Source organism: Myxocyprinus asiaticus, chromosome 15, assembly GCF_019703515.2.
Source record: "Myxocyprinus asiaticus isolate MX2 ecotype Aquarium Trade chromosome 15, UBuf_Myxa_2, whole genome shotgun sequence".
In the NCBI taxonomy this organism is placed as follows: Eukaryota; Metazoa; Chordata; class Actinopteri; order Cypriniformes; family Catostomidae; genus Myxocyprinus; species Myxocyprinus asiaticus.
The window spans coordinates 36,560,934-36,633,022 of NC_059358.1; the positions used below are offsets into that span (position 1 = coordinate 36,560,934).

A 72,089-nucleotide genomic window follows, 5' to 3' on the forward strand; every position below is an offset into this window, starting at 1 on the left:
ATTTTTTTAAAATATATTTACATTTGAAAAACTTTTTCAAATAAGTCATGAGACCAAAAAAATTGAATAAAAATAAAAACCCACATATAACAGAGGACCCCTGTAGACCCTCATGACTATGTGTGAAGTTTTTTTTTATTTTATTTTTAAATATCAGGTACAGTAAATCAAATAATCTGTCTTGGAATATTTTATGAACACTGAACACAATTGGCTGCAACAATTCTTATTGTAAAGGCACTCATTTGCATATGAACACCCTATGCATTTAATTTCTCCAACTAAGTTACAATACAGAACTAAAAGGAATTTGTAACACTTTACAAAAAGGTTCTATTCTTTAACACTAGTAAATGCATTAGGTATCATGAAGTAACAACGAACGAACAATAATTTAAGTATTTATTAATTTTGGTCAATGTTTACAACACAATTGTTCATTGTTAGTTCATAATGCATTTGCCCATGTTAACATATATAACTTTTAATTTTAATAATGTGTTAGTAAATGTAGAAATTAACATTAACCAAGATTAACAAATGCTGTAAAGCATTAAATGTTAGTTCATGTTTAACTAATGTAGTAAAGTTTTAATGAGAATTTTATCTGAACATTGTAAAAAAAAAAAAAAATAGTTTTTAAAATAAGGCTTTATAATTGTAATAAACCTAAAAGAATAGCAGTGCAGATTTCTGCTGTATTTGTTTTGCTATTCAGCTCACCAGGTGTCCAGATCAGTCAATTTTAAAGTTTTTTTTCAGAAAAATAAGAACATCCACATCATCAGACAAGAGAGCAGATCTGTTTGCATTTACAACGTCCCCTTCTGCTGAAAACAGCCTCTCGCTGTGGACCGAGGTCGCAGGTACAGCAAGGTAGCGTTTTGCTAAAACGGCTAGATTAGGATATACGGATTTATTACTCTTCCACCACGCAAGAGGGTTGGAATCCAGTGGAATGCAGTCTATTGCCATGTATGAGGTCACCTCCTCCTTCACCTGATGGGGCAAAGCTGGCTTGTTACTTCCTTCAGCCCTGAAGAGGGGCCCGAACAGTTCCTCCATGGCTGACTTCTTGGCAGGAGGGGGGGATACTTCTACCTCTTCCTCTGCCTCCTCTTTCACTGGGGGAAAGCCGGCCTCCATCTCCTCAGTGGATTCACCCTGCAGTACGAGGATGAAAAATAGTGGAATATTTAAAGATAGATAATAGTTAGTTAATAGATAACAGAAGGTCAATGATGTGAAACTCAATATTCAATTTATTCAAAAATAAATTCACACAAAACAATCACTTTAAAGTAAAAAAGTCAAGACAGCCCCCCCCCCCCCCCCAAAAAAGCCAAAGTCTTATTAAAAGATGAAATTAACGAAAAACAACAAATGTTGGCATGCGTAGTGCAGAATAAACTTTTATTAAGATTTCTTTAAAAAATAAAAAATAAGCAGTGAAACAATAGTTTCAATAGGCAATTTGAAAATCAAAGTCATGTGTTGTAACCAACATGTAGATTGACATTTTGTTGTTTATGTTGACAAAAACCATAAAACAGAGAGGACAATTAGACCATGAACACTGATTTATTTTTTCAGATTTTGGGACATTTTTAAGAAAATGCATTTTGTTCAGAATCAAATCATGTGGTGTAACTTAAAAAAAAACAAAAAAACATTTAATATCTTGACTCAAAAAATCAATATATTTGTTAATATATATATATATATATATATATATATAGTATATATATATAAAAACAAATATCATGAATTTTTGAGTCAAGAAATTAAAGTTTATATATACATAATGTATATACACACATATACATATATACTGTATATATACACCTATTTATATATACACACACACACACACACAGTACTGTGCAAAAGTTTTAGGCACATAAGATGTTTCACAAAAATATTTGTCTTAAGATGGTTATTTATATCATCAGCTTTAGTGTGTCAATAGGAAATATAAATGTTAGACTCCCAAACATTACTTTTGTAAATAGAAGAACAGGGCGCTCTGCAAGAGATGGCATGGCCCCCACAGAGCCACCCCCCCACCCCCTTCCCAACTGAACATCGAGTCAGTCTGGGATAACATAGAGAGACAGAAGCAATTGAGACAGCCTAAATAGATAGAAGAACTGTGGCAAATTCTCCAAGCAGCTTGGAACATCCTATCTGCCAACAACCAAGAAAAAATGTGTCCAGGTGTACCTAGAAGAATTGGGGCTGTTTTAAAGGCAAAGGTGGTCACACCGAATATTGATTTAGCTTTTTTATGTTTGCTGGACTTTGTATGATGGTAACTGATAAATGAAAACTATTTATGGCATTATTTTTTTTTATAAATCCTCACTTTGAAAGTTTTTCACAAGTGTCTGAAACTTTTGCACAGTACTGTATATATATATATACACAGCTCTGGAAAAAATGAAGAGATCATTGCAAAATTATCAGTTTCTCTGGATTTACTATATATAGGCATGTGTTTGAGTAAAATGAACATTTTTGTTTTATTCTAGAAAGTACTGACAACATTTCACCCAAATTCAGAGCATTTAATTGCAGAAAATGACAACTTGTCAAAATAACAAAAAAGATTCAGTGTTTTCAGACCTCGAATAATGCAAAGAAAACAAGTTCATATTTATTTTTAAACAACACTATAATAATGTTCAGAAAACAATATTTGGTGGAAAAACCCTGATTTTCAATCGTAGTTTTCATGCATCTTGGCATACTCTCCACTAGTCTTTCACATTGCTGTTGGGTGAATTTATGACACTGCTGGTGCAAACATTCAAGCAGCTTGGCTTTGTTTGATGGCTTGTGGCCATCCATCTTCCTCTTGATCACATTCCAGAGGATTTCAATGGGATTCAGGTCTGGAGATTGGTCTGTCCATGACAGGGTCTTGATCTGGTGGTCCTTCATCCACACCTTGATTGACCTGGCTGTGTGGCATGGAGCATTGTCCTGCTGGAAAAAACAATCCTCAGAGTTGGGGAACATTGTCAGAGCAGAAGGAAGCAAGTTTTCTTCCAGATTAACCTTGTACGCGGTTTGATTCATGCGTCCTTCACAAAGACGAATCTGCCCGATTCCGGCATTGCTGAAGTACCTCCAGATCATCACCGATCCTCCACCTGGTGGTCTAATGGTTAGACGGAGACCTACAGAGGCCTTCAAGCCACAGTGTCTCGCACCCACTGTGAAATTTGGTGGAGGATCGGTGATGATCAGGAGGCGCTTCAGCAAGGCTGGAAGTGGGCAGATTCGTCTTTGTATACACATTCTGCGCACGTGCGCGCGCACGCACACACACACACACACACACACACTCATGTTGGTGCGGCTATCCTTATGAGGATTCTCCATAGATAAATGTTTATACTGTACAACTATAGATTCTATCCCCTTACACTAACCCTCACAAAAAATTTTCTGAATTTTTACATCTTCAAAAAAAAAAAAACATTTAGTATGTTTTTTTAAGCGACCTGAATTATGGGGACACTAGAAATGTCCTCATAAAACACATTTATAGCATAATACCCTGGCAAACCCCATTGTCCTGGCAAACCACCTAAACCCGCCCACACACACACACAGTGTATGTATGTATGCGTATAATATATATATATATATATATATATATTTGTGTGTGTGAAAATGCTATAAACGTTCTTAAAAAATGTATGACACCAAATGACCATATCACCTGAGATGACCATGTTTGTCTAATGACCCATGTATAATAGCAGCAAGGCTGGCTATTTGAGAGAAGAAAAAAAAAGAAAAAAAAATGTCTAAGACCTGCAACACAAATACAATACCTGCTCTATATTTGCCATAATCTCTTTAGTGAGAGTGTCATAGATCCGTTGACGACAGGCACGATCCACATGAGGAAGACTCTTGAACCTTGGATCCAGAGCAGTGCATTTGTGGAGAAATTCTTGGAGATCATCCCCAGAGTATCTGTCCTGCAGGTTCCCTGTGATGACCGCCTTCATTTCCCTCACAGTGGCGCTGTCACCATCATCTCGCTCCATGGATTTCAGAATCCGGGTTTTAAGAGGTAGGATCATGGAAACGGATGGTGTGCTTTCAGTGATTATGGTTGCGATGATTCTCAGGGGTTTGAGAACCTCAATGACACCCTCTGCAACTGCCATTTCCTTGTCGGTCAAACTAACAATGTCTTTGTTCTTGATGGCCTTTTCTGTAAGCGCCGAGTGAACGGCGACCTGCTGCTCGATGTATCGCTCCACCATGTCAAAGCTGGAGATCCAGCGGGAGGGCACGTCATGCACCAGGGGCTGTTTTGAGACTTCAAGCATCTCCTGCTTGGTCAGCAAAATATGTGCAGCAGCTGTGCTACGGTGGAAAAAAGACGCAAGCCGTCTGATTTTTCCAAGAAGTCGAGAAACCTGGGAGACTGCGGTTGCTTTTTGCGCAGCCAAATTGATAGTGTGTGCGAAGCAGTCAATTTGTGGACCCAGTCCGGCTTCGAGGACAGCACTGACAATATTTTTGGCATTGTCGCTTGTGACTGGAATGGTGCATCTTGGCCGCTCCAAACTCCAATCTGCCACGACCTCCTTTAGTTTTTCTGCATAATTAGTGCTTTTGTGTTCATAAACAGGTCGAGTTTGCAGAACAGGACTCTTCATCTCCCAGTCTGGACTGATGTAGTGGGCAGTCACTGTTAAATAGCTTTCTGTGGCACGTAAAGTCCATTCTTCTACGGTGAGAGCAACAGAAGGTGCAGCGGATAACTCGTAGATGACTACAGCTCGTGTTTGTTTATACAGGGCGGGTACTACAGCACTGCTGAAATGCTCTCGCGTGGGAACTTTATAACGTGGGTCGAGCACGTTGAGCAGATGCTTGAATCCTGTGTTCTCCACGACCGAGCACGGTCGCATATCTGCGGCAATAAATACTCCAATGGCGTCCGTTATTGCTGCAGCTCGGTCTGAACCCGCAGCGAGAGGCTGCTTGTACGCACTGAGAGGCTTTCGGTGTTGGCTTGGCGTATTTTCAAAAGACAAAAACGGGTGATGTCGAAGCAAATGACTCATCAAGTTAGATGTGCTTCCCGTGAGACACCCGACTTCGGTGAAACAAAGCCGACATACGGCCTTCCTCCGATTCACTACTCGCTGCCCAGAGTTCGTGTAGTTTACCGCCAAACCAAAATGTTTCCAAACAACCGATTTTAGAGACGACGGAGCGTCTTCAATCTCTGGTATATTTGTGTCCATTTTAGTTATCAGCAGTTAGACAAATTAGCGAACTAGCCAGGTTACCTACACGCTTGATATCTGGCGGTATCCTGGTTCCGCGCGATCTCGCATAGAATCGATATGGCCGTATCCGTTCGGTTCGGCGCGCATACCGTTAAAGCCCTATATCTGAATATCTTCTTCTTCTTGTTTTGTAGCTGCTCGCTCGTTTTGGAGCAGTATTGCCGCCTACTGTCCAAGACCTGAAACACAACATGCTCCACCCCAGTCTCCGGATTGATCAGTAGAGTGAGGACTCACCGATATTCGGTGGTGCTGCCTGTTTAGCTCCCCCAGCTTCCACACACACACACACACACACACACACACACACACACACAGCCTAGACTTGTGCAAAATAAAAAAGTGCCCTATTAACCTTAAATCTGACCCCAAAATATCAACATCATCACACACTTGCCTACCTGTCCAGTCAACCAAACTATGGGTGTGCCTCAGTCAGCTCCCTAGTTCAGTAGTCAGGGCACTGATCAGGGAGTCATCCATTTCTGTCTCAGTCGCAAAGTCGTTGCAGTGGACTGAAACGTTCGCTTCCTAAAAACTCCCACAATGCACCATAAAACCAGGGAGCATCCTTGCTCACTATGTTCCCTTACAACGTTGTCATGTCTTCTGAAGTCTTTCGAGTTGTTAGAAGATGAGCAGAAGTGTAAAACTCTATAATCAATGCCTTATTTTCTCTTAAATGAGGTGTTGTTTGTTATGTCTTTCATCCAGAATGAACATGAGAGGGAAACAATCTTTTAAATAGGCTATTAGAGTTGCTAGAAGGTAAATAATGCACACCTTTATATTTTTATCTCTTTTTTAATTTCATAATGACACTATACGTTTGAATATCTACAACGAAAATGCATGGCAGTGTCATTTACAGTGACATTGCAGAGAAATACCAGCTGCGTTTAATGCACAAGCTCGTAATCCTGTCATGGGTGATTGAGTCATAAGTGTCCCAATTCTTAGTGGATTAACAACCTTGTCAGTGCCCGAATTAGTGTTCACGATATACTGATTCATGACATAGGGAGCTATGGACCTGATTGAGACATGCCATATGAAACAGAATGCTTACAACAATCCACCAACACATGTTGTACAGTTTTTGGAACACCACAAGTATCACATCACCCATTTCCATGTTTGCCCATAAAAGCCCATGTTGAATTCAGTTAACCCCAATCTTAATCTAATTAAAAAAAACCTCCTCCCTTTTATTCCCTCCCATGTATTGTTTCCTCACCACTGGGTGTATAATACTATGAAACCACCTCCCTGTGGTACTTCAGCATCTTTCTTGCCATTTATTTATCAGCCTTTTCTGTAAAGTAGATTTTACCTCATTGTCTAAAACCCCAGTATGTGCTGGTACCCAACAAAAATACACCACTACAACAACTTCCTTTAACCTGTACAACAAAGTATAGATTTCCTTTTTTTTCCCTGTCCGATTTTGCAGATAATATAGCTGATATAGAAGAAGAATCTGAGCATACTACCACCTTATCTGGCATGACCTGCTCAACCCATTGCAAACCTAAGATTAAGGCTGTTCATTTTGTAGTGTATACAGACCAGTGGCGTAACTACAGAAAAGGCTGGGTGGGCAACCACTCTATGGCCTGAGGTGAGAGGGGGTCCACGTCGGCTGACTAAAAGTGAACAGTAAAAACGTCTGCGGATCCGACAGGCGATGAAAAACAGCACGGGGACCCCCCACCCACCTGACAACAACAGAGGGACTATCGTACCCTCCACCTCACCCCACTATGGAGGGCAAAAACAAACGAGGAGGACCACCCCCAAACTACCCCCCAACCCCACCTCCCGGAAGGTGAAAAGGGGGCCCGACAGGTGCTTTGCACTGGGGCCCGTAAGATCCAAGTTACGCCACTGATACAAACAGTTCATTTGTTAATCTTAGGCTCATTTTGATTTTAAATTTAGGGACAAATATTCCTTTGCCAACACTTTGACTACTTGGATTCTTAGAGCCATCTTTAAACACCTGTAGGAATGAATACAATTGCCTTCATGAGTGCTCCTCAGTTTCAGCACTAAATTATTCCATATTTTTCAGAGTTTCTAAAAGCTCGAATCAACTATACGCTCAGTAACTTTCCAGTGTTGATTATACAATAAGGTTATACGATCCTTAATCTTTCTCTTTGTAAAGACCATGTTATTGTCTTTCATACTGAAAATTTAAATACCTGATCCAAAGACCATTCCTATCTAAATATCACACAATTTTATTGTTATTTATGCTCATCACCAATAGAAGAGAGGGCAGTCACCACAGCTTCCTAAATACAGTGGGCTGAGCTTGAAATATAGCTTGAAATATGGTAACTGTTTTGACTCTGCTTTAATTTTTTTTAGGTATTGAACAGTTATTACACATGTACAAAATTGTAAATTAGTACATTTGCAAGCAAAAAAAAAAAAAAAAAAAAAAAAAAACAAACAAACATGTTTTGTTCTTTTTTACATTAAAAAGAAGTTTTAATGCCACACACGTCGTCTTTCAAAAGTGTCATTATTCAGGTGTCCTGACCTCATTGTTTGTTACTTTTTTTCAGTACTGGTCAGTGTGGACCAATCACAAACGTTTTTGATTAATGGATGAAAATATAAAATATTATTAGTAATAATATTAATAATAATAATAACAATAATAACAATGATAGTCGTATAGAGATTTCCATTCGTATGTCAGGTACCAATTAATAGATGTAAAATATTATACATTTTAGTCTACACATATCTCGAATAATTGAAAATACGTCTTTAGAAGAAAGGGGCTCAATGGAGAATTCGGCCTTTCCGAGCCGATACGCGCCCCCTTCAGGTCGACCCTCAACCAAATACTCCTGACGCTGACTAAACATCCGGGAACCTTTAGCGCGGGAGGGGGAAAGGTTACAAACAATATGGCCGAACACATGTAGTGAGAGAATAGTGTTGTCGCCAATCTGCAAAACACTAGAGGATTTTACTGAATTTTTAACATTTCAGAGTCGTTTTGAAAATCAAAACATGACAAAATGGACTACAGTGATGCTTGAGCAAGAAAGGTCTTGTCTTTTCTTACAAAACAAGAACACACAACGGATTTGACCTGAAATGAAGCCGACCTGAAATACCGCCTCTCATCTGTTCGAAGCGTTCGAGTGAATCAACTGAAGATCAGCATGAACCGCAAGAAAGACAAGGGCTTTGAGAGCCCAAGACCATATAAACTATAAGTATCACAATACACTCCTCTCACTGCATGCACGATTATATGGTTACAAAGTAAAGTTTTCATGACAAAGCACGATTATTAATGTTGCAAGTGTGCCACTGCATGCATTTAACACACGGCTGTTTATCTCTTTACAACCCATCAGGTTGTCTGCATAAACAATATCAACTTTCAGAGGAAGTCTGTCATTGTAAGTTGTTACTTTGATTTTTACAATGATTTGTTTCGAAGGAATTGGTAGACTTTGAAATCCCTGACGTGATGTGAGCTGATTTTTATATTGTGGTTTATTGGGTAGAAGGCTTAAGCTGAAAATAATACATGGAAAATTGGTAAAACTTTTAGTAGTAACATTGTTACATTATGTAATGCTTAATAGATCAATATTTGATATACACTAGTGGCCAAAAGTTTGGAATAATGTACAGATTTTGCTGTTTCGGAAGGAAATTGTTACTTTAATTCACCAAAGTGGCATTCAGCTGATCACAAAGTATAGTCAGGACATTACTGATATAAGAAACAGCACCATCACTATTTGAAAAAAGTCATTTTTTATCAAATCTAGACAGGCCTCATTTCCAGCAGCCATCACTCCAACACCTTATCCTTGAGTAAACATGCTAAATTGCTAATTTGGTACTAGAAAATCACTTGCCATTACATCAAACACAGTTGAAAGCTATTTGTTTCCTTAAATGAAGCTTAACGTTGTCTTTGTGTTTGTTTTTGAGTTGCCACAGTATGCAATAGACTGGCATGTCTTAAGGTCAATATTAGGTCAAAAATGGCAAAAAAGAAACAGCTTTCTCTAGAAACTCATCAATCAATCATTGTTTTGAGGAATGAAGGCTATACTTTGCTTGAAATTGCCAAAATACTGAGGATTTCATACAAAGGTGTACACTACAGTCTTCAAAGACAAAGGACAGCTGGCTCTAACAAGGACAGAAAGAGATGTGGAAGGCCAGATGTACAACTAAACAAGAGGATAAGTACATCAGAGTCTCTAGTTTGAGAAATAGACGCCTCACATGTCCTCAGCTGACAGCTTCATTGAATTCTACCCACTCAACACCAGTTTCATGAACAACAGTAAAGAGAAGACTCAGGAGTGCAGGCCTTATCAAAAATCAAATCAAATCAAATCACTTTATTGTCACACTGCCATATACACAAGTGCAGTGGTGTGTGAAATTACGGGAAGAATTGCAAAGAAAAAGCCACTTTTGAAACAGAAAAACAAAAAGAAAAGGTTAGAGTGGGCAAAGAAACACAGACATTGGACAACAGATAACTGGAAAAGAGTGTTATGGATCTTAACCCCATTGAGCTTTTGTGGGATCAGCTAGACTGTAAGGTGCATGAGAAGTGCCCGACAAGACAGTCACATCTATGGCGAGTGCTACAGGAAGTGTGGGGTGAAATGTCACCTGAGTATCTGGACAAACTGACAGCTAGAATGTCAAGGATCTGCAAAGCTGTCATTGCTGCACATGGAGGATTTTTTGATGAGAACTCTTTGAAGTAGTTTAAGAAGTTCTGAATTTATTTTTCAAATTGTAATAGTAATTTTTTCATATTATTAATGTCCTGACTATACATTGTGATCAGCTGAATCCCACTTTGGTGAATAAAAGTACCAATTTCTTTCCATAAGAGCAAAATCTATACATTATTCCAAACTTTTGGCCACCAGTGGACAGTAGTAAAAGTGTCATTAAACTTTGATTCATACATATTCATGTTTGAATGTAAATGAGTAACTGATATGTTAAGCATTATATAATATTTGCCAATGACTTATTAATAAAGGTTGTCGAAGGTACAATAAAGTGTTACCAAAACTAAAATCCTTCCTCATTTGCTGATATCAGCTTTGAGAAAAATAGGTTGAAAATGACTCTTAAATGCTTAATTATATTTGTATGGACTTTTCCCTCCTCTTAATAGGGTTATGTGGAGCTGACTATCTTTCCGACAGTGGTAAACCTGAACCGCATTAAACTAAACAGCAAACAGTGCCGAATCTACAGGGTCAGAGTAAATGACCTTGAGGCTCCGTTCATTTACAACGACCCCACGCTGGAGGTCTGCCATCATGAGTCCAAACAGTAAGCGGAGCTTTATTTAATTTTCTTTTTAACAAAAATATTTACAATTATGAATGATTTAATCCAGTAAGAAGTATGGTCACAGTGAAGGAAAACATTTTATTGAACTGCTTGAAACAGATGCGATGAAAAATAAAATCGACTATCTACAGTACTTACAACAGGTCTCATTTAAATTTTTCTAATTCAGGGGTTTTCAAAGTGGGGTTCGGGGAGCGCAAGGCAGTGCTAAGGGGTCCACAAAAAATTCAGGGAAAAAAGTGTGAAAAGTTTTAATAATATTTGACGTTATTACCGTTTCATTCTAAAATTATGAGATTATTAAGAGTTATTTTATTGTATTGACAGGCAACTGTAAGAAATAAAAACAAACCAGCTCTATATTAGAGTGAGCCTGGCCCAAAAAAGTATAACATGCCTTACTTTTAGGGATTGTAAATGTATTATCCAAGCAAAAAAACTAAAACAGAAAAAACAAACAAACAGCAGGTACATGCCAGGAAGTGTATTCACCACATTTGCAATGGTGCAAAGGGCTGGAGAAAAGAGAATAAAATAACAGGATTGATAACAAAAGAATAAGCACCCTCTATAACAAGGAAACAGCTGGAAAAATGATGTATGTTGGTGTCACAAATGTAATTGTTTTGCCATATCTTTATCACTTGTGTTTTTCCCCAAGCAACTTAAATAACAACAAGGATTTATTTAGCTTCAAGAAATCTTTTTTTGCCATGTGCTGTACAGGAGGAACCTGAACTATTTTTCTAGTGCTTGCACAGCAGCAGTCAGTGCTGTGGACCCAGACGCTGGGAATGGAGAGCTTTCCATTAAAGTCCCATCAGAACTCTGGAAGCAGGGAGATGGTGAGTAGATCGACCAGCACTGAATAGTGTTTGATTCTAATGGCATTAACCGTTTCTATTCATGACAAGCACTTTTTGTACTTTCAAGAAAATGCACACTGTTTTTGCAATAATTACATGCATGTAGAGTATAAAGACAACAGCAAAGTGACAAATTAGTATCAAAATAATTACTAGGTTAAGAACTGTAAATTCTATATCCCTGCTTAAGCTAAAATAATGATAAAAAAACAGACTTTCAGTGTTTTAAAGCTACACTATGTAAGATTTTTTTGTTAGAAATGAACACAATTTCATTAATGAGCAAGTACACCAACAATTTGTCTTCCGAACCATGTATTTGCATTACCCCGATTCACTATGGTAAGCCTATAACAAAGATTTATATTTTAGAACAGTCGGAATGGATTTGGCGGGAAATTGCATAATTCTAACAGTCATCCATGCATGTTTACGTCATGTCCGTAAAATAAAGAAAAGACGGTCCAGCTATACGGTGCATGTATATGTGCGGTGAAAGGTGTGGTAGTAGTTTGAAGCTGAAAGCTTGTAGCCACAACAAATGAGCGACATTGACCATGGATCATTCATAAAGGCAACCAGTCAGAGAAATCACCCGTTTTCAAAATAAAAACAAACCTAGAACCAAGAAGTGTCTGCAAGAAAAAAAGGAAAAGTGACAACCCATAATAAATCACGAACCATTGGATTGGCTTTTCAGATGTGGCGACAACTGCGAGACCTCAACGATTTAAAACCGATGCAGAAATGTAGTTTTTCTTGCTTGACAGGCAAGATATTTTATTGGGCCGATAGTTAGCAAGGTAGCTTTCTTAGCACGGTACTTCGTTAGATAGCGTTAGCCACTCTAATGGGACATTTTATCATGGATTGTGGTACTGTAGTGCTTTCAATTTCATTTTTGAGGAAGGACAATGGAAACAAAATAACTTTATGCAGGTAACAACGGCAGTCTCCAAACCAGTTACTGCCTTAGCTGGGCTCCAGACTAAAAAATCAACTGAAACATTAAGGAGCCAAATGGCTGTTTTTAGTCACCAAATCACAGAATTGCTTGATTTAGATAGAAAGCAGAAGAAAAGTCAGCCAGCTGATAACCCATTCATCGAAGGTTTAATAAACAGTATATATAGTTGAGAAGATAAGTTTGCATTCCCTTTTGTCTCATCAATGCTCACACCCCTTTCATAATTTATACAAATACAAGAGATAAAAGATTATTTTTATTTAGTACTGCTATTTAGAATCTACATTACAGATATTTACATAAAGTATAGTATTGTGTTGTCTTCATGAGTATCAATGAATGTTTGCACCTTGTGTAATAGTTATATGGATAGTTCACCAAAAAATGAAAATTATCGCATTATTTACTCACCCTCATGCCATCCCAGATGTGTATGACTTTTTTTTCATCTGCTGAACACAAAAAAAAAAAGATTTTTAGAGGATTATCTCAGCTCTGTAGGTCCATACAATGCAAGTGAATGGGTGCCAACATTTTGAAGCTCAAAAAAAATAACACAAGTCACCATAAAAGTAATCCATAAGACTCCAGTGGTTTAATCCATATCTTCAGAAGTTATATGATAGGTGTGGGTGAGAAACAGATCAATATTTAACTCCTTTTATGATAGAAATTCTCCCTGCCTGCTCAGTCAATCTCCACTTTAACTTTCACATTCTTGTTTTTGGTGATTCACATTTTTTCATGCATATCGCCCCCTACTGTGCTGGGATGAGAATTTCTAGCATAAAATGACTTAAATATTGATCTGTTTCTCACCCACACCTATCATATCACTTCTGAAGATATGTATTAAAACACTGGAGTCTTATGGAGTACTTTAATGATGCCTTTATGTGCATTTTGGAGTGTCAAAATTTTGGAACCCATTCACTTGGCTTGTCTGGACCTACAGAGCTGAAATATTCTTCAAAAAATTGTAAAATTTGTGTTTGCAGAAGAAAGAAAATCATGCATCTGGAATGGTATGAGGGTGAGTAAATGATGAGAATTTTCATTTTTGGGTGAACTACCCCTTTAAGTCCCTCAATAGTCCTAAGTGTCAAAAGCTGGACCTCATATATAAATAAATAAACAAAAAATAAATAAATTGTTTGAAAATATTACCTTGGTCTTTCTTTACTGCTAACGATGGACCAAACACAGAGACTACAAGAGTGCAAATTGAATGAAATCCCAGATGCAGTTTATTGTGCTACTCCAATCCCAATCAATAATTACCAGAGGATTAAAGAAGTGCAACATAATGTGGGATTTTTAATTATAAAGAAGCCCGAAATATACACAGGACTCTTATTTTGAAATGTCTGCGCTCCCAGTTCTGAACTCACTGACGCTGATTCGCTGAGAAAGTGATTCTGATTCATACTGCTAACCTGAGCTCCTGAGTTCAAATCCTCAGTTCTTTTCAGGTGATTCATGAAAAAAAAAAAAAAAAAAAAGAGTCATTTGGTCACGACTCTCTCACGCTGGGTTTGTTGTTACATACGGTGCAGCGATCTCGTCAGAAACAGAACGAGAGAAAAGTGGCACGAGACACACTGGTGCTCTAAAAATATATTCAATAACTCACAAGATGATATCTGACGAAACCGCAGATGAACGCACACAACCTGACTGTTGCCAATGGCGACTAGATTTTAAATTATTGTCGCAATCAATTATTTTTGGTCGCATTTGCGAACGTTTTAGTGGCAGTCTGGAGCCATGTTTAGTCTATTTGCCTGCTAGCAAATAGACTAAACATTTGCACCGTTTCCACCATTTGACTTTATCTGATTTGACTAGCAATTGTTATTTCTAATGTCAGCGTTGCCTAACTTTGTAACGTTATTTATTTTGAAACAATTGTTTTCAACACGTCAAAACAACAGTGGAAAATATGCTACTTACCTGCTAATAGGACATGTTTTTTAGAAATCCATCTTTTTCTTCCTTTCGTTATTTATTTATTTGATTTTTTGAGGGGAGGAGGCCAGTTTTATTGTCGTTAGTGACATTTGCTCTGAGTTGATCACCTGTAACCATGGTTATACCGGTTCTCCTCAAACCATCAGATTCATCCACGCAGGAGAACAGAGCCAAAGCCCAGCTCACGTAATTACCAAAACAATGTTCCTCCGCAAGTAACTTGCAGTTCTGTTCTTCAGCCGCTAGAGGGCCAGAAGTTACAAAGTGTAGTTTTAATAACTTGCTTTTAATAAACATCTGTCTGTCTGTTGGTGTTCGTGTGCAGAGATGAAAGTTCTGAAGGTGTACATTGAGTTCTCACTGGATCAGCCGAAGGGAGGACTACACTTTGTGGTACCTGATGTGGAAGGAAGTATGGCAGAAAGAGCAGCACACGTCTTCTCCTTTGGCAACCAGAATTCCACACGGTAAGCTGCAGATGTGGTATGGAATTCCAGTGTTATGTTTTTCCCATTATTGATCTTAACTATATTCTAAACAAAACAACACTGCTTTTGATTGATGTTGAATGTGTTAAGTCTGTGTGTGAAGAAAAGGACCTACAAAATCTCCAAACTTCTTGCACTAGGTTCTGGTTTCCGTGTGTTGACTCATACTCAGAGTTGTGTACATGGAAGCTTGAGTTCACAGTGGATGCCTCTATGGTGGCAGTGTCCTGTGGGGATCTCATGGAGACGGTTTATACACATGACATGCGCAAGAAGACCTTCCACTACATGCTACCCATCCCCACTGCGGCCCCTAACATCTCTCTGGCTGTGGGGCCCTTTGAGATTCTGGTGGACCCGTACATGCATGAGGTGTGTAAGAGGACATCTGATTATAGTTTAGGAATTAGGATGAGTTGTGTGTCTGGTGTTTTCAGCAAATGTTACTTTCACAGTTGGCCACTAGATGGTGGTGTGCAGTTTCCATGGGTGTTTTCAGAACAGAATAGTAACTGCCTTCTGCATAGGACTTTAAGAAAATAGGAATAATAATGCCACACTGTTTTCACATGACCTCAGTATGTTACATTTTTACAGCAACAAGAGGTGTCTTTGCATCATCTCAGAAACTGCATTGTTTACAATCTGATTTTTTCCTAACTTTAAGAATTAGATGTTAAGATTGTGTGAATTTTTCCCTGAAATGGAAATTTAAGTCTAGCTGCTTTTAGTGTTGTGAAACAGTATTCCAAATAGTATTATCTGGTTGTATACTAGTTAACATACTACCCTGGTTGAATGCGCCATGTTCAGGCATTGTTTATAGTAAAGATATTAAACCGTACGATTTTGAGTAATGCATTTCTTTTATCTATCTTTCATACATTATTTGTGCTTTAACAGGTGACTCATTTTTGCCTGCCTCAGCTCCTACCTTTGCTGAAACACAGCATGTCATACCTGCATGAGATCTTTGAATTTTATGAGGAGATCCTCACCTGTCGTTACCCGTATTCCTGCTTCAAGACGGTCTTTGTGGACGAGGCTTATGTGCAGGTCTCATCATATGCCTCCATGAGTATATTCAGGTAATTTTGTAATTGGCTGTTTATATTTTCTTCTGAAGATAATTGAAATATGCATGGCTTTGTTAACCGATGCTAGAATATGATTTGATGTTCTGTTAGATTTGCTTATGATTTGGTGTATGTGGTGGTCTCTCTTCTCAGTACCAACCTCCTGCACAGCGGTTTGATCATAGATCAGACCCCTCTCACCAGGCGCTGTCTGGCTCAAGCTCTGGCCCAGCAGTTCTTTGGCTGCTTCATCTCTCGAATGTCCTGGTAAGTGGGTAGAGATGGTGCTGCCTAGTGGCTAAAGTTGTGAGCTGGTAACTGAAAGGTTGTAGGCAGGGTCCAGAATTACTTATTGCCACACCTGACAATTGCAGGTAAATTGAGAAAATGTACTGGTCCTAAATGTTTGTTAATGACCATTAAAATGTCCTTTTTATCCTAATGTCGGTGGGATTATTTAGATGTTTTTTTCTTTGCATAGGCCTAATGTTCTCATATGACACTCGTATATGATACGAGTTTTTACTCGAATGTTTAAAGCTAGGGGAGTACTCAATTAATAGATTACTCGTGCACATCCCTAGTGTAAATGCATGCATTTACTTGTCTCATTCATTCTCACATAAGAATAACAGATTCTACATTTCTCTGTTTCTAACTGCATTAAAACACTCTAAGAATGCAAGCACGGAACTAAAACCTGCATTCAATTAAATAATATAGGACCTTTTTATAATCGTGTACAGATGCCGCTGGCTGTGCACAGTCCTCTGCTGGGGCTTGCATTTATATAAATGATGGTATTTCAACTCGTGGTTGATATTTCACTTGTTACCATAAAATAATGCAAATTACTTAAAGGAATATTTCACCCAAAACTTACAATTCTCTCATCATTTTCTCCCCCTCATACCATCCCAGATGCGTATGACTTTCTTTCTTCTGCAGAACACAAATGAAGATTTTTAGAAGAATATTTCAGCTCTGTAGGTCCATACAATGCAAGTGAATGAGTGCCAAAATTTTGAAGCTACAAAATACACAAAGGCAGCATGAAAGTAATCCATACAACTCCAGTGGTTTAATCCATGTCTTCAGAAGTGTTATGATAGGTGTGGGTGAGAAACAGATTAATATTTAAGTTATTTTTTACTGTCAATCTCCACTTTCACATTCTTTTTGTGTTTTTGGTGATTCAAATTCTTCGTGCATATAGCCACCTACTGGGTGGGGAGAAGAATTTATAGTAAAAATATTGATCTGTTTCTCACCCACGCTTATCCTATCACTTCTGAAGATATGGATTTAACTACTCGAGTCGTACGGTTTACTTTTATGCTGTCTTTCTGTGCTTTTTTGGACCTTCAAAGTTCTGGCCACCATTCACTTGCATTGTATGGACCTGCAGAGCTGAAATATTCTTCTAAAAATCTTCATTTGTGTTCTGCTGAAGAAAGAAAGTCATACACATCTGGGATGGCATGAGGGTGAGTAAATGATGAGAGAATTTTAATTTTTGGGTGAACTATCCCTTTAACTTTGGTTTTAACAACCCACCTGGGTTTGATTGATTAAAAAGTTACTTTTTTCCATTGCTTAGTAATAATCTGTTGCTCTATTTCTATTTTTTGTTTTGAGCTGTGTAGGTGCCTTTTAGATAGTAAGGTAGTGTGATCATACAGTTGTGTTATAAAGTTGTAATTTTTCCTTTTCTCTAAAACACAGAACACATTGTGACATTGCGTGAAAAACATGGGTATGATGGTGGCCTGTGGTCTGGCAATAGTCACTGCATTAGCGTTGTGTTCTTTCATTGTCAGTCATGCTCAATAAATGCTTTTTTTTTTTGTTTTTGTTTTTTTTGTTTCTCTCTCTTTCTGATGTGTGTCATAAGGACAGTTCCTGTCCTCTTGTTGGCTTTTAAACTAAAATGCTCTGCCTGTGTGTGTGTGTGAACGAGAGAGTGTGAGGTCCGAAGTTGCAGTGCTTTACCCAACGCTTTGATTACCTCTTACAATTGTCCCCCTTGTGTGCTAAGTGTCTTAAATCCAAATCAGATGTGGAGGCTTGTATAGCAGACTTTATTCGGGTTTATATGGGCCCCAACTGGATAAGCGAACCAACTTTGAAATGGAGAACAGTCACCTGCCTGCAATTAATGGTGTTGTTTAATGCCGTTCAGTCCTGTTATTGAAGACAGTAGGTTTAGAGAGGGCGGTCTCCAGCACTGCCAGTGAAATCCATTCAAACAGTCTCACTCCTGTCTGTTCTAGCCCAGGCCATGAGCTCAGACCACAACAGCACTTTAAAAACAAAATATATCCATTTTGTATATTGCATTTAGGTGGCAGAATGATGTCATAACAGTTTAGGGGTCATGTCATTGAAGAAAAACTCTTATGCCATAGTTGCTCTTTGAAAGGTACAGCATTGTTAAATCAAGGACTTTCAGAAGAAAGTGAAATGTGACTTCACTTTGAATTTGTAATACAATTAGCAAGAGCTAGATCTGAACACAGACCAGTGGACTTTGGATCTCAACGGTGTAAATCTTGTGTATTTGTATTTGCAGGTCTGATGAGTGGGTTTTGAAGGGAATTTCAGGATACATTTATGGCCTCTACCTGAAGAAAACTTTTGGAGTCAATGAGTATCGTCACTGGATCAAGCAGGTATTGTGTTAAGCTTGTAAAAGCTGAAATATCATGCACTTTTTCAGGATTACTATTAAACATAAATTAGTGAATCTTTTCCAGAAAGAAAGGCTGCAGTTGTATGTGTGCAAACGTCAGTCTCTGTGTTTATCCTGGCCCACAGGAACTGGACAAGATTGTGGACTATGAGCTAAAGATTGGTGGAGTCCTGCTACATCCCACCTTCTCAGGAGGAAAAGAAAAAGACAAGTATAACTTCAGAAGTCACTTAAATAACAGTTCCGTCCTTTTTCTGCGAGAATTTGAAATGAACCATTCTCTGTTCATACGAGAACATGTGTACGCATTTGACAAAAGTATGAGATCAAGTTATGAAGATAAAATTATCAATTTATAAAATCACATAGAATAGTGAAAATAACCCCTCAGTCAACCAAGGAAATTACTCCCAAGATATCTGAATAACAAATAACGAGAGCTGTAGTTAAACATTAACTGTAACAAGCTGTAAACATTAATATACTTTTCAAAGCAAAGATTACTTTTTACTCAATAAAAATTTTCAAATGCATTTCAACAAAATAGCTGAGCTATTACTCAGTTGACTGTGCTGCCTCATTTCTGAAATAGTGGTTGTATCTTCTGTTTCTTCAATCGCTGCACACGGATTACTCAAAAGTGTGTGTCCATGTTGCCGTGTCAGGTGCTTCACTTGTGCTTCGGGGAGAGAGGCCGATAGTATTTTTTCCGAAGGGCATACCTTATTTTACCGTGATGTTCTTGTCTACATGTGTCACAATCTCGAAGTAATTGGAACATTTCCATTTAGCAAAACAGCCACTCGTTTCTGCTGACATCCTTCCACTTGAGCAGCTTCACACATGAAACCTACTGGCGCAAAGTCACACGCTGGTGTATGGCCAACGAATTTAAAGGGGCCAAGTTAAATTAGAAAATGGATTTTATAATTAGATTTTATCATTAGATATTAAATTCAGTATTGTTTTATATAGAACTGTCGAGTCTGTACAGTATGTAACACAAGTACATTATAAGTAACTAATTAAATTTCATAAAAATTACAGAGTAATCTCTCTACTTTTTTAGGGGAAAAGTAATTTAATTCCCGTAACGCGTTACTTAGTAATGCGTTACACCCAACACTGATGTCAAGTCGTATGTTAATGATATATTGGCAGTGAACAACCAGTTAGCCTAATTTGTTATGAGAAAATTGTGTGGGCCAGAATTTTTTGCCAGAAATACAGGTCAAATTTTGGCTGAAGAGAGTGGGGCTTGAATTCAGCTACAGAAACAGATGTTGATATCTTCAGTATTTCTGTATGGTGCAGTATGTCTAAACTGTCAACACCTTTCAGCTACCCATTGGCCATAAATCCTACACTTGCTGTGGTGGCATTACATTTTAGAGCTCTTTCAGATTACTTTACCCCTTTTGTTTTAAACTGTTTCAGGGGGTTTTACACAGAGAGTGAGAGAGTGTTTATAACAATTCCTTTCTCTTCTTTTCAGTCCAACACCCCACCTGCACTTCTCCATCAGACACCCCCACACATTGTCCTGGGAATATTATAAGATGTTCCAGTGCAAAGCCCACCTGGTCATGAGGCTCATTGAGAACAGGATCAGTATGGAGTTCATGCTGCAGGTATTCAAACAACAATATATATAATATATATATATATACAGTGGTGTGAAAAAGTGTTTGCCCCCTTCCTGATTTCTTATTTTTTTGCATGTTTGTCACACTTAAATGTTTCAGATCATCAAACAAGTTTAAATATTAGTCAAAGATAACACAAGTAAACACAAAATGCAGTTTTTAAATGAAGGTTGTTATTATTAAGGGAAAACAAAATCCAAACCTACATGGCCCTGTGTGAAAAAGTGATTGCCCCCTAAACCTAATAACTGGTTGGACCACCCTTAGCAGCAACAACTGTAATCAAGCGTTTGCGATAACTTGCAATGAGTCTTTTACAGCACTGTGGAGGGATTTTGGCCCACTCATCTTTGCAGAATTGTTGTAATTCAGCCACATTGGAGGGTTTTCGAGCATGAACTGCCTTTTCATGCCACAGCATCTCAATAGGATTCAGGTCAGGACTTTGACTAGGCTACTCCAAAGTCTTCATTTTGTTTTTCTTCAGCCATTCAGAGGTGGACTTGCTGGTGTGTTTTGGATCATTGTCCTGCTGCAGAACCCAAGTTCACTTCAGCTTGAGGTCACGAACAGATGGCCGGACATTCTCCTTCAGGATTTTTTGGTAGACAGCAGAATTCATGGTTCCATTTATCACAGCAAGTCTTCCAGGTCCTGAAGCAGCAAAACAGCCCCAGACCATCACACTACCACCACCATATTTTACTGTTGGTATGATGTTCTTTTTCTGAAATGCGATGTTACTTTTACGCCAGATGTAATGGGACACACACCTTCCAAAAAGTTCAACTTTTGTCTCGTCAGTCCACAGAGTATTTTCCCAAAAGTCTTGGGGATTATCAAGATGTTTTCTGGCAAAAATGAGACGAGCCTTAATGTTCTTTTTGCTCAGCAGTTGTTTTTGTCTTGGAACTCTGCCATGCAGGCCATTTTTGCCCAGTCTCTTTCTTATGGTGGAGTCATGAACACTGACCTTAACTGAGGCAAGTGTGGCCTGCAGTTCTTTGGATGTTGTTGTGGGGTCTTTTGTGACCTCTTGGATGAGTCGTCGCTGCGCTCTTGGGGTAATTTTGGTCGGCTGGCCACTCCTGGGAAGGTTCGCCACTGTTCCATGTTTTCGCCATTTGTGGATAATGGCTCTCACTGTGGTTCTCTGGAGTCCCAAAGCTTTAGAAATGGCTTTATAACCTTTTCCAGACTGATAGATCTCAATTACTTTTTTTCTCATTTGTTCCTGAATTTCTTTGGATCTCGGCATGATGTCTAGCTTTTGAAGATCTTTTGGTCTACTTCACTTTGTCAGGCAGGACCTATTTGAGTGATTTCATGATTGAGAACAGGTGTGGCAGTAATCAGGCCTGGGTGTGGCTAGAGAAATTGAACTCAGGTGTGATAAACCACAGTTAAGTTATGTTTTAACAGGTGGGGCAAACACTTTTTCACACAGGGCCATGTAGGTTTGGATTTTGTTTTCCCTTAATAATAACAACCTTCATTTAAAAACTGCATTTTGTGTTTACTTGTGTTATCTTTGACTAATATTTAAACTTGTTTGATGATCTGAAACATTTAAGTGTGACAAACATGCAAAAAAATAAGAAATCAGGAAGGGGCAAACACTTTTTCACACCACTGTATATATATACTGTATATGTAATGTAATAGATGCAATTTGAAGATGATATATTTATTTTTATTTTTTATTTTTTTTTTTTTGGGGGGGGGGATTTTTCCCCTTTTTCTCCCATTGGGAAGGCGCTCTAAGTCCTTGTGGTCGCATAGTGATTCGCCTCAGTCCAGGTGGCGGAGGACGAATCCCAGTTGCCTCCGTGTCTGAGACAGTCAACCCGCGCATCTTATCACGTGGCTTGTTGAGCGCGTTGCCACGGAGACATAGCGCGTGTGGAGGCTTCACGCCATCCACCGCGGCAACCACGCTCAATTCACCATGCGCCCCACCGAGAACAAACCACATTATAGCGACCACGAGGAGGTTACCCCATTTGACTCTACCCTCCCTAGCAACCGGGCCAATTTGGTTGCTTAAGAGACCTGGCTGGAGTCACTCAGCATGCCCTGGGATTCGAACTAGCGAACTCCAGGGGTGGTAGCCAGCGTATTTTACCACTGAGCTACCCAGGCCCCCAGATATCATATTTATTAATGGAAGCTCCAAATTTCAGTCAAGCATAAGTTTTGCCGTAGCTCGTTTCTCTGAATAACTTCAGAATAAGTAACTGAGTAAATAGATTCTTATACAGCCACAAGATAATTTTCAGACCACCCACATGCACTGATCCACAACCAGCTCTTCGTATCACATTTTCATTGTTCTTTTGGTTAATTGTAAACTAGTCAAATAGTGGAAGCTCAGTAAGAAGGATTTGAATCTCTCATCAGGTGTTTAACAAGCTCTTGAGTCTGGCCAGCACTGCATCGTCCCAGAAATATCAGTCTCACATGTGGAGCCAGATGTTGGTATCCACCTCGGGATTCCTCAAATCCATCTCCAACGTGTCAGGAAAGGACATCGGACCCCTCATCAAGCAATGGGTGTATCCTTCAAATATGCAGCCTCTATGTGGAGTTCATGGTGTTCTTAACTCACTGGACCAGTCAAAAGTTTTGACACCTACTCATTTAATTACTGTGTTCAACATTTTTGAATATCTAAACTGTCAGATAACAAATGGAAGTATGGGTATTATGCAGTGACATTAAATCATAATCAAAACTATAAACTCTAACAATTTTTTAGCTTTTTCAGAGTAGCAACCCTTTGCCTAAATGACAGTTCTGCACACTCATCCATAAAAAATGAATAAAATAAAATGTTTTTTTTAAAGAAATTCATACATAGGAACAATTAATATTTGTTTCCAAAACTAATTTCAATTAGCATTTAAGCGTAATCGTACTTTTAGTCAGATGTGTGGAATAGTTTGACTGGTTGTGTACATATTTAAAAACAACTAAATACATTTGCAGTACAGAAGTATTACACTTAATTTAAAGGCAGACACATACTGTTGTTTAAGCAGTATTCTTCTAAACATGAGAAAAGTTAACATTTAAAGTTTGCTTAACTTGCACACTTCAACCATCGTTTTTATTCCCTTTGACTTGTCAACCTTAGAGATCAGAGTGGGGTGGTAAAATTTTTTGGCAGTTTTGCCTTCAACAGGAAAAGAAATGTCCTGGAACTAGAGATCCGTCAGGACTACACATCATCTGGAACTCAGAAATACGTGGTGAGTGATGAGAGAGAATCAGGAAAAAGAGTGAGTGAGTGAGTGAATGGATAGATGGGTAAAGGAAAGACTTTCAGTAAGTGTGGTGAAGATGATAAACTGGCCTACTATTGGGGCTTTTCCACTGCACGGTACAGCTCAACTCGACTCTGCTTGCTTTTAGTGGGTTTTCCACTGTGGATGGTACCTGGTACCTGGTACTTGTTTTAGTACCACCTTGGTCGAGGTACCAGCCGAGCCGATACTAAATGTGATGTCAAAACCCTGCAGATCACTGATTGGTCAGAGAGAATCGTCACTACCAGCGTCACTGGATTTGCGACACGGGACATCAGCCCGCTAGTTTTAAAGTTAGCAACAGCGATAGCAGGATCATTTGTTCACACGACTTTCGAATTGTAAAAAAAAATGGCTTTGTGCAAAATCACGCCGTGGTCAATAACGAGGTGCAGACGTTCCTCTTGTTAGCGACGAACCATCAAGGATCACAACAGCCGGAGTGGTTCAGACAGAAGAAAGCGGAAGTGGTTCAACCAAATGGACGCTATATATGGCAATAGACCGGCGAGCAATGGGAGAGAGAGTGCCCTGGACTCTGCGTTGTTGGAGTCCACTATGGAGGATGGTACGTTTTGTTACGTTAACTCTATATTCTGCTTGAAAGCTTCACTTTATTTAGTTGACCAGCTACTGGAAAGCTTGCTTCTAAAACAACATGGCTAATTTAACTGTTACACTTGTGTAAAATCACCATGCAACAACTGCTTTATGCAGCACAATGAGCTAGTAGCTAACAGCTAGCGGTTGCGTTATTGTTTATGGTTAGTAATGTTTGTGTCGCATTTAAGATGATGTCATGGCAGTAGAGGCGGCACAACTATGACGATCAGCCTATAATCCCACCCATGTTGAGGCGGCACTAAACTGCATTGGAAAAGCAAGCTCAGAAAATTAAAGCGAGCAGAGTCGAGTCGAACCGTAACGTGCAGTGGAAAAGTGCCATGAGTGTCCCAAGCGGTAATGATTGACTGATTGTGACCTTACATGTTTTCAACAGGGCCCCATTAAGGTGACAGTACAGGAGCTTGATGGGTCTTTTAATCACACCCTGCAGATAGAGGAGAACAGTCTTAAACATGACATTCCCTGCCACTCTAAAAGCAGAAGGTATTAGGACTCGCTTTCTTCCAGAACACAGATGATGCATGAGTCTAAACTAGAGTACACTGTTAATAGTGTTGTATTTAAAATTCTTGTCCAGCACTTGGCTTGATTTGTTTCTGTGGGTAATGTGTTTCTGTAGTGAATAATATTTAGGTAATTATCTTTATATAGAGCTTTGAGTTTTGCACCTCTTATATTATTCTCTCTCTCTCTCTCTCTCTGTCAGAAACAAGAAGAAAAAAATCCCTCTGATGAATGGAGAGGAAGTTGATATGGACTTATCAGCCATGGAGTAAGCTCTACTCATCCATAACTATCTGTCTGTCTGTCCACTTCTTTCTATCTGTCTGTCTGTCCATCCACTTCTTTCTATCTATCTGTCTGTGTACCTCTTTCTGTCTACCTCTATCTTTCTTTGTCTGTTTACATCTGTCTGTCTGTATCTTACTGTGTCTGTCTGCCTATCTACATCTGTCTGTTTGTCTACCCCTGTCTGTCTGTCTGTCTACATTTATCTGTCTGTCCACATGTCTATCCTGTCTGTCCATCTCTCTGTCTATATCTGTTTGTCTATCTTTCTGCCTGTCTGTCTGTCCTATTCTACACATCAAGCCTTGTTTATTGATTCCAGATTAGTGTCCCTTTCTCAAATAATAATCATAGTCAGAATTGGTGCATCAGGCTCTAGTAATGGCCTTTAGTAGTGTCTCTTTAGTCTTAGTCAAGGAATTTTGTGATCAAGTTAAGCAGTATACCAACAATGAGATTATCTCCCATCTCGTGCTGTTGTAATGTCACAGTGCTGACTCTCCTCTGCTGTGGATCCGAATCGACCCGGACATGTCCATTATGCGGAAGGTTGAGTTCGAGCAGGCGGATTTCATGTGGCAGTATCAACTGCGGTATGAGAGGGATGTGGTGGCCCAGGAGGAGGCTATCCACGCACTGGAGAAATTCCCCACACCGGCCTCACGACTCGCTCTCACGGATATTCTAGAGCAGGACCAGTGCTTTTATAAAGTCCGCATGCAGGCCTGCTTCTGTCTGTCTAAGGTAAAACACTGTGCATGTATAATGAGGAAGAGCAGAGCTTTGAATTTATATAACATTAGTAAAGCTAACAAGCTTAGTAGAAGGATTAAGGATTCATGGATTTATACACAGTGGAAGCATTGGAAAGTAGTCCATCTGCACCACATTGTTTGCTCATTGTTTGTAGGTGCATTTACTATCAATTGATTTTCTATCGAATTTCCATACTAATGTTTGAGAAGGTATTATCAGTTGAGCTAAACTTGTGTTGATATTTTTGTGTTTTAGATTGCTAATTCTATGATGAGCACTTGGACTGGCCCCCCAGCCATGAAGTCTCTCTTTACACGCATGTTCTGCTGCAAGAGCTGCCCGAATATCGTCAAGACCAACAACTTCATTAACTTTCAGAGCTACTTCCTGCAAAAGGTACCACCCAACCTCAGTCTCAACTACAAGTCTCATAGGTGATTTAAACACTGTGTCCTAACCAAGGGTGATGTGGCAAATTCCAGCAACAAGCAAATTGTCCATACTGAATGCAAAGCTGCTGGCATGAATCACTGCCAATCAAACATCTGATATTAAGGGGAGCGGGATTTCGGACAATGAGATTTCTCTGTGGACGGGCTGCTCAGTATGTGAAAAAAAAAAAAAAGCGTCCTTTCTATTATAGCTATATCTCATTGTGACTGATTAGCACAATGTGTAAAGGGTAGGATTGTGACTGAAGCCCCGGCAGCTTACAATTTTACATCTAATCTGTGTAATTTTTGCTATTTCTTTCTTGTAGACTATGCCTGTGGCCATGGCTTTGCTTAGAGATGTCCAGAACCTTTGTCCCAAAGAGGTCCTGAACTTTATTCTAGACCTCATCAAATACAACGACAACCGGAAGAATAAGGTAATAAAACAAAGAAAGGCGGTATATAGGATAGATTACAAATGTGTGCAAGGTTAAATGCAATCAACTGTTCCAGTCAGTCTGTGATTATAAAGATTTCAATCATTTTCCTTTATAATGCTGTGTCAATTTACATTACAAATGAATTTAATTCCATTTAATACATTACAGTTGTTATCATGTCCCCCCCCCTCCACAGTTTTCTGATAATTATTATCGTGCTGAGCTGATTGATGCCTTGACAAACTCGCTGACACCTGCAATCAGCATTAACAACGAGGTTCGCACGGTTGACAACTTGAACGCAGATGTCCGTCTGATCTTGGAGGAAATTACTCGCTTCCTTAACATGGAAAAACTGCTGCCAAGCTACCGTAACACCATTACTGTCAGGTGTGGATTCTCTTCACATGCATGAGACTGCAGCATCCAAAATATTTCACCTTAGTAAATGTTTTGTATGTCAATTATAGTAATACAATACAACACATTTTAATCATGGCAAATGAGATGCCCAAAACTGCTTAAATATAAAACCAATTTCTCTAACCAAATATATACTCCAGATTCACTTAATAAAATGAAAACAGAAAATGGTTAACGATTGACAAGGCTTCATATGATTTGAAACCACCAAAGGGAAGCTATTATGTTAATTGTCCAAGTGTGCATGGTTATCAGCCAATACTGTAATTAAAAAAACTATATAACGGCCTGGCTGATATATGGTCTATCACTAGTCTCATGTATGAAATGAAAACATGCTTACTTTCTAAACATGCACAGTAAAGTTTACATCTCCTATACTTGTTTTACATAATAATTCTCCCTGTAGCAGTAATTTCATTCTCATGCAAAGTTTGCTAGTTTTATTTGCCATATATAGCAAATTTCAGAGCAGAGAGCTAATTAGTTCAGTGGTAAGTATGGAGGTACTGTATATCTTACAGTATCATTTATTTTAGGAAGGTTTTTCACAGTTTGAATGGATTGCTACAGATTAATCATTAACACGGATGTAGTAGACTATGTTGCCGGTTCTTGTTACAGAACTCTCCAAATACTGTGAAATCAGCTATTTAAACCTTTAAGCACTGTCTTTGATACAAATGGGACAATTACTGACTTACAACTGTCAACCACCATTTAAGAGTAGCCAAATTTTAGACGTAGTTGCTCGTTGACTGTTGAGTACTTGATCCATCAGTCATGATCATGGAAAATATTCATTTTCTGCAATAGTTCCTGTATTTTGTAGTCAGCTGGGATTGTGTCTTGGAAATGTGTTTTGATTGCAAAACTTTCCAGTAAGCAGAGCAGATTAGTCAGCAAACGACCTCTAGTTTATTTTACATCATCCCATGAAACTCTCCCTGCATGCGTGTGTTTGTGTTGTCTGTGTGGGTGTGTCTTCCTAATTCTACTTTTGACTACTAGTCTGAAGCTTGAAGTAGACACCTAACCATACTTTATGATAACTTTTTTCCAGATTTTAGAATAATTGTAAAGGCATCAAATCTATGAAATAACACAGATTAAAATATCATCGCTGTCCGATGAAAAACAAGTATCTCCACTTTTGGCAGTTTTGACTTTTTACCATAGATGGAATGCGGCGAATGACCTCTTCCTACTGTTTGAATTGTGCATTGAAATGATCAATGAAAAGATGTTTAATCATCTGTTTAACAAGTATCTCAATTGGCCTTGAGAAGTGTCCATCAAGTGCCCTTATGTTTTGAAGCACATCCAGCTAATTTACCTCAGCTGACTGGCTGAAGTGTAGTGAAATGATTGCCTACATCGTGCTGACTCTGTGGTTTCCCTGACAACCAAAGCCATTCATGCATGCACAATGTCAGATGGCTTTAAAAAGTAGACTATACCAGCCATATACGGTTGCCATATTACCATCTTCACGAAACCGTGAGTGAAAGTTAATTCTGACAGGCAATTTATGCGTTGGACCCGGAAAACTCGTCTGGAAACCGAACTGTCCATTCAGCAACCGGACTAGAAACCCTAGACATAAAACTGATTTCGATCTAAAATAGTAAGCGAAAGTTCAGATTACACTGGCAGCCAAAAGTTTGGAATAATGTACAGATTTTGCTCTTATGGAAAGAAATTGGTACTTTTATTCACCAAAGTGGCATTCAACTGATCACAATGTATAGTCTGGACATTAATAACATGAAAAATTACTATTACAATTTGAAAAAAAAAATTTCAGAACTTCTTAAACTACTTCAAAGAGTTCTCATCAAAAAATCCACCACATGCAGCAATGACAGCTTTGCAGATCCTTGGCATTCTAGCGGTCAGTTTGTCCAGATACTCAGGTGACATTTCACCCCACGCTTCCTGTAGCACTTGCCATAGATGTGACTGTCTTGTCAGGCACTTCTCATGCACCTTACAGTCTAGCTGATCCCACAAAAGTTCAATGGGGTTAAGATCTATAACACTCTTTTCCAGTTATCTGTTGTCCAATGTCTGTGTTTCTTTGCCCACTCTAACCTTTTCTTTTTGATTTTACCAAATAGCTTTCAACTGTGTTTGATATAATGACAAGTGATTTTCTAGTACCAAATTAGCAATTTAACATGATTACTCAAGGATAAGGTGTTGGAGTGATGGCTGCTGGAAATGGGGCCTGTCTAGATTTGATCATAAATGAATTTTTTTTTTTCAAATAGTGACAAAATCTGTACATTATTCCAAACTTTTGGCTGCCAGTGTATATCCAAAAATAAATTCTCTAGCAATCGATAATAACCTACCGAGTTCTGGGAACACGAACAGTTAGTCTCGAGTCTGTAACTGAACATGTGCCATTGGAACCCGTGATAAGAAATGGGGATGGGCATGAGTACTCAAGTCCCGAGTACGTTCAAGTGACAGCAATAATCGATCATGAAAATGATTAATAATGAAAATGAAAAACAAATGTGTGACTTGACATTTCACTAAATTCGAAATTTAGTGACAACTACCTAACAACTAAACACAAACGTGTCAAAGAGGGGCCATATTTTTATTTGTCATTTTAAGCGGAACCTTGATTGTCAACGTCTCACAGCAACCGAACTGATAAACAAAGCTGCAATGCTATCGTTTGTTCTACAGGTTTATGACAATCAAAAGAAAGTTTAATTTGCCCTGTTTTGAACACCTGTCTCTGCAAACATTTTCTGAACAAGTTTTACTATCATGTAATGTAGAAACTTTGACTCAATGTATATTATTTAACAAAAGTAAAGGTTCATCATTGACTGTAAATCTCCCTCTGTGCTGACATGCTTGCGTGACATCATATACCTGCATCTCGGCGAAATCAGAGCTGAAGATTTCTGCATTAGTTTCTAAGTTGTAAGTCCGAAATAAAGTGGATTGCAATTTTCCCAGTAATTCAGAGTTCATGAAATTCAGAGTTAAATGGGAGGAAGCATAAATCATCATAGCAACAAAGCAGCTCCAAAAGAGCCCAGCATGACTTTCTGTCCGGGGCAGAGACAGCGCTCTACACTCTGGAGAAGCGTGCACACACACAAGATAAACTTTTTCTTTCAAACAACTGGAGTGCAGCTGAATGTAACAGAACACAGGGTCTTCAAAATGATTATGCAATATTTTGTACTTATTCTACAGACTACGTTATTACAGCCTATAATAATGAAAAGGCGAGACGCTGGAACAAGGGGTTGCAATTCAGCAGCCAAAGATGTGTAACGATAGAATTCTATTTGTGGTGCTAAAGGTGACTAATTATGTTATTTTTGATACATTTTGTAAGATTGTTTTAGAGAGAGAGTTTTTCCATGCTCTTGAAAAATAAATTTTTTGGAGATGCTTTTCATCAGACAGTGATGATATGGTAATAATGCAGTGACCAAAAATTTTTAACAAATCAAATCTTTTATTTTGTTCAAACTGTTTTATATTTAATCTTCAATATATCTTAATCACCTAATTTGTCAATATTACAGCTCTGCAATATTCATTCCAGTATACATCAAACAATATATACTAACCGAGCCCTTTAATAGGAACATTATGGTCATAATAAAGTGCCCGTCCAACATGGTCTTATGCTGTTGTAGCCCATACGCCTCAAGGCTCGACATGTTGTGCATTCTGAGATGCTATTCTGCTTACAGCAGATGTTTGTTGTTTTTGGCACCATTCTGAGTAAACTGTAGAGACTGTTGCATGTGAAAATCACAGGAGATCAGCAGTTACAGAAATACTCAAATCAGCCCGTCTGGCAACAACAATCATGCCACGGTCGAAATCACTGAGATAAATTTTTTTTCCCCCATTCTGATGATTGATGTGAACATTAACTGAAGCTCCTGACCTGTATCTGCAAGATTTAATGCATTGCACTGCTGCCACGTGATTGGCTGGTTAGATAATCGCATGAATAAGTAGGTGTACAGGTGTTCCTAATAAAGTGGTTGGTGAGTATATATCAACATAACTGCATTATGTATAATTTAAGTCAATGGTAAACAATATAAGCTAAATATTGCACACAATACAGCCACAATTTATGCTGAATGATAATAATATATTCACTTCTGTTGGCCTTCAGCCATAATACTTGTCATCACCCTGTATTGCAGTTGCTTGCGGGCCATCCGCATGCTACAGAGAAACGGCCACATTCCCAGTGATCCCAGTCTGTTCAAATTGTATGCTCAATACGGCCACTTTGTGGATGTGAGGATTGCAGCACTGGAGGCTGTAGTAGACTATACCAGAGGTACACACTCTGTCCTTCTACCTAGCTTTCTAATTCTGTCTCTCATACTTTTTTCTCTTTTTTCCTCCTCCTTGAACAATTCTCCCTTATGGGCCTTATAACATAATTCTTGATTCTGCAAAACAGGTCTAATTTATCTGCAGGGCTACACAAGAACCCACTTTGATTTTTATCAGTACATCAGTACATATTCTAGACAGAGCATTAGCTTAGGCCTTAATGTCAAATACAAGGAACTATTAAAGTTTCTATATGAAACCTTTAGAGCTTGTTTATATCTCTCGCTTTATATGGTTAGTGACAAATTGCCAGTTACATTTTTATGTGGAAAATACTGCTGAAAAGCCAACAGTGATCGTTGTGTAAGCAGAAGTAGACAGGTCTGCTCTACAGCTTTCCAGTCAAAATCAGTGTTAGATATATTGGTTGGCAAGACACTGGAAATAATTTTATTCCTAAAATTCCTCTCCTTTTTGCCATTCTCTGAAATGTGGCTGTTTTTGATCTATTTTGGATGATCAGAGAAAAATATTTGCCTCTGGACATGGAAAGTTGAAAGTTCATGAATGTCTGATAAAGAGCATGTAGTTTGAAAAGTCACGTTTTTGTTGCTTGGTGAGCTTATTAAATAGATATTTATTTAGTCGTGCGCCTGTGTCAATACATTATTCGGAGGTATGTGTTTTCCACGATTTATGAATCTTACGATGAGCAATTTAAGATGCCAGTCTTTCAAAAATTCTATTTGCTAATTATTTGTTACTATGTCACCATTTCATGCTTCTTTAAATTCTTTAATCACTAAAGTGCACATTTCACACCAGTGCTGCTTCACATCCTTACTGATTATTCATTAATTAATTGACATTATCAGTAATGTTTTTAGTGCTGCAAAAATGCTAGTCTATCATGAAAAATAATTGACAACAAATTAATTATCAATTAGTCGAATATGTGCTGTGTGCACAGAGAAACTTGTTAGTGGCGTCCCTTTACAATAGTGAAAAATGCGTTTGCATGAAAAAAAAAGTTTAGAAAATAGCAGTGACAAGTTGAAGCGGAAAAAACATGATCCAAGTGCACAGGAGCATGATGTTGAACACTTCAGAGATCAGAAGCATACAGTTTAATGTGGGTCAGTAGCCGCGTCAGGTTGACAGAGTGCTTATGCTGTTTTTTTTATAGGGCTGTCAATAATTTTTTTATTTATTTTTATTGAATTAATAACATGATATGCAGATTAATTAATTGAATTAATGAACCCAATTAATCACATATAATCAATATTTTTCAAGGAAGGCCCCCAGATAAAATAATTAAATATAATGATTAAATTACTATAAATAGTTATATTTAAATAATTATAATATAAAAATAATAATTAATATTATTAAAATGCATTACATTCTAGGGCAGACAAGTAAAGCATTGATAAGACAATACAAAAAGTGGCTTTAGAAGGAATATGTTGTTTATTTCCATATTATTGAACATAAGCCTGTCATTGGCCTATAGTCCAAAGCAATCCATTATGCAATTTAATTTGTCATCTCTCTGAGATATTATAAGGGCTCGTCTAAGGATGCGTCAGTGTACACATGCGGCAGACGAACATCATAAACAGTGTTTTTAGGTCACTGTGTCAAGTTAAACATAGTTTGACACTTAAACCCCATTTATACCTGGTATTAAGATGCGTCTCAGTGATCCAATCACATGTGGTCAGGTGAGACACATCACTGTTTACACCTGGTCATTTAAATGCGTCTCCTGTGACCACTTGGATTTGAATTTGAGGGGAGGGACTCTGTTTACATCATGGCGACATACATCAATCACTATGTCGTTGTGTTACTGCATGGCATCAAAGTCAGAAAAGACAAAGAAAGCACAAAAAAATGGCATACTATTTCTCCCAGATGCAGCTGAAATTTTATCTAAGCAAAAAAGCAACATTTCGAGCAGAATTGTCCATTATTTTAGTGGATTACCTGTATTAACCTGAGCTGCAGATGTTCGTGCTGTGAGTGGATGACCAAAAATGCATTTTAATACCAGGTGTAAAAGGGGTCTTAGAAAAACACGTCTCGAGATTCCTGCATTTGGAATTGCGCTCTGTCCAGATGTGTTTGAACATAAGAAATGCGTCCATCCTCATGTTTTGCTATCGCTAGTGTTAAAGGGATAGTTCACCCAAAAATGAAAATTCTCATTTATGCACCCTCATGCCATCCCAGAAGTCTATGATTTTCGTTCTTCAGCAGAACACATTTGAAGAAAAATATCTTAGCTTAGTAGGTCCTTAAAATGCAAGTGGATGGGGATCAGACATTTGAAGCTCCAAAAATCACAGACAGTCAGCATAAATGTCACCCATTCGACTCCAGTGGTTAAATTAATGTCTTCTGAAGTGATATGATCACTTTTAGTGTGAAAAAAAAAAAATAAAAAAATCTATATTTAAGTACTTTTTAACTATAAACCATCGCTTCCTGTCAGCAGCAGTATGTGCATTCACGAGAACGCTGAGTTCACGCGGTCTCTTGTGTGACGTATTTGCGTTGGCATGTTACGGACATAATCTTGCGTTTTTCTCTTGGTTGAGACATCCAGGATAAACACACGAATGCACCATTGTGAAAAACATACAGAAACAAATACAGATCCTAAACCAAAACCAACAAAAATTCTGTACAGCTTTCCTCCTACTCCCTTGTAAACAGCTCTGCACTTCCGGGTGAGTCGCACATGTGTCAGTTCTCATGTGAACCAACGCAATTACGTCATATTTGCATACTGCTGCTGACCGGAAGCGATAATTTAGAGTTAAAAGTACTTAAATATTGATTTGTATTTTTTTTTTTTACACCAAAAGCAATCGTATTGCTTTAGAAGGCATTAATACGCTGGAGTCGTATGGATGATGTTTATGCTGACTGTCTGTGATTTTTGCAGCTTCAAAAGAGAAATCACCATTCACTTGCATTTTAAGGACCTACTGAGCTAAGAAATTTTTCTTCAAATGTGTTCTGCTGAAGAAAGAAAGTCATACACACCTGGGATGGCATGGGGGTGAGTCATTTTTGGGTGAACTAACCCTTTAAGCAAGCCTTAGTGTGGTCTGGTTTTGCTGAATGCCCCCTTCTGAAAACAGGTGGTACTTCAAGCTTGAATTGCTCCGATGGTAGGAATATTCCTTATTACAGTCCAGGGACATGATTAATTGTGGAATTTTTTAAACGCATTATTATTTATATAATCGCAATGAATTAATGAGTTAAATCAATGGCCATAATATTTTAAAAGTATAAATGTTTTCAAAATTAGGCGCTTATTTTGTATATTGTTTGTCTTTACCACAATCGAGTCTCTGTTAAACTTCACTGAGCAAGCGAGCATGCATCGGAGTCAATCAAACCGACTGCAACAGAGAAAGGGAGTACAGTCCTTTTGATTAAACTGTGCCGTTTTAAAAACATTGGTTTTATTCATCAGATTTAGATTTAAATGTAACCATAATTGAAAGCATCGGGACATCCCAAGTTAAACATTTTGAAACCACTGCCTCTTGGTTACCAGCCCAGATCTTTACCATCCCATATTTGACTACACCACCAAAAGATTTTGCTGTCAGAGTTGATTCTGGATGTATTAATGTGGAGCATGCAATGAACATAAAGCTCATTAATTTAGCTCTGCCAGCCTGCCAAATCTTGATTTGGTGGCCAGTGATGGAGAGCTTTGTGGTTCGCAGCCATCTTGTAAAATCTGTGTATTATATGTTCTGTTTATTGACAGTTGATAGGAGTTACGGCGAACTGCAGTGGCTTCTGGAGCTGGTGCAGAATGACCCAGTCCATTACATAAGGTCAGTGATCAGTGGTATCAAATACTGTCAAGTCTTTTAGTGTTTATTAAATGTATATTCAGTCTTTTTAACCGAGAAATATTTTTTAGTCTTAGTAGTAGTGATAAGTTAGTTTTATTTGTTGGAGGATTGTAGAATAAATCCTTCTGATATATAAAGTACTCTTTACCTGGTGTGTATTCTGTTTTCTGCCCTCTATAGGCACAAGATTCTAAGCATGATGGCCAAGAATCCACCTTTCACCAAAGCAGCAGATTCGCCATTGTGTAATGAAGCTTTAGTGGACCAGCTGTGGAAGTTGATGAACTCAGGTAGAACACACACATTGATTTCTTGTCCTCACAAGAAATTATAGAGCACATCTGGATTTAATCCATGGTTTCACCAATGTTGACTGGGCCAAAATCTTGAACGCCCTTTATGTTTGCGGGCTACATTTCGTCAATATGTTCTGACATCTAGTAAACCTTTTGCCAATACACATTGAACATACTAATTTGTTATGCAAGCCTCAAACTGGTTTATTTTAAAAAGCATCCCAGAATGCCTACATATATTCATCCTCAGAACCCCACGACTCTTTATGTGCATAGGACCCATTTAAAATCTGGTTCTCTACCAGTAGGCCTCCATATGCGCTGAAAAACAGAGAAGGCAACCATTCACTCACGATTAAACCCACAGCTCTTTATAACCTGCTTTTGATTACTGGCAGTTCTTCTTAGGAAATTAAGTAAATCTGTTTCTTTACCAACACTGGCAGTGTTTCAAAGAGGCTGCTGTTGCAGTGAGTGTTTCTTGGTTTTTCCATCAGGGAGGTCTTGTTCTGCCCTCATTGTGGAAGGATTTATTGTGTCAACTCACTTCTGTGCATTGAGGGTTTGCAGCCATTCTTGGCAGTACAAGTGCTGATCCACTGCCAGCTGTGATGAAAGTCGGTTCTCATACATTTGGTTTAGGAGGTTGTGTTTAATCATATAACTAAATTGCTTCTTCAGTTTACTGTATAGAAAGGGTTCTTGTCGTTATGCAGGAATAAAACAGTAGTTGGTCAATAAAATGAATGCATCTCAAAGAAACTTTGTAATCAGGACTAACAGTTGCATGAAGTTACAAGCTCTGTCCCAAATGTCTCACTTGCGTTCTTGTGGTCTGAGGATGCTGCTTGGGACAGGAGTACAAGTTCAAGGAAAAATTTGGAACCAATACAATACAAGTTCAGCTCAATCGACAGCATTTGTGGCATAATATTGATGACCACAAAACAAATTATTCTGACCCGTCCCTCCTTTTCTTTAAAAAAAGCAGAAGTTTAGGTTACAATGAGGCCAATTTGTTTGGAGGGTTTAAAAGCAAAAATGTGAAGATTACAATTTTAGTAAAGCACTTACTTTAAAGGGATAGTTCACCCAAAAAAGAAAATTCTCTCATCATTTACTCACCCTCATGCCATCCTAGATTTGTATGACTTTTTCGTCAGCAGAACACAAATGAAGATTTTTAGAAGAATACTTCAGCTCTGTAGGTCCTCACAATGCAAGTGAATAGTGGCCAGAACTCTGAAGACCGAAATATCACAAAGGCAACATAAAAGTAATCCATAATCCAATCGATTTTGGGTGAGAACAGACCAAAATAAAACTCATTTTTCACTATAAATCTTGACAGCAGCCTCCTTGGCGATCATGATTTCAAGCTTGATTACACTTCCTATAGCACCTAGTGTTGTGTGAATGTGTCAAGCACTAGGAAGTGTAATCAAGCTTGAAATCATGTTCATGCCTAGAGACAGCAATGGCAAGATGAACAGTGAAAAAAAAGTTCGATTTTTCTTTGTTGTCACTCAAAACTGACTGGATCACTTCACTGGAGTTGTATGGATTACTTTTAAGCTGCCTTTGTGATTTTTGGAGCTGCAAAGGTCTGGTCACCATTCATTTGCACTGCGAGAACCAACATAGTTTAAATATTCTTCTAAAAATCTTCATTTGTGTTCTGCAGAAGAAACACAATAATAATATGGATTATGTAGCAGCAAAATTAACAGTAATTTCAGTCTTCAAATCTTCAGTAGAAAAGAAACCAGTGTTTTATTTGTGCCTTTTTTTTTTTTTCAAAGATGTTTCAACTTGCATCTGGACTTTAAAGGATTCAGATCTCTTTTTTGTTCAATTTAGTTGTAAGACATCAGTCCACTTTTCATTCACACAGTTATTTTTTGGAACCCATTCAACTTAAATATTGTTATAAATTGTAAACAAATACTAATGAAGACAATAATAATAATAATAATAATAATAATTTGTTATGAATATTATTATTATTGAATTTTAATTTTAAATGCAACAGTAATATATTTAAATCGTGCACATTTTAAACCTCACGCTTTTATTTTGACATTCTGAACTCTCCAGGAAGTCCTGTATGTGTCTGTTTGTAGGCAAGTTCACAGTAGCTTAATTCGCTTCTTATTCAAATTCTGGTAAAATGTCCCTCCGGTGCCGTTCTAAATGCATATTATAGGTGAACCGAACTATTGAGCATCTACATCTGAGATGCTGTTCTTGAGTAGCGCTCAAATATTGCGCACTGCTGTGAAGGCTACAAATAGCTGCGAGTGCATCACCAGCCTGTGCGTGAGTTTGTGTCAACAGAGCAGCACCACTCACTAACGCGCTGGCGCTGCACATACTATACATTTACTTACTAAACACAACCTTTTGTGATTCACAGAGCTATCGTACATCTTCAAGTGGCTTTGAATAAAATGCACGATTCATATGAACTGCTTTAATGGTGTTTTTATGGTTCTTTTATGTCATTTTTGGAGCTTGACAGTAACGAACGTGACTGACACAGAGTATCGGATTTGGATCGGGCTCGTCGGACCGATACCTGATCCATCTAAAAGCTTCAGTATCTGAGCCGATACCGACCTAGGTATTGGATCGGTGCATCCCTAGTAAAAATTACGATTTAAACAACTTTACAGCTTAAATAATACACAAGTTTTAACAGAAAAATTAATGTAAGTACTTTTATAAAATTATAAGCTTCACATTTCTGTTTAAACACTCAAAATTGGCCCACATTCACTTCCATTGTAAGTGCCTCACTGTAACCTCGATTTTTGCTTTTATTAAAGAAAATGAGAAAAAAGTCGACATTAATTTTGTGGTAATCAACATTGAACTGAACCCGGAACATTCCTTTAACTTGTAATGAACCCGGAATATTCTTTTGAGCCATGAGCACACTACAAGAGAGAAGTACACATTTAAAGACTCACAATTTCTTCGTTTGTACTTATGTAGTTTTGTAATGTGCGCTTGTCTTTACAAATCTAATTTTGTACTCTGTGCATCAATATTGATCACCAACATTTGCAAAATCTGAATGCATGTCATAGCAGATCTTAGATTCATTTCAGAAATCAAAATCCTTGTAAGTTTTCCAAGAGTCCATGTTGAACTTGATTTAACTCTAAACATCATGACATCTGACATGTTTTACTCTGTCTGACTTTCTCTGTATATGTTTGTGTCTCAGGTACCTCTCACGATTGGCGTTTGCGATGTGATGCAGTGAATTTGTACTACACTCTTTTTGGACTGACCCGGCCGTCCTGTCTGCCACTGCCAGAGCTGGGTCTTGTACTGAACCTGAAGGAGAAGAAGGCCGTCCTCAACCCCACCATCAAATCTGAACAGGGCCCTGGAGGTTCAGAGGTGACCCCGACCATGACCTCCACCAGCACTGTAAACTTCAAACTTCAAACGCTCTATTGCATTATGAACTCTTTCTCAGAGCCAGTGTAAATCTTGTCAACGAAATCACTGACGAAAACGTTTGTTAACTATGTATTTTTTTATTCCGTCAACAATAATGAATACGAGACGAAAAGCTGCATCAGGATGATAATTAAACTATTTTATTAAAGCATACTGTTGACGAAAATATGACAAGAAAAAAAATATTACTGTAAGATATAACAGTGATAGATATATAAACAGAAGAAGAAAAATCTAAAGAAACATCTGTTTATAAAAGAAGATATTAGATATGGATTTAGTATTTTGGGGATTTTTGCTGCTTGAGCTGCGCGAGTTGAACACAGTGAACACTGTCAAAATGAACTGCTTTAAAAAAGGTTAATTACCTCACTCAGACACATCCTGTTTAATCACTATATCCACAGCATACATGTAATACTACAACTTACATCTGCACAGACAATGAAGCGAATGAACAGGTGAACTTGAACACTTGCTAGTTACTCATAATATGCGTAACTTGCGTTATGCAACTTTCAGTTAAAAACACGCTACACACAATGCAATGTCCTAAACTGGCTAAACATGGAAAATTAATTACAAATTAATAGTCTCTAAAGCTTGAAGAATTCTGAATCCAGTGTAGTGAAAACTTCAGTGTATTCATCATATGCTGTTATTTCAGGAGCTCAGGTTATCACAGGGACAGTAGTACAGTACTTTATATGTAGCCTAGGCATGTAACGGTATCAAATTTTCACATCACGAAAACTGCTGATGCTTTTATCACGGTATACAGTCAAATCACAGTATTGAATTACATTACAAAAACGGGTTGAAAGAAACTTTGGTAATACTTTCTATGAAGCTCATATTTATAATGCATTGTAAAGGCATTATACTGCATTCATAATGTCTCATAATGCACCTTATAATAAGTTAGAACTTCTCATAAATAATTATATCTACAGTTATAAAGCATTATAACACAAGCAACATCCAATTTTAACGCAGCGGAAGTTAATAAAGTTAATCGTATAAGTGCTGTCCTGCAAAAGCAGCATAGTGTAAACAGTCAAAAGGCTTTATAACATGATCATATTAGAAATGGTCTTTGCCTGCTGTAAGGAAAGTTACAAAAGCATTATCTTATAAACAGACATAACATAAGCTTGTAACATGTATTACATAAACTTTTTAACAATGCATTACAAGTCAAACTTATACAATGAAAGTTATTTATAAATTAAGTCTCCAAATAAGATTCACAAACATGAAAGTTTATTGAGTCCAGTATAGAATCAGTTGGAAGATTGGCTACATGTGTGATCAACATATTTACATTTTCTTATATATTTTAATTGAGTGTTTTTCGTAATATCTCAACATTTTCATTGAATGGGTGTTTTGTGGGATTTTGTGCATGTGTAATGTATATCATTTCCAGCATGAGCTGTAATGTCTTATAACCACTTAAAAATATCTTATGGATGTTTATAAGGAGACATTGCTTCTGTCACTTTACTTAAAGCATACCTATTATATATATTACAATTATATATAATACATTGTAACTTCTGCAGGTAAAATTGGATGTTGCTGGTGTTATAATGCATTATACTCTAAGGTATAACTATGGATAGGTATGGATAGTATTATAATGTATTGTAATTGTGGTTACAAATATTTATGAGAAGTTATAACATATTAGGTGTATTATGAGATATTACTAATGCATTATAATGACTATACAATGCATTATAAATATGGGCTTCATAGAAAGTGTTACCTAAACTTTATTGTTGTTCTCTTAATAAACATGTTTAACTACTTTTTTCAAACCCAAACCGGCCCTTTAAATTAACAGATAACAAAGAACTTTGATAAGAACCCTGAACATAAAAAAAGCGACTAATTGGCTACAACAATAGTATGCATGTTTTTTTCTGGATTGCAAGCTAGCTACAAATATAATAACTTCAAGTCCACTCACACTGTATGGCAGCATACAATTGCATTGCGTTCCAACTTGAGCTTAACATTAAAATCATCTTTGTGCCACATTGCCATTATAAATTACAGGACTTAGTTTACAACTGTTTACAACTGTATTTTAGTTGTAAGTTGTCAAGACGCAAACATTCCTGTGTAGCTAGTGGAGGTTTAGCGGACAACTCTTTGGCCACTTGAAAGCAAGCTACACATTATCTGCAAATGGCAACAACAGGTCACTTTCTTTGTCATCTTAGTTGTCACTTAGCTAGTCTCTTAGAGTGATGTCACTCAGTTTTCAACAGTTTGGAAAACAAGCAGAACTGGCACAACTTACCTTTATCTTGCTGAATTGAACGGAATGATTGTCCCATAGATGAGCGAACATGTTAGTGTTCCCATGTTTCACTGCCTCTTTTCTGCCTACGGTGGCCATGAAGTGCAAAACAAATCTAAAAACACAACGGCAAATCCAAAGACAAAATAACAATTGATAAACACAACAACAAATAATAAAACACAACAGCAAATCCGAAAACAAGAGCAAATCAGAAAACACAACAGCGAATCCGGAAACAAAAGTTAGACAACACAACAGCAATGCAGTCGAAACGGAAAGAGTAGGTACCATAGCTTCTCACCTGATTGGCTGTGTGAATGAGACCTAGTTCTTTCTTCAGGATTGGTTCACTGATTATATCAAAATCTATTCCAAAAGGTCACTTACTGAAAGACTAAATCATTTGGAGTGCTTTTTCTCTCTCGGGAAAACAGTAACAGGAAACTTTATAACACAGAGTAAAAACAGCGAGCGGGAAAAGTTAGTTTTAGGTATGATGTTCATCTATGGTCTCATTGTTCATCTAATGCATAAGGGACCATCTTAAAGTCTACAAACTGCGCTAAAACGTTCATTCAACTTGCATGTTCTAACTTAGAAAAACACTGTTGTACAAGGTTGTAGCAGGCTGTCAGTTGTGTGAATGACTGCCTTGTTTTGTTTTGTGGTTTTTTTTTATTTATTTTTTTTATAATTGAATATTGTATATGTATAATTCCACATCCTGGGAAAGAGTAAGTCAGCATGTCTAATAGCAGCCTTCTACATCTTTTTCAATATGAAAATAATATCTTGGTAAAATGTCTGCATTTGTTTTTACTAAAATAATTGAACACTGTACTCATAATTGAACATGCTGGCTTCAGATGTAGAAAGTGAGCCATCGAATCGGGGGCCTGGGTAGCTCAGCGAGTATTGACGCTGACTACCACCCCTGGAGTCTCGAGTTCGAATCTAGGGTGTGCTTAGTGACTCCAGCCAGGTCTCCTAAGCAACCAAATCAGCCCGGTTGCTAGGGAGGGTAGAGTCACATGGGGTAACCTCCTCGTGGTCGTGATTAGTGGTTCTCGCTCTCAGTGGGGTGCGTGGGAAGTTCCTCGTGGATTGCGGAGAGTAGCATGAGCCTCCACATGCTGTGAGTCTCCACTGTGTCATGCACAATGAGCCACATAAGGTGCACAAATCAGAAGCGGAGGCAACTGAGACTTGTCCTCCTCCACCTGGATTGAAGTGAGTAACCGTGCCATAACGAGGACCTACTAAGTAGTGGGAATTGGGCATTCCAAATTGGGGAGAATTTTTTTTTATTTAAAAAAAAAAAGTGAGCCATCATACCAGCAGTCTACTTCAACCTTTAGAATGTGAAAATGCTTTTTTTTTTTTTTAATAACAGTGTTTAATGTTAGAATATGCAAGTCAATTGAATGAATGCTTGGATACCAGCGTTTTAGCGCAGTTTGTGGAATTTTTAGATGGTCCCTTACACACTGCAGGTGAACATCGTCCCTAAAACTATCTTTTCCCACTTGCTGTTTTTGCTCTCTGTGTAATAAAGTGTCCCATCACTGTTTTACTGAGGGACAAACCACTCAGAATTTTCAGAAATTACACATTTGGAATTAATTTTGAAATTATCGTGCAAGTGGGTAGAGAACCAGTCAGGAAAGCACTAGGTATTCTCCACACAGCCAATCAGGTGAGAAGCTATGGTACCTACCCTTTCCGTTTCGACTGAATTGCCGTTGTGTTTTCTGAATTGCCGTTGCGTTTTCTGATTTGCTGTTGTGTTTTCTAACTTGTTATTTTGTTTCCGGATTCGCTGTTGTGTTTTCTGATTTGCCCTTTGTTTTGGATTTGCTGTTGTGTGTTATGATTTGTTGTTGTGTTTCTGAATGGTTTTGTCTTTGGATTTGCCATTTGTGTTTTTAGATCTGTTGTTTTGTTGTGCACTTCACGGCCACCGTATCTGCCACATGTTTTACACAAAGAGAAACCAAATTCAACCAACAATTTTTTTTATGGAACCAAATTATTTCCACACTTACGACTTAACCCTATTAGAATGAGGTTAAAGAGTCGGCTGGGTTCCTCCTTCAGTCATGCTCTAGTCCACGCTTGTTTGTTTACATCAGAGTGCGCATGTGTCATTTGTGCCACTTACACGCAGTGTTGTCAATTAATTGATGGAAAAAAAAAACTGGCCAATCAGAAAAATCTAAACAATTTGGTTAAAATGTTATCTAGAGTTATTTACAGTATTTTAAAATGCCCACGATAACAATATCACACATTAGCGTGATATGCCGTTTTACTGAATACCGTCATGTCTAATGTAGTCTGTATCTTGACTGTCTGATTTTCAAAAGACAAACTACGACTAAAACAAAAAGCTGTTTAAAAAAAGACTGCAGCTCAGAAACATAGTAGGACAAGTGTTGACAGGAAGTCAACAACAAAACAATATTGTTTGTGACAAAGTTTTGAGGGGGCACTGTTGAATATCTGTGCCATTAGCGGCAAGATCACTACTGATTGGACAAACGGTAAATCCCACTTAAATTCCGGAAAACCATTTGCATTTGCAATTCCGTTTGGTGCTGCTAGTGGCACAGAAATGATACACTTCTCCATGCATTTTCATTGATTTGAGGAGTATCTTTGCTGATATAATTCCTACAGTAAATATTTTCTAAGTGTATATTCCCTATTTATTTTTCCTATATATTCCTAATATAATTTGTCATTGATTATCGTCAGCTGGAGGAGGAGCATGTTGTCATGGAACCAGCTATGAGTGGCGTTGCCATGGCCCCACAGGGTTTAAAGAGGAAGGCGGAGACTCCGTTAGGTTCATCTCCTGAACCGGGACAGGTGATGCAAGAGGAGCCCAGTGTTAAAGTATCTGTGAAGAGCAGGGTGAGTTATTAGCATTCGCTTTTTGAGTTAGATCTGTCATTTGAACCAAAAGCACTAGTTACCTACTCTTTTGAAGGTTCATAGAAAAATGACTTTTTTACTTTAGCGTTAACAATTTACTATGATTGAATGTACAAATGTATGGTCCAAATGTTTTCCCCTCATTTATCAGTTCCCCACACAGGAGGAGGAAGATATCGATATGGAAACAGTTCACGACAGCCAGGCATTCATCTACCACCATCTGAACATGCTGGAGAGACCTTCAACTCCAGGCAAGAAACAAACTCTCCTGCTTCAGTAGTAGTGTCTTGGACTTGAATAGCCAGAAGACTGACTTTTTGGTCTGCTTTGAAAAATGTGATGACACAAATTGGATTAGGACATGGTAAAGCTGTTGGAGAATGTTATGAAGTTTGCAAGTTTTGGTTAAATCAGTCTCATCCTTGAATGGAGTAAATCCTTGTTGTCTTATGTTCTACACTACTTCAACTTGTCTCTCACCTCTTTGCAGGTAAAGAACCATCTTCAGTGGAGCAGCCCATGTTGTCCATGCCAGGAACACCCATGCCCATATTGAGCAAGGAGAGCATGTCCTCCAAACATGGAGATCACCACCACCATCATCATCACCACCACGAACACAAGAAGAAGAAGAAGAAACACAAGCACAAACATAAACACAAACACAAGCATGAGAGCAAAGATAAAGACAGAGACTCTCGTGCCTTCAGCAACAGCCCTGCTAGTGGTCGTTCCATTCGTTCTCCATCTTTATCTGACTGAAAATACACATTTTAAGCATGTTCGTGGTTCGTTTTTTTTTTTTTAAATACTTTGTTCATCTTTTCTGTGAAGCAGCTTTTGGAAGCCCCCTATTTCCCCCCATCTCTGTAACAACCTAACGTGGTGTTTAAGGAAAAGCGTGTTTCGTCTGACCACACGTAAGGCTGCCTGGTTTGTGGCCTCTTGAACAGCACGCACATAGATTCACACTCACCACCCACGACCACTGGGGTTAAGACCCGCCACTGTCTCCCAAGATAAATGTCCGAATTCTGCAAGTACTTTTATAAGGGAACATTTCACTCCTTGGGCTCTATGCTTCAGTTACTACTAGTAATCTTTCCAATGGTGCTCCATTAGCCACTGAAAATTGAAGAGTCAATTGAATATAGTACATTTATTTGCTGTCTAGTTGTCTCTGATCTCTACTGTTGCTTTGAAATAATACTGTACTTTGAGGCATTAGTCATTATTACCAGTTTCACCTTTATACACAAGCCAATGCTTTTAATATTTTGCAATTGTAGGGATTTTATGATTCAGTAACCCAAAAGTAAGTTTTCTTTTTCAATAATGTTTTTTTTTTGTTGTTGTTGTTGATACATATCCATAAAGAAATTTGGTTAAAAATAAACTTTGTATCTTTGTGTTTTTGTTGCCACAAAACTATATTTCTAAGGTAGAGTTTTATCTAAGTGAGCTTCAGTTCCCAAACTGATACAGATAGCATTGAAAAAAACAAGTTTCATTGCTCAATCAAAAGTGTTTGTGGCATAATACTGATTACCACAAAAATTTATTTCGACTCATCCCTCCTTTTCTTTAAAAAAAGCGCAAATCTGTATTCCAGTGAGACACATTAAAAGTTTTAAGAGTTTTAACAGAATAATGAATGTAAGTGCTTTTATAAGTGTTTCACATTTCTGCCTTTAAACCCTCCAAAAATTGGCCCCATTCACTTCCATTGTAAGTGCCTCACTGTAACCATTTTTTTTAAAGGAGGGATGAGTCAGAATTATTATTATTTATGTAATTAACAGTATGCCACAAATGCTGTCGGTTGATCTTGTATTAAACTGGGAATATTCCTTTAATAGGCCAGATCATTATATAAAATTTGTAAGGCTTTTTTAGTTTTTAGAACCCTGTTCTTTGATTAATTTCCAGATTATTTGGGGTCCAAGAGACCTCTGTGATTTTAATAATAATAATAATGGTTAGTTCAAATTAATATATAATTTTTTTGCCTTTAGTTTTTTTCGACTATTTTCCTCTGACTCACATTAAAGCAAGCAGACAGATATTATTCAGGCTTTAAATCTCAATGTTTTACTAGATGTGCTGTTTTCAGAAAGGTGATTATTATGATGTAAATGTAAAGCAAGTTATAACCATTTCTCATAAATTGATAAAAGTCGTAACTGTTAAGTATGTTTTGGTCTCAGTGTAGTTGTAGGTCTGTTAGATGTGACGTTACTTCATGTTTCCTGGTGTGTAATGTAAAACTGTTGAATGAGCATGTGAATGTGGTGTGATGGGCTTTAAGTGCTCAGTGTTGAAGTACAACACAACATCAAACATGCTCACACTACAGTGGGTATGGTAAGACATTTATATCATCTGTAACTTTTTATATTTTTAACAGCTTCTTTAGCGGGCTTTTCAATGGCATTTTATAGATTTTATTAAATATTTTGCCTTGACTCGTAGCGGTCATTTTAATACAATAACATCCATTTTCTGTTTGAACATTGGAAGTGAGTATACAGTGCATTCATTAAGTATTCACAGCGCTTCACTTTTTCCACATTTTATGTTACAGCCTTATTCCAAAATGGATTGAATTCATTGTTTTCCTCAAAATTCTACAAACAATACCCCATAATGACAACGTGAAAGAAGTTTGTTTAAAGTCTTTGCAAATTGTAAAAAATAAAAAACGAAAAAAATCACATGTACATAAGTATTCACAGCCTTTGCCATGACACTCAAAATTGAGCTCAGGTGCATCCTGTTTCCACTGATAATCCTTGAGATGTTTCTACAACTTGATTGGAGTCCACCTGTGGTAAATTCAGTTGATTGGACATGATTTGGAAAGGCACACACCTGTCTATATAAGGTCCCACAGTTAACAGTGCATGTCAGAACACAAACCAAGCCATGAAGTCCAAGGAATTGTCTGTAGACCTCCGAGACAGGATTGTATCGAGGCACAGATCTGGGGAAGGGTACAGAAAAATTTCTGCAGCATTGAAGGTCCCAATGAGCACAGTGGCCTCCATCATCCGTAAATGAAAGAAGTTTGGAACCACCAGGACTCTTCCTAGAGCTGGCCGCCTGGCCAAACTGAGCGATCGGGGGAGAAGGGCCTTAGTCAGGGAGGTGACCAAGAACCCGATGGTCACTCTGACAGAGCTCCAGCGTTTCTCTGTGGAGAGAGGAGAACCTTCCAGAAGAACAACCATCTCTGCAGCACTCCACCAATCAGGCCTGTATGGTAGAGTGGCCAGACGGAAGCCACTCCTCAGTAAAAGGCACATGACGGCCCGCCTGAAAGACTCCTCAGACCATGAGAAACAAAATTCTCTGGTCTGACGAAACAAAGACTGAACTCTTTGGCCTGAATGGCTAGCATCATGTCTGGAGGAAACCAGGCACCGCTCATCACCTGGCCAATACCATCCCTACAGTGAAGCATGGTGGTGGCAGCATCATGCTGTGGGGATGTTTTTCAGCGGCAGGAACTGGGAGACTAGTCAGGATCGAGGGAAAGATGAATGCAGCAATGTACAGAGACATCCTTGATGAAAACCTGCTCCAGAGCGCTCTGGACCTCAGACTGGGGCGAAGGTTCATCTTCCAACAGGACAACGACCCTAAGCACACAGCCAAGATAACAAAGGAGTGGCTCCGGGACAACTCTGTGAATGTCCTTGAGTGGCCCAGCCAGAGCCCAGACTTGAACCCGATTGAACATCTCTGGAGAGATCTGAAAATGGCTGTGCACCGACGCTCCCCATCCAACCTGATGGAGCTTGAGAGGTCCTGCAAAGAAGAATGGGAGAAACTGCCAAAAAATAGGTATGCCAAGCTTGTAGCATCGTATTCAAAAAGACTTGAGGCTGTAATTGGTGCCAAAGGTGCTTCAACAAAGTATTGAGCAAATGCTGTGAATACTTATGTACATGTTTTTTTTTTTTTTTTTTTTTTTTAAATGTATACATTTGCAAAGGTTTCAAACAAACGTCTTTCATGTTGTCATTATGGGGTATTGTAGAATTGAGGAAAATAATGAATTTAATCCATTTTGGAATAAGGTTGTAACATAACATAAAATGTGGAAAAAGTGAAGTGCTGTGAATACTTTCCGGATGCACTGTATTTGCAGCAGAGTATGGTACAGGAAAACCACAGCTGCATAAATACATTAGACTGCATTTATTTGTAATTTTAAATATTAGTCGTGGCTTTTTTTAAATTTTTTTTTTTTTGGTTTTGTTTTTTTTTTTATATAGTACATCTATAAACCCGAAAAGTCTTAATTGCCTAATTGAACTCTAACTGTAATGCTTTGTAACTCTTCTCTGTTGTATTCTCTGTTCTGTGTGGAGTAGAGATGGGTGGATTGATCCTAAAGTATCGATACTTCCAGTACCGATCCTTACACAAAAATATAGATTCTAAATGTATTTATTTTTTAACTAGGGACATTATTATTTGGTTACCACGAACAATCATAAGCTTCAAAGTGAAATAAAATGGATTAGACTATATTAGCAAATACTTGTGCAGGATGGAAACTGTTTCTTCTTCTGCTCATCTTAACATTCATAAGAGACTCGAGCAGACAAGCGCTTGCTCCGTCACAAGACTCGTTCAAACAAGAGGGATCAGTGCCTTGTAGAGGTAATGATTGAAAATCAGTGAAACAGCTTCTTGAGTAAATTCAAGCTAAAATAACATATCTAAAGGTGACATTTCTTATAATTCTGTGTAATTGTTGTTAATAAGTAATTTAAAAAAGTTAACCGTAGTTTTACTAGTGATATTGTAGTAACCATTTTTTTTATTATTTTTTATTTTGCTTAACCCGTTGTTTTACTACAGTAATATTGTAGTAGTACCCATGGTTAAACTACAGTTACTGTAGTGAAATGGTTAATTTTTGTAAGGGTAAACAAAATAGAAGTCTAATCATTTTCTGTTGAGGCCAAAAAAATAAAAATGACATCGACTAAAAATATTTTTTTAATTACCCATTTTATCCCAAGTAATCGCAAAAAAATAAATTTAATAGAAGTATTGGTATCGGTATTGACGATATTGGACTTGAAATTATTGGTATCAGATCGAAAAGAAAATAAGTGGTATCGCCCATCCCTAGTGTGGCATCTGGCAGAGCATCCTCCGATGAATCACGCTCTGGGTGTAAGTTCATTCACTTTGTATTTTCATGACTAATTTGCCAACTTTTTGTAAACTCTTAAAGTGTGCATCCTGTTTTGTTTTTTTTTATCATTAAGATTAAAGTGTTGTCAAGAATAAATGTTTGTATTCTTGTTACTCCTTTACATGTCTCTGATCACTACTTTGTTCAATTCAACATGACTCTCCCATCTAATTAAAACAGACTCCACCTTTGGTTTCCTTTCACCGTAACCTCCGTTCTCTTTCACCCTCGCGCCTTTCCACTGCTGTCTCTACCTCTCTTCCCACACTAAATGTATTTTCCATGCTTGATGTAAACACTGCCACAGACACACTAAGCTCTACTTTAACAACCTGTCTAGACAACATCTGTCCTCTCTCCTCTAGGCCAGCACGTACTACACTACCCAGCCCCTGGCTGTCTGACGTCCTTTGTGAACATCGGACTGACCTCAGGGCAGCTGAGAGGAGATGGTGTAAATCTAATGATCCAGCATATCTAGGTAAATATCAGTCTTTGCTTGCAACTTTTTCAGATAATGTTAAATCTGTGGAAACCTCCTATTACCAGAACAAGATAAACAGCACCACAGACACTCGCAGCTTGTTTAGAACATTCAACACACTTCTCTGCCCTCCCCCTCCACCGCCTGACACATCACTGACAGCAGATGTCTTCGCCTTATTTTTTACTAATAAGGTTACAACCATCAGCAATACATTCTCAGCACCACACCTTGTCAAACACCTGTCTCCTGTATGCAACTCTGTCTCTGTTCTCTCCTCTGACTGACACTGAGGTCTCTAAACTCCTCTTCTCCAACCACCCCACCACCTGTTCCCTTGACCCCATTCCTTCTCACCTTCTCCAGGCCATCCCTCCATCCATCCTACCTGCACTCACACACACAATTAACATGTCTCTACTTACAGGCACTTTTCCCACTACATTTTAAGCAGGCCCCAGTAACCCCACTGCTGAAGAAACCCGCACTTAACCCCACACAAATAGAACACTACAGACCAGTCTCTCTCATCCCATTCATGGCAAAAACACTTGAAAGGGCAGTTTTCAATCAAATCTCTGCCTATCTCTCACAGAACAAGCTGCTGGATGAAAATCAGTCAGGCTTCAAAAGTGGACACTCCACCGAGACTGCCCTGCTGTCTGTCACTGAGTCGCTGAGACAGGTGAAAGCTGAATCCAGATCATCCATCCTGATTCTGCTGGACCTTTCTGCAGCCTTTGACACGGTCAACCATCAGATCTTACTCTCCACCCTCTCCTCACTGGGCATCACAGGAACTGTGCTTGACTGGTTTAATTCCTATCTCTCACGTAGGTCCTTCAAGGTAGCCTGGAGAGGTGAGGTATCCAAGCCACATCAGCTACTTACTGGGGTACCTCAGGGATCAGTGCTTGGGCCACTTCTCTTCTCTATATACACAACATCACTGGGACCCATCATTCAGGCACATGGTTTCTCTTACCACTGCTACGCTGATGACACACAACTCTACTTGTCTTTCCAGCCCAACGACACCACAGTGACTGCTCGAATCTCTGCCTGCCTGGTAGACATCTCGGCCTGGAAGAAGGAACACCACCTGCAACTCAACCCAGCCAAGACAGAACTCCTTGTCTTTCCAGCCAACCCTGCTGTTGAACACAACATCACCATGCAGCTGGGTTCAACTACAGTAACGCCTTCCAAATTAGTCAGAAATCTAGGGGTAACCATCGATAACAAACTAAATTTCACAGACCACATCTCATAGACCACAAGATCATGTAGATTTACACTCTACAATATCAGAAAGATAAGACCCTTCCTCTCTGAACATGCCACACAACTGCTTGTTCAGTCACTTGTCATAACTCGACTGGACTACTGTAATGCTCTCATTGCAGGCCTCCCTGCATGTGCAATTAGACCCCTGTAAATGATCCAGAATGCAGCAGCAAGTCTGGTCTTTAATGAACCAAAGAGCGCATGTCACACCACTCCTTGTCTCTCTCCACTGACTGCCGGTTGATGCACGTATCAAATTCAAGGCTCTGATGCTGGCATATAGAACAGTCACTGGGTCTGCTCCAGCATACCTAAAATCATTTATGCAGAGCTATGTGCCCACTTGAAGCCTGCGGTCGGCTAAGGAACATCGCCTTGTTGTACCAACACAAAGAGGCACCAAAACACTTTCCCAGACTTTCAGCTTCATCATACCACGTTGGTGGAATGATCTTCCCAGTTCCATCCGTGAAGCTGACTCATCTTTGATGCCAGTGAAACTTTGTAATATGGCACTTTTCGTACCACTGTCTCCTTAAGATGATTCGCTTATGCTTTCCTCTTTTGTAAGTTGCTTTGGATAAAAGCGTCTGCCAAATGAGTAAATATATATGTAGCCCACACACACACACACACACACACACACACACACACACACACACACACACATATATATATATATATATTATTTTTATTTTTTTTTTTTTTTTTTTTTCTCCCAATTTAGAAAGCACATTGGGAATTGGGCATTTAAGTCCTTGTGGTCACACAGTGATTCGCCTCAGTCCGGGTGGCGGAGGACGAATCCCAGTTGCCTCCGCGTCTGAGACCGTCAACCCGCGCATCCTATCATGTGGCTTGTTGAGCGCATTGCCATGGAGACAGCACGTGTTGAGGCTTCACGCCATCCACCGTGGCAACCACGCTCTAACAAACCACATTATAGTGACCACGAGGTGTTTACACCATGTGACTCTACCCTCCCTAGCAACTGGGCCAATTTGGTTGCTTAGGAGACCTGGCTTTTTTTTTTTTTTTTTTAAAGTGGTGTGTTTAGTTCTGGTGTAGACAGTAGACCAAAAACTCCAGAAAACAAGAGTTTGAAAATTAGATATGGTATAGGAGCATGTGAGGCTTTCCCATTGAAAATGAAATATGGCGCTACTCTGAGGCATTTTGCAGTGCTTGCAAGGCAACAATGTATTTAAAATCCTCTTTGTTTTCTCCTCAAATTTCTACAATTAATTCAACTCGAATGGCTCTTAAGTGCTGTTTATTTTCACTTTATAAACGTTATACTGTTTTAAAGTAATTTGACATTGGTTTTTGCAATTCTTCCATTGACTTCCATTGAAATGTCTCTGAAATATTTGCAGATTACTTCAATTGGTTGTCTTTCTTGGATTTTGCTTGCTGAATTCTGATTGGTCTTCTTTCTTGGATTTATTTGCATGCTGAATTCTGATTGGATTGGTCTGATCCACTTTGTTTATTTTCCCCATTTACAGAGCCAGGGCTGTGCACAAACACCAGATTTTTTTTCAGCGCACACACAGAATGGACAGCTAGCGGAGCGTGAAGAGATATTCGCGGAATTTGACAAAGTGTATTGGATTAAAATAACTTACTCCACCTTTAAGTTGCTTGAATGTCAACAAAGTGCTCTAATGCAGCACTTTTTATTTACGCAACCGAACCTTAAAACCTGCACTTACTAAAAAACCTAAACTAAACCTTTATCACTATTCTTATACTGCATTCCAAGCAATGGTATTTCCATATGAAAATGCAAATCAAGCTACATAATATGATGCTTAACTGATTATTAGTTATAGGTTGGTGCATTCAGATTTGTCTAAATATAACAAAACTCTGAATATACTGTATATTCATATTTGCTTGCACATGAAAAACTGATCTTTTAAGTTTGTAATGATTGTTACTATGACAATGTTTAAACATAATCATAAATCATCTAACATCATTTTACTGCCTGCATACATGTAATAACTTCATCTGTACCAACCAGTGGTCGATTTGTAAAAATAAGGTTGTCCAAGCTGTTAAAATGAGAAATCTTTAAAAAAATCTAGTTTAAAACACTTGTGTCAAGTTCTCAGTCATTTAATCTTTGTGTCCAATTTAGATTCATGCATATTTTTTTTTTTTTAAAACCTTTATAGCATTTTCTACAATAATATTTAAAACTTTAAAATTGCTATGTGGTGTAACCATCAAGTAAAAAGTATAATACTTTCTTTTCACTTTGAATACATGAGTATAAACAGCTTCATCATTCATTTCCAAAAAGTTTTTTAAAGGTACTTTATATTATGAATTTTTGAGTCAAAAATATCAAGTTTACTCAAGGTTACATCACATGACATGAACAAAATGTGCATTTTCATAAAAATGTCAAAATAAATATGAGAGGTTTTTTGAAACTTCACGCTCAGTCTTGAGGGTCTAAAGGTTTCCGCTTTGTGTTATGGTTTTTATGGTCAACATAAACAACAAAATAACGACCTACATGTTGATTTCATCCAATGACTTTGATTTGGTGGACAAAAGCATTTTTAATAGTCTTGCCAAAAAAAATAAATGTTTTTTTCAGGAATTTCAGCTTTTAATGAGACTTGTTTCACTGTCTCTGGACACCACATGACATTTTTTTTCTTTAAGCCCCAGAGGAAAATATAAATTTGACTTGAAAATATGATCATCATAGAAGAGGTGTATTCAAGTCAATTCAAGTTTGAAAAAAGTTATTTTTTTTATGTATTTTTAATTTAATAGATCTGCACAAAAATGAGCCTCACTTCATTGACACTTAGGACACATGGCCATAATATGCACCTATTACCATCTGTTATTGTGTTTTATGATGAATTCTGTGAAAAGAATCCCCGTTATGATCATGAAATTTTTTTTTATATAGATCGCTCGCTCACTGTCACAGACATGCATTTTTTTTCTACTCCAGTAAACGATCTAGTAAAAGAAGTTTGGGCTGTTTATGAAGCATGCTTAAACAGAGGTGTAAAAAAGTTGTTCTACACACAAAAGCGTTTTATGGGAGAAATCCTGAAAATAGAAAATAATTCAGTAACTGTCATAGCAATATCATACATTCTGTTCTCTCTCTTTTTTTTAAAGAGGGACAAAATATTTACTTGAATTGTTCTCATGGCCATTTTTGAAAATGCTTGAAAATGTGAAAGCTTGCATTACCTCCAGTGGCGTAACTTTCATGTGAAGGACAACCCATCGCTAAACTCCGACATACCTGCCAATGTTTTCAGAAAACCGCCATATGTTCGCCGTGGAGAGAGAGCTCACGTGCTCTAGTTTGACAGATTGCGTGACTTAAGTTTCACCCTGGCAGAATATTTTCTGGCTGTACAAGTGTCAAGATTTAATTGGGGGATTTCACCGATAGAAATTTGGCAACCTTAAACATGTCGAAATCTAATTCTGACCGGCAAATCGTCATTAAAGTCTGTTATTTATCAAACGTAGAAAATAAAATATTTTATTTGCATGATTAGTTCTAAGTAATACATGACACAATTAATCTAAAGGGGATGGTGGTTTTACAAGGGGGATGCTTTTTGGTATTTCTTGCAACAAGGGGTATGCCCCTCATATCCCCCCTCAACTCGAGCCCTGGTACCAACCCATATGAAACAATAGAGGTTTCACTCTAGTTTCCTTGGGGTTGATCTTGGATACCAGGACTGTGCATTCGGTCCATTTATGTACCCAAGGCCAATTCAACTGATGCCATTCTAAACATGTCAAGAACATGTTTCTGCAGCCTAGTTTATATAATTTAGTTGATGCTGAATGAAATAATTTGACCATGCTTGATTCAGCCTTCAGTGATTCATTGTTCATGCTAAAATTTCACAATTTAATTTCATTACATCATGTCAAGTCATTTTTATTTGTATAGCACCTTTCACAACACACATCGTTTCAAAGCAGCTTTACAGAAAATCATGCTTTAACAGAAAATGAAACTGTGATATCTATAATGTCTTAGAGTTATCATTGTGTAGTTTGATAAAATTCAATTGTGTATTGTTTAAAAATAAGTAATTAAATAACAATTGTATTTAGAAACCCAGTGAGCAAGCCGAAGGCGACTGTGGCAAGGAACACAAAACTCCATAAGATATTGGTTAATGGAGAAAAATAACCTTGGGAGAAACCAGGCTCACTGTGGAGGCCAGTTCCCCTCTGGCTAACATCATGAATATAATGGCAATATTACTTATGTATAGTGCAAGTCATGGTTTAAAATGATTAAACTAAGTAAGCGTTAAGGGTCAGTGTTTAAACAAAGATTTTGTATGAACTGTAAAATTAACGACTAATACCTTTGATGTCCATCCTGGATTAACTGCAGAAGTTCACATAGATGCAATTGTCCTTTGTTAGTTGGCTGATGAAGGGATTTGTTGGCAATTAATTGATAGTCTATGTATTCCATTTAATGAGTGTAGTCCATCAATAGACAGAGGTGATGCAGGCCGAGATCAGTAAGGTGCATCGCAGTTCAACCTGGCCAGTAATTTCGGTGAGGTCTATCCTAAATCCAAGGTTCAGGCAATGGCATATGAAGTATCCCATGTCTTATGGTTGGAGTTGGCATCAGTTCATTCTCTGAAGTCCATTGTAATAGACTGAAGTGATGTTTGGCTGGCACCGGCTGCTATTAGTCATCATCACACAGCGATTAGTTTTAATGTTCCAGTAGTGTTGCAATAGCAAGAAAATTCTCATTTTTATCAAATGTGCATGCCAGTTCATGCAGCCTAGTACTAATGAGCCAGGAACATTGAATGAAACAGTGACTTTCTGTTGGTCTCTCAGCTGGTGATTGGCCCGTTGATGGAAATTAGGGAAATATTTGCTTTGCTCTACCCTAAAGTCAACATTAAGATATGCAGAGAACATCTCAGCTCATTGACTTATATTTGAGATTTTACAGGTGTGTGTGAACTGCATTTACTGTACGTACACAACGTGAACAAATTGCACATGAGTTTATTGGTCATTTTGAATATTGTATGTAAGGGATAATGTATAGCCGGTTGTTATTGCAATATAAACCCTGACAGGGTGATCACTGTACATTAGCTTGAAAAAATGATCTGAGTTGAAATTATTTTATTAGCTTACTTGTAGATATCGCAGAGTGATATGTGTTTAAAAAAAGATGACTCGCAATACTCGGATGATTTCACATAATCCCCTGATGTGAGACCGTTATTCAGAAATATCAGATCGCTAGGTGGTAGGATCAGAATTGAGCAATGAAACTTATGTCAGGTCTCTTTATAATACTTGATTCTAGTTGGTCAATTGCAGGATTCTGCAGTCAAATATTTTTGTTATTATAATATTTTGTTTGACCATTGTCCCTGGCAACCAGTATCCTACACTGTGCACATTTCATGTCTCTTGTAGCATTGCACAGTCTCTTTCCTCTGAAATAATAAAATAATTGAAACTCAAATCAATATCACTATTTAACACAATTTTTGTTCCTGGGTAGTAAGTGTTATTTCCAAATTACTTATGCCTCAGAAGTATAGAAAATGGCTATTATTCCCCACAAACTTTACTTTTGTGACCAGGACAGTGATATTTTGAAATTTACTTATTTCCAATGAGAAAACGGGCGAATTTGTGTCTTTTGTTTCACATAAAGTCAGAAAAAAACAACATATGAATCCAAAATCCTTCTTTATCTGTGGTCCGATGAAGACACCGGCTTTGACCTTTGCCAGGTCAAGAGAAGTCTTGAAGGTACTTGAAGGCTGCCGACTCCTTATCTAGAGCTCTGCCAAATTGTTTCATAAGGCCCAATTTGATGTGCAGTGATGGCATCAGCACCAGTGGCTCCCACTTGATGTTGTTGTTCCTCCCCACAGAGAACTCGGTCCGATGTGGAGAGTCCCGCCTGTGGTAGTGTGCCGTGGTGTCCCTGCTATCCCAAAGGCAAAGATAGCAGGGAAACTTGGTAAAACCGCCTTGGAGACCCACCATTTTTAAGTCTCCTATGACCTCCCAGCCGTACTCATCATACTTCAAGGCATCCAGCAAGGTCTTGATGCTGTAGTAATCCTCTTTGAGGTGCACCGAGTGAGCCAGGGGAAGAGATGGGTACTTGTTACCATTATGGAGCAGCACGGTTTGAGGCTCTTGGATGAGCTGTCAATGAAGAGGCGCCACTCATTCTGGTTACAGGTGATTCCGATTGCCTCGAACAGACTGGTCACATTGTGGCAGAGCCCATCTTGACTGGTGAAAAAGCTGGAAAAAGTTGGTGTCGTTTCCTCTGATCTGCGACTTACACACTTTCATCCAACAAGTTCCACTGCTTGACATCAAAAGCTCGGCATTGGACTTGGTGAGACCAAGATCTCTAATCAAGTCGTTGAGGTCTTTTTGGTTGGGGTTGTATGGGTTTCTCTCCTCAGCTCTTCCTCTGAAATCCCTCAAAGTCCATATCCTTGATGCTCATCTTGATAAATTCAAGGAGAACATGGGAGCGTACTCGGAGGAGCAAGGCGAGCACTACCATCAGGATATAGTGGACTTTGAATGCCGCTACCAAGGACAGTATAACGAGAACATGATGGGAGACTACATTTGGGGGCTGATTCGTGAAAGTGATTTACAGTATAATAGTAAATCTCGAAAAACTTCTCACTTCTAAATCTTTTGTAGTCATTTTTGTATTACTTTGGTATAAATACATGTTAATTTGTATTCATATGTTGTTTTTTTCTGACTTTATGTGAACGTAAAGACACAAATTCACCCGTTTTCTCATTGGAAATAGGTACATTTCAAAATATCACTGTCCTGGTCACAAAAGCAAAGTTTGTGGGGAATAATAGCCATTTTCTATACTTTTGAGGCATAAGCAGTTAGTAAATAACACTTACTACCCAGGAACCAAAAAAAATAATAAAAACAATAATTTGTTATTAATGTTATTATTAATGTTGTAATTTATTGATCATCCTAATCATTCTCTTTTTTTCAATCTTTTAATTCTAAATCAGCACACCGCTGATATACGTTCAGTGAGTCTTCATATTTTCGGATGTGAGGGGGAGGGGGAGGGTTGTGTGTGTTGCACTCGGAACTGATACTCGCTACTAGTCAGTCAGGTGAAGATGGAGCGTTCTGTCTTAACATTTAACCACTGGATCTATAGAGAATTTCATTTTTAAGGAGACACGGGGCAAAAACATCACTGTGCAATGCAAACTCTGCCTTCCAAAAGTTAATATCCTGTCAACCGCGAAGGATTCTACGTCAAATCTAAAGAAGCATTTAGATGTATGATTGTATGTTTTTTTTTTTTTTTTTTTTTTTTTACTTTACATCGCAAATCTAACCAACACATTTTTTTATTTTAATTTGAATTATCACTCTGTGTGTAGTATAGCCATGTGTTGCAATGTCTTTGGAAGGTTTTTGTCAATCAAACACTTCAAAATGCTCATACACATCATTACATATTCAGTTGCATTAGTGCCGTAAAGTTACTTTTAGTTTTTTAAATGGCTTTTGTAGTCGGCTTCAAAAATTTATATGAATGCACTTTTGGTGTAGTGATAACTTTGAGACGTTTTTGTGACACTGATTCACAAATATAACTGGACTGATCCCTTACCACACGTGGATGGCATTTGTAAAATGACGAAATTGCAGTGACCTCTATCGGCATCACAGGGGAAAACATACAAATATAAAAACATCCTTTATATTTGTATATTTATGATCATTTTTCTGAATTTGTGGACATAAACACACCCAAACGCTTAAACCATGCAGAATTAGGTTGAAAGTAATCCGAAAGTAATCCAAAAGTAATGGGATTAGATTAACCCAAAAATGTAATCTACGAGATTACGTTCTGATTGCATTCTTTTGTCATATAATTTGTAATCCGTACCTGATTAAAATTCACAAGTAATCCTCCCATTACTGTTTGTTTTATACATTCATCCACTGACCCTGTTTACTCCTGTTATTAAGATGCATTTCATGTGATCCGATCATGTGTTCAGCGCTAAATACAGGTCTAAACGGGGTCCAAAACGATTTGTGATCGGATCACAAAAAGCACATAAATGTGGCCAGAAATGCTTGTGATCACAACACATTTGAGGTGTAAATGATAATCTGGCCTGAATGCATCCCGGACAGCAGTGAAGAGCCACCCCTCACCTGTCACGCTGCACTAAAACAGAGTGTAAACTTTGCCAGATACAAGCAGCTTTTAAAGTACATAACTGTCCAATCTGAAAATGTAAAAAAGCAAATACAGTACACAACCAAGCACGAGAGCTTCACAGATCATCTTCAGTGTGTCTGATATCAACACAGATGAGAAGCACGAACACCTGAAGCTCCATTAATACAGGTAATCTGCTAACATAATGGATAATTCTGCTTGACATGTTGCCTTTGTGCTTACTTAGATTAAATTTAAGATGCATCTGGGAGAAAGAGCGCAATGTTTCTTTCACGCTTTCTTTGTCTTTTCTGACAGGGTTTCGCTTAAATATCATGCAGTAGCACATTAACAAAGTGATTGATGTATGTTGTCATGAAACCGAGACCCTCCCCTTGAAATCACAAGTGGTCACAGGAGACGCATTTAAGCGACCAGGTGTAAACAGCGATGTGTCTCGCCTGACAACATGTTATCGGATCACCTGAGACGCATCTTAATACCAGGTGTAAACGGGGTCACTGATTACAACTTGGTCACTATGCTATTATGGTTAACACACCAATTGCTCCAAGGATAATGCAATATGAAGAATACTCAAAAATGTATGAGTCCTCAAATTAGGCTCAAGCTCCACTCTTCATCTTGATGGTAACCCCAAAATTTGCAACATTGCCAGAAATTGTTCTACATCTCAACATACCAAAACATTAAACACTAACAAGTCTCCCCGTTTATATTCATCTTGCACAGAGACACTTCAAATAACACTTAATTTTAACATTTACCCTCCCAATCGACTCCCATGCCAGTTTCAGTTAACCAAACAAAAAATATTCATGTTGTCCCAATGCAAAAGGATTAAGTAAAACTGACAAGACACTTTAAAAAAAAAATGAATCAACCAAGTTAATTTAAGTTCCCAATGTTACATGAATTTTTTGTGTAATATGAACATGGGAGGATTGTGAAAGACTGATGATAGTGAAAGTTAATTTTTGAGTGCACCTCAAAAACTCCTTAGTTTTCTGAACAAAATGGCACTCATACAAATCAAGTTATCGTAACTAGGGATATTTGAGTAACTAAGGCATTGTACCCAACAGTATGACTAACTATATACACATTACTAAGATTAACAAATAGTTGCATATTGAGGAAAGTCAACAAAATTTAAGTTAGCACATATGTTGTGTTTTACAGTGTGTCTGTGGTAATTGGTAGTATGCCAGCAGTAGTAGTACATAGATATTTGGTTGAAAATAACCCCAAATAACCCTTAAATGTAGCAGCAGAATAGTTTGAGTGAGTTCAGGTCAGATTGCTTTATAGGAGTATTTGACACTTTCTCCCCACCTAGAGTTCAGAGGATGAGTCAAAGTGGGTGGAGGAGCTCATGAAGACACTCACAGCACGCGTACGAGACGTGGAGTTACTCACAGGACTGGACATTTATCGCCGTACTAGCATGACCTATGAGGAGATCCTCTCCCTAAAAAGCTACTTACACACATATGAGAGTAAGATCTAAACCTCTGTATCCCTGCACTAGCATTCCCCACATCTGTACTACTGCATCCTGACATTGTTAGGCGTATATTCTTGTACAAAATGTCATATTTATTGTTCTTTCATCTTGGGATTATTTTAAGAGTAACCTTTTTTTTCTTTCTTTCTTTCTTTTCTTTTTTTTTTTTTTTAATGAATGTTGTAATAATATTGCATAAATGTGTTAACTTGTGATGTTTGATGTGGTGCAACCCTGTTTGAGAAATGACAGACTTGAGTATTTCTGTAATGTGAACAGTAATTAAACCTGCTCTGTTGTTTATGTGTCTTGTTTATGTATTTTATGCCATTTAAACCTTTTGTACATAGTTTTGTTCTAGTAATTTTGCAGAAAAATGCGCCAACTGGTAATTCTACTGTATGACAGTTTTCAGGTGTCTGTCCAATAAGAGATCGTTGCACGTGCTAATTTATTTCATCGGCAAGTTTTTATTCTATGGGTCAACAACAAACAAGCTAGATGAGAAGCAAGAACAGTAGGAGCTGGAGGGAGTCATATCTTCAGAAGAGGAGCTAAACTTCACCTGGATACATTTCACCGTCAGACTCTAGAGTCAAATCAGATTAATGATTCTTCATCTTCGGTTCTTGAGGGAGAAGCTTCAACATTGTTAGTTTTCACAACTTCCTCAATGAACTCAGTTCAGTTCCCGGTTTGGGGGCCTTCCTCGTCTGCCATATCTGGTGCGTTTTCCAAAACGGCACAAAAACCAAGAGAAAAATAGGCATAGACCAGAACGTGCTTTGTTTGCTTTAATCTTCTTTACTGTCACATTTGCAAATGATCACTTCATATTTTAGAAAAAAAAAAAAAAAACATGTAACACTGAAGTTGTCATGGAAAACACAAACATTCCATAGTCATGGCTCATCATCAAATGTTATGATTTAAATATTCTCAATGCTGTTTAAAGATGGTGACTGAAGATGCATGTTCATGAAGCCACTCTTGAATTTGTAAATAGGCATGTCTGGAGAATTATATAGTATTAAATGTTAATACTGAGTGATGATGAACTGAGTATTTTCAGTTTGGAGTCTATACTGTACAGTCTATACAGGAGTAAACTGTATGTGTAAAAATAATAGTAGGCTAACAGTAAGTATTATTTATCCTACAAGTACAAAAAAATCTCTGATCAAAACCCATTTGACAAATATAGTTTTATACAGATAAGATATAACCCCGTTTTACCACAAAGTTGGCATGCATTGCACTGGAACGACATATCCACATTTATGTGAACCAATCCATGTGGACTTTGTAAAATATAAAAATAAATACATTTTAAACATGTATTCAAGGGGAACTGAAAATTATTATTATGAATAACAGTAAACACAAAGGGGTTACAACTCAGCTAAAGAGATCACTTTTATCAGTGGAGTAATGGATTGTGCAACACTGACATCAGCTGGATAGCTTGTGGAATATCCCATGGTCCTCTTTGTAATTGAGGAGGGGGTAAAATATAGGATTCTTCAAACAACATATTAACAGCAAGGACCTTATAAGGAGAAAGCTACCCTCTTCCTTTTTGGAATGCTGTCATCTGAGATGTGAGAGAAAAACAATCCCAATAGAAGATTTTTATTGAAAGAATGTAATGATTACAATATAAAATTCTGGTGAATTACCGTTTCTAATCTAAGTATGCATTGTTTTTACTTTAAAGTTCTTTAACTAGATCTCATTTGTTGGCGGTGCATTACAGGAAGTGCTTAGAAGACAAGAATAATGTTTAAGCTTAAGGTAAATGACAGATAAATGACAGCAAAAGAGGTCATATATTGAAATATTATTACTATTGTTTGATTTACTTATTTTACCAGAAGGATGCCTTTAGATTTTGGAATGAAAGGGACAGGGGCTTGAGGGTCTTAATTTAACGTGGCTTTGGACAGCCAAAAATATAAACACAACAAATTACATTGATTTACATGACATTGCAGCGGACATTAAGTTAATATGATGTAAATTGTACAGTATACGAATATTAATATACAATGTATATCAATATGTTGTGTTTCTGTCAATACTAACATCTGATATTTTACTTCAGCTTTAGTATTGATTTATTAGAAAATAAGAGATTCAATTACATCTCACTATTATGTATTTATCAAAGCTGCGATATAACAAAATATGCAGAATATTTGTATAATTTATATTCTAGCAATTTACATTACTAAGATATTTAAGTTTTACTGTTGAGCCCTCATTTAACCAAAACCCAGCATAGAGAGGCTGAGTAAATATGGCCTGGACTCTGTGGTGATGAGGGTCATGGTGTCAGAGTCACTGTAGAAGGACAGAATTCCTGCACTGTGATCCACATACACTCCTATTCTTCAGGTGCTGGATAATACAGGGAGTTCAGTCTTTTTGTTAATGTGCCGGAATGAATATCTGGAGGGAGAGCTGTTCAGTCTCCAGGACTGATCATTATATCCAAATGCACATGCGACAGTCCTTCCCTTCCTGCTGATGCTCTTATAAGATACTGAAATACCCACTGCACCACTCCTCTCCTCCTCCCAGTAACAGCATCCAGACACACTCTCTCTATACAACACCTGGAACCAACTACTGAATCTGTCTGGATGATCAGGATACAGCTGGACAATGCCAATGTGAGTAGCCACTCTGTTTCCCTCAGACATATAGATGTTTTCAAAGACTGTGTTTGAATCCAGAGTGAGCTGACTTGAATCTGACAGAGATAAAAGACATAATCAGGACATATGTCAGGAAATCTGAGCTTCAATCAATAAATTCATCATTAGTTTAACTTTTTTTTTTTTTTTAATTGCTCACTGAACCTTTCAACACCCTTGTTCAATGTATCAAGAAACATATTTAAAATGTAGTGTTCAATACAGCTTTCTAGATGAGCCTTTGAGTGCAAATACTATCTATATTATGAATCATAATTAGCCTCCTATTAATTAAATACTGTTAGCTGGTAATTCAGAGTCAGTGCTGAATTTATTTGGGAGAACAAGAGAAAAAACAAACTAGAAGGGTAAGATTTGTTAAGTTTAGGGTTCATAACAGTTCATTCATTAAGCTTATTTACTTCAGCTCTGGATCACTGGGGCAAATCTGTGAGTTCTTTGGCTTTGTGGGAGACAAATTTATCTGATCCCACCATCATGTCTCATTTGCTTCTCTAGAGTTGCAGGGTCAAAGATTTTGATTTCATTGTTGAAATGTAGATTTACTGTTATATATAAAAAAAATAATGATAATAATATGTACTTTATATGAATCACTTGACCTATTTTGTACATTTAAACATGCATTTATATATTTTGTTCCTCTTGGAACAGAAATGTTCCTGACCAGTATATATTTTTTTTCTGACATATGATTATTAATTTGTTATCTGTGTGGGAGTATTTCCCTACAAAATGCATTTTAAATGAATGTTATGAAGAAGTCTTTCATTATAATTGTTAATTGTAACACTGATCACTTTGTCTTTCACCTGTTTGTAGGGGAAGTATCTCACGCTGTGTGTCTTTATAGTTCTGCACTCTTAAAGGGATAATAAAAAAAAAAGAAAAGAAAATTCCCTCATCATGTACTCACGCTCATGCCATCCTAGATGCATATGATTTTTAGAAGAATATTTCAGCACTGTAGGTCCTCACAAGTTACCAAATTTTTTTTAAATTTAATGCACTTAAAGGTGGCATAAAAGGAATTAATAAGAGTCCAGTGGTTAAATCAATGTCTTCAGAAGCAATATGATAAGTGTGGATGGGAAAGAGATCAATATTTAAGTCCTTTTTTTATTATAAACTCTCCTCCCTGCCCAGTATGAGGCAGTAGATGCACAAAGAATGGGAATCACCAAGTCAAGAGAAGAAGAATGGGAAGGTAAAAGTGGAAACTTATAGTATATAGTATAATGTGTTATATTGTTCGGTTTGCTTGTTTTGTTTACATATACTTTATGCTTGGGCATTGACTGAAAATTTATAAATTATGAATGAAATATAAACTAATAGTTTACTAATTATTATTATATTTTTTTCCCCCCATACTGGATAACACTTTATAATAAGTATACGTTGATAAAGTACTTGTTAATAATTTATAAACTATTAGTTTATATTTCATTCATAATTTATAAATTGCTGTGTCTACATTGTTAATACATTAATAGTCTATATACTGTCCAAATAGTATGTTCTTCATTTATTGTCACTATAATTAACACATTTTTATTGTTAAATTAGTTCATATGTAAAGGATTAGATAATGTTTTTGTTTTTTTATCCTTTGTTAACAACTTGTTAACCATACCTAACAGATGTATTTCAAACCAGTACTAAAGGGGTTGTTAATGGTTCATAAGTACATTAAAAGTTATTAATTAATAGTTAATAAAGAAATGTTTATGTATATAGTGAATTGATACACATTTATGCTTAATTAATGTATTTGACTCCACTACACTAAAAAACATTTTAGGAACATTTATTATTAATGCAATTAATTTATAATAAAGATAGTTTTAAAACACTTATTTAATGACAATTTAGTATTTTGCATGAACTAATTAAGCAATAATAATTTGTTAATTACAGTGACAATAAATGAAGGACATACTATTTGTATATAGACTATTAATGCATTAACAATGTAGAGACAACAATTTATAAATTATGAATCAACTATAAAGTAATTGTTTACAAATGATTTGTAAGTACTTTATTAAAAGTATACTTATAAAGTGTTACCATATATTGTTTACTCTTTTGAATTTCCAAAAATAAAAATGTGCTGTTCCAGCCACAAGATGGCAAATTTTTTAAACACATTTTCTTGTCATTGCAATGTAAAATCTTGTCGTTATGAGTGTGAACCAATAAACGTGAACAAATGTTTAAAAAAATACAACTATTAGGTAATACATATAAGATACAAAAAAGGTTTTATGAAAAAGTGTGCATTATATATATGTACATTAGTCAAAAATAATACCACATGTGCAAACTACAAAAAAAAAAAAAGATTAAAAATAAATAAAATAAAAAAAATTCATTTTCAATAAACATACAGTACAATTAAAATCAGCATCTTATAGAAACAAATCTCTTGATGGATGACCTATAAATGTAAAGAAAGACAGAAAGAAATGGTCTTCCTTTATCCAGGGAAAAACGTGGAAAATTCCACTCATCTATGTGACTGACCTATCAAACAATACGTGCAGCTCCCTTGAGAGCATGACGGCCTGGGAAAGGTCACCTTTACACAAACCTATCAGGAGAAGAATTCATGTGACATTGGTGGAGTTTCTCAACAGCTGATCAGAGACCAGCTTTGTCTAAAAGTAACCAGATAGCATACAGTGCAGGAGATTTGCTGAAAATCATCTCAGTTTCACAAGTCATAAAGTAAATACTCAGTAGTGCTAAATTTTGTATAGTGGCCCCAAAAAGTATTCTGTTGTGTCAAACAGAATATCTATTGTACTACCTTGCTTTCTTTGAAAAAAATGCCACTTGGTTTGATATTTTGTTATCTAATTTAATAATATTTAGACATTTGTAAGTGTGGCTCAAGTGTCCAAATCCTTTTTGAGGTTACTGTATGTGACATTTTTAAGTCCACTTGTAGGGACTCTATATATGTAGGCAACATATCATTCATATCAGACCCACTGCAAGATAAAAATAATAATAATAATAGAAATCATATAATCTTATAAACTCTCATTCCCCAAATCAACATTAAAGGATTAGTTTACCCAAAAATGAAAATTCTCTCATCACTTACTCCCCCTCATGCCATCCCAGATGTGTATGACTTTCTTTCTTCTGCAGAACACAAATGAAGATTTTTAGAAGAATATTTCAGCTCTGTACGTCCATGCAATGCAAGTGAATGGGTGCCAAATTTTTGAAGCTCCAAAAAGCACATATAGCCATCATAAAATTAATCTGTTTGACTCCAGTGGATTAATTATTGTCTTCTGAAGCGAAAGCTAGGTGTGTGTGTAAGAAATGGATCAATATTTAAAATGTTTTTTACAAAAAATTCACGAGGGTCGAGGTCAATTACGTTGGCAAGTTCACGCGAGAACTGACACATGAAATACAGAAAAAAACTGAAGCGCAGTGTTGTTTACAACAGAGGATCATAGATAGTCATACATAGATGCCTCTTTCGGCTGGTTTGAATATGTTAACTGGCATCATCTTGGAAAGGTGAACAAGGAGAGCTGTTTGAATTGGCTTGAATGTAAGTGAATGGAGGAGATACCTCAGACTGAGCTCCTTGCTCAGACCGCTGTGTGAACTACTTTTCTGTTGAAAAAGTACTGCGATCCATAGAAACAGCTGCTAATAAGGGATCTACATATGCAGACCTATGCAGAGGAGGCTTACGTGCTTAGGTAGTTTGATCTCCACCCTCGTCAACGTACAAACATCAAGCTGGACAGAAGCAAACATTTTTAGTAAAAATTTTTTTAAATATTGATCTGTTTCTTACACCTAGCGTTTGGCTTCAGAAGACATTAATTAGACTACTGGAATCATATGGATTATTTTTATGATGGCTACATGTGCTTTTTGGAGCTTCAAACATTTGGCACCCATTCACTTACATTTTATGGCCCTTCAGAGCTGAAATATTCTTCAAAAAAATCTCCATCTGTGTTCTGCAGAAGAACGAAAGTCATACACATCTGGGATGGCATGAGGGTGAGTAAATGATGAGAGAATTTTCTTTTTTGGGTGAACTATCCCTTTAACCCTCTGGGGTTGATGGATGCGCCGGCGCGTCCTGCTGGATTTTTTCCGTATAACAGCAGAAACAACTTAAAATACTCCGTCATTTCTGGGCATACAGATAAGTGTAAGACATCATTAGAAACCATAAAGGGTCTACTTTTATTTGTGCACTCACAATAACAACAAATCCTTGTGCTTTTGTCAAATAAAGAAAATAAACAGGGTGCGCTTTCAGCCGTCTCTGTCTCCGCGAGCATCTTTCTGAAACACGTCACAAAAATGAACTGAAACTCAGTGAATATTTATCACTCAAACATGAAACATATGTCTAAAGAAAGCTTAAAATGTCTACTTTTAAATAAAACAAATATTCTCCTGTGATGTAATCTGTATGAAACAAAGCGATGTACAATTTCTCCTGGCTCAGCTCATTATCACTAATGTGATCCCACCCACCAGCAGAGCACCCTATTCTTACGGTAATGTGCTGAGGCGGTCTATGCAAATATGCAAATGGTCAACGCCCCCACAACAATGCCTTAAAAAACATCAAATTTCATCATCAGATTCATTCACTTTCCTGCGTGTTTGGAAGATGGCACACTACAAAGGTGAGGAAGCTCTACAGATGGTCCTGGATAGTGATGAAGAGTTCACATTTTCCTCAGAAGAAGAGCGGGACTCTGACGATGAATGTTTACATTTTGAAGAGCGATTTGATCCAGCCGAGGATACAATTCCGGATGATTAAGTCATTTAGTTTTACTTATATTAGTTGACATGCTATTTTATATAAACGTACATATTTTACTAGTTGGACTATTTCCAGACTTGCCAGCCGGGATTCAGGGTATTGACATTTGAAATATGTCCTAATGGGCAAGTTTTAGTTACATTTAAATGTTGTTTTGGCTAAAGCAGGTATTTAAATTGTATGCTGTATGATATAAATATGATATGTAATATGATATAAAAATAATATGAATGTTTAGATTATATTTTAACTCGTGTTTATGCCAATTCATTCTCATCAACGAAGCTTGTGCTTGCAAATATCTGTTTGGGTGTAAATGTGTAAAATGTGCTGTAAATATGCCCATATTAGAAAATCAGCATATTAGAATGATTTCTGAAGGATTATGTGCCACTGAAGACTGCAGTAATTATGCTGAAAATTCAGCTTTGATCACAGGAATAAATTACATTTGACAATATATTCAAATAGAAAACAGTTATTTTAAATTGTAAAAATATTTCACAATATCACTGTTTTTGCTGTATTTTGGATCAAATAAATGCAGCCTTGGTGAGCAGAAGAGACTTCTTTTAAAAACATTAAAAAATCTTACAAATCTAAAACTTTTAAATGGTAGTGTAGGTCTAACGTTTTTAAGTAAAGTCTTTATGTAAAGAAAATGTATAGTCAGATAATACATTCAATCAATAAGTCTCCTCACATTCATTCTCTCTCAGGGGAGGGATCTTTGTCTCCTCAGGTGTAAATCACATCAATATTCATGATCATTCACGCCTCCTCACATATGGCCTTTCTAACACTAAAAGTGTCTTACAAAAGTTAAATGACTATATTTTGTATGAATGAGTGATCAGGGTGGTTTTCACATCATTTTGTAGCAAAAACTCTAGGTTATAAGATCCAGTACTCAAAAGTCTTGTGAACAAATGTTTAGTATGTGTTATATGGCCTTATTTCAGTGACTTACATTTTTTTTTCCAAAAACCACGCATAAACGTTATTTTCTCAAAAATACAAAAATGTACATACATGTTGTTCACATATTATTGTAGCCCTGTTTGTGCTGAATACAGTGTTATCAGACATTAGCCATTAATATGTTTTTAAGCAACTGAAAAAAGTACAAATGTCAAGGCATGTCAAAACATCTCCAGGGCCCAAAACACCCTCAGACCCCAGAGGGTTAAGCCACAAATGCTGTTAATCAAGCTTAACTTGTATTGAACATGGAATATTCCTTGTCATGAATTGTCATGAAAATAATGTCAGAATTAAAAACAAAAAACAAAAAAACTATCTTAATGGTACTAAAAATAGGCTTAATTTTCTTTATACAACATATCATTTCTAGCTTTTTTGTTGATGTTGGAGTAAAATATAACTAACATTTTCAAGTGTTATAGCTAAATCTAGTTGCTGACGTACTGTTGTGGCTCACTGCTTGTCCAGGTTTTCACACGGTATGATCATACAAAGTCTGCTCTGCTCGACCGTCTCACAGTGTGGGTTCTTATTGGTCACTCTGGTGGACATTCCCATGCAGGTTTTCGAGCAGGCACTCCATTCTTTGGTCTGCTCAATACAGTTCACACTGGAGTCCCACTGGACAATGCCCACAGTCTCTTCCTGCCTGTAAGCTGGGAATCACATGATAGATCAAAATGAATTTAGTGTTATGTGTTACAAAGTGTTATGACCAAATTTAATGAACAGACTACAGTTTAAACCAATAATCTTGGCTTCAGAGGCGTTATAGGTGATATAGTGCAGCTAAACTTGCTTGTTGGAAAACAGAAGCTCAGACATTCTAGGTATACCTCTAGCATCTCAATTTGTGTTTCACAAAAGAAAGGAAATAATACAGTGAATAAACAACATGCTGGTGGGTATCATGACAAAAGACATCTTGTAATCAGACTTGCAATCCAAACTTACCTGCCTTTGCAAATGCCACCAAGTGCACTGATCTCAGCCTGAGAACCACACACCTATTTCTCGCAGCACTCTCCCGGAATCTGGATCTTCCGTGGAAAGGGGCAATCAGGTCCTGGAAGCATCACATCCAGGTTACAGCGAGGCACACATCCAATCTGACCGTCCTTACAGGTGCACTGATATTGGCAGCTCGGAAAGAAAGTCTCTCCATTTTGATAGACAGTTCCATCCAATCGACAAACAGCTCCCTCGTGGGCTATTTGAAAACACAAAGACAAGAGCACTATTTAAACATGCAAACATGATGTGTGGTGGACGGTGGTAGAAGAGGAACAACATAAACAACTCCATTGTATATGTCAAATTAATTTGATTATGGTACTATGTCTGAACTGAACTCTTTCCTTGCTGTTCATCAACAATTAGCCTATATTAATGCATGGCATTGCTTACTACATGGATATTACAGCCAAAGTAGGCCTACATACACAGATTCTTTTATTAGGGGCCATTCACACCGAACATGGTGGTGCGTTAGTCAGTGATGTTTTTAATTTTTTTTCAAATGTAAACATGTGCAAACATCTCTGGTTCATTTCAAGTACTTGTATTCACTTCAGGAAATGTAAATCAAGTTCATATGGTAACAAATTCTGACATTGGAAACGGCTTATTTAATTTCCACTTCAGTTTTTCAAGAAATTGTTTTCAGTACAATTTAGGCTCAATTGACAGCATTTATGGCATAATGTTGATAGCCACAAAAATGTAATTCGACTCATCCCTCCTTTTCTTAAAACAATAAACAAATAATCGAGGTTACAGTGAGGCACTTACAATGGAAGTGAATGGGGCCAATTTTTTGAGGGTTTTAAGGGAGATTTGAGAAGCTTATAATTTTATAAAAGCACTTATATGAATTCTTCTGTTAAAACATGTATTATTTGAGCTGTAATGTTGTTTAAATTGTCTTTATTGTGGAATTATATCACTATATTTGTGAAGCAGCACCATTCACTTCCATTGTAAGTGCCTCACTGTAACCCAGATTTTGGCTTTTTTGAAAGAAAAGGAGGGACAAGTCTAAATACATTTTTGTAGTAATAAACATTATGCCTCAAATGCTGTCGATTGATCCTCACTTGTATTGACCTCGGAATATAATTGCTAATTGCATTGCATTGCAGGCGATGATTAAATTGGAACGTTGAACAGAACTCAGGCTTATATTTATATTGCCATTTTGTTATAGCACTTAATGAAATAGTTAATTAAATCCATTGTCCATATAATGACTGCGACAAAATGACAGAGAAACACCAACCTACACATACACCTGTCCTCTTGAACGCACCACTGGCGTAATCACACCGGAGACTTTTCTGCGT

At 37.5% G+C, this 72,089-nt stretch overlaps 2 protein-coding genes and 1 pseudogene across 6 annotated transcripts; 1 reads left to right on the forward strand and 2 right to left on the reverse strand.

Moving 5' to 3' along the window:
* Positions 1-62: 62 nt before the first annotated feature.
* On the reverse strand, positions 63-5,450 carry LOC127452582 (E3 SUMO-protein ligase ZBED1). 3 transcript variants are annotated; one of them, XM_051718155.1, is made up of 2 exons: positions 3,846-5,450; positions 63-1,164 (listed from the first exon to the last, which is right to left on the reverse strand). In XM_051718155.1, exons 1-2 carry the CDS (start codon positions 5,277-5,279, stop codon positions 736-738), a joined length of 1,863 nt encoding a protein of 620 aa, XP_051574115.1. In that variant the 5' UTR covers positions 5,280-5,450; the 3' UTR covers positions 63-735. The 3 variants fall into 3 exon arrangements, with proteins under 3 accessions (XP_051574115.1, XP_051574117.1, XP_051574116.1); XM_051718157.1 differs by lacking the exon at positions 63-1,164 and adding an exon at positions 1,327-2,985; XM_051718156.1 differs by lacking the exon at positions 63-1,164 and adding an exon at positions 1,327-2,988.
* Positions 5,451-8,245: 2,795 nt separating this feature from the next.
* Positions 8,246-45,241, forward strand: taf2 (TAF2 RNA polymerase II, TATA box binding protein (TBP)-associated factor). 3 transcript variants are annotated; one of them, XM_051718152.1, is made up of 26 exons: positions 8,246-8,562; positions 8,701-8,755; positions 10,519-10,679; positions 11,427-11,545; positions 14,830-14,971; positions 15,133-15,364; positions 15,896-16,080; positions 16,222-16,335; positions 18,641-18,740; positions 18,886-18,971; positions 20,256-20,391; positions 22,807-22,961; positions 23,543-23,657; positions 24,715-24,824; positions 25,048-25,113; positions 25,622-25,874; positions 26,142-26,282; positions 26,647-26,757; positions 26,957-27,150; positions 31,386-31,525; positions 35,324-35,393; positions 35,595-35,704; positions 38,943-39,121; positions 44,256-44,414; positions 44,587-44,689; positions 44,929-45,241. In XM_051718152.1, the coding sequence occupies exons 1-26, from the start codon at positions 8,513-8,515 to the stop codon at positions 45,198-45,200; spliced, it is 3,558 nt and encodes a 1,185-aa protein (XP_051574112.1). In that variant the 5' UTR covers positions 8,246-8,512; the 3' UTR covers positions 45,201-45,241. The 3 variants fall into 3 exon arrangements, with proteins under 3 accessions (XP_051574112.1, XP_051574110.1, XP_051574111.1); XM_051718150.1 differs by having other exon boundaries at positions 8,247-8,562; positions 38,943-39,151; XM_051718151.1 differs by having other exon boundaries at positions 8,247-8,562; positions 38,943-39,151; positions 44,599-44,689.
* Positions 45,242-70,200: 24,959 nt separating this feature from the next.
* Positions 70,201-72,089, reverse strand: part of LOC127452693 (CCN family member 3-like) — a 2,075-nt pseudogene continuing 186 nt past the window's right edge.

Excerpts from the sequence above, each read along its gene's own strand:
- LOC127452582 (XM_051718155.1), bottom strand. The coding sequence starts at position 5,279 with ATGGACACAAATATACCAGAGATTGAAGACGCTCCGTCGTCTCTAAAA. Across the intron at positions 1,165-3,845 it reads TTATGGCAAATATAGAGCAG|GGTGAATCCACTGAGGAGAT; the intron begins GTATTGTATTTG and ends CTCGTACTGCAG.
- taf2 (XM_051718150.1), top strand. The coding sequence starts at position 8,513 with ATGAACCGCAAGAAAGACAAGGGCTTTGAGAGCCCAAGACCATATAAA. Across the intron at positions 14,972-15,132 it reads GGCAACCAGAATTCCACACG|GTTCTGGTTTCCGTGTGTTG; the intron begins GTAAGCTGCAGA and ends TTCTTGCACTAG. Across the intron at positions 25,875-26,141 it reads CCTGCTTCTGTCTGTCTAAG|ATTGCTAATTCTATGATGAG; the intron begins GTAAAACACTGT and ends TTTGTGTTTTAG.